The sequence below is a fragment of the Miscanthus floridulus genome, chromosome 5, assembly GCF_019320115.1.
Source record: "Miscanthus floridulus cultivar M001 chromosome 5, ASM1932011v1, whole genome shotgun sequence".
Taxonomy (NCBI): Eukaryota; Viridiplantae; Streptophyta; class Magnoliopsida; order Poales; family Poaceae; genus Miscanthus; species Miscanthus floridulus.
In genome coordinates, this window is record NC_089584.1 from 63,196,522 (window position 1) to 63,268,610 (window position 72,089).

Below are 72,089 nucleotides of genomic sequence, written 5' to 3' on the forward strand. Positions count from 1 at the left end.
TGACTTCAAGGATTTCCTTGACATGAAACCCCCAATCTTCAAGGAGGCTGAGGAGCCCCTACAAGCTGACGAGTGGTTGAATACTCTCGAGCAGAAGTTTCGTCTGCTCCGCTTGACTGAGGCGCTGAAGACTGAGTATGCATCTCACCAACTGCATGGGCCAGCTAGCATTTGGTGGAGTCATCATCGGTCCACTATGCCCGCTAATGCCCAAATCACTTGGAATCAGTTGAAGTCTGCTTTCAGGGGAAATTACATTCCTCCTGGTCTCATGGCAATCAAGCATACAGAGTTTATGAAGCTGACCCAAGGGAACAAGAGCTTGAATGAATACCTACAGGCTTTCAATAACCTTGCAAGGTATGCTACCGAGTTTGTGGACACCGATGCGAAAAAGATTGCTAGTTTCAAGTGGGGACTTAGCCCCAAATTGATGAAAACCATGGGAAATTGCAAGTGTGCTCATTTTAATGAGTTTGTGAGTGATGCTTTATCACAAGAGAACAACAATGCTGTGTATGCTGCTTTGAAAAGTCATAAGAGGGCCTATGAGGCGGGCGCCTCACAATCCAAGGCTCCCGTCGCACCAAGGGCTCCAGTCCGCCCTCCAGCATCAGTTGCTAAATTTCGCCCACCGCAGAAGAAGAATTCAGGCAGAACTGGATTTTGCAAGGCCTTTACTGTTGCTCTTCCCAAGGGCACTACCAGTCAGGGCAGTTCCAAGGCCCCTCCAAGCAACATGTCGTGCTAGAACTACAACAAGATAGGCCACTGGACAAGGGAGTGCCCTTACCCCAAGAAGAATAACTACCAAGGTGGCCGTCAGGGGCAGGTGAACCACACTAATATCACTGAGATTCCTTCAGGAGAGGTGGTAACTGTTGGTAAGTTTTTGATTGATCAACACCCTATAGTTGTACTATTTGATTCAGGTGCTTCGCATTCCTTTATTAGTCCAGTATTTGCATCCAAGTTTATGTAGAAAACATACACTATTTAGGGTGAGGGTTATTGCATTAGGGCTACCAGTGGTATTATCCCAACCAAGCTGGTAGTTGGGGACGTACAATTTGAGATAGAGGGGCAAAGTTATTAGGTTGATCTAGTAGTTTTACCGGGGCTAGGTATCGATGTGATATTGAGAATGAACTGGATGAGCTGTCATGGAGTGCTTATTGATACATCAACTAGGATAGTCATGCTCAGAGATCCTGGTAATCAGGAGGGTTTTCTAGTATAGTTACCCCAAGACATCAATCTTTCTTGCACGACCAATGCGGTGCAACCAAAGTCTCTGGCAGATATCCCTATCGTGTGTGACTTTCCGGATGTTTTTCCTGATGATTTGCCTAGATTGCCCCCGGATCGAGAAGTGGAGTTCAAGATAGAGTTGCTTCTTAGTACAGCGCCCATCTCTAGAAGGCCATATAGAATGCCTCCCAATGAACTAGCCGAACTTAAGACCAGTTGAATGAACTTCTAAAGAAAGGCCTTATCTGTCCTAGTTCATCTCCGTGGGGGTGCCCAACTATCTTTGTAAAGAAGAAGGATCAATCCCTACGCATGTGTGTAGATTATAGACCCTTGAATGCAGTTACAATCAAGAATAAGTACCCTCTGCCACGCATAGATATCTTATTTGATCAGTTGTCTAAAGCCAAAGTCTTTTCCAAGATTGATTTAAGATCTGGTTATCATCAAATCAAAATTCGGCCTGAGGATGTCCCAAAAACTGCATTCTCTACAAGATATGGTCTTTATGAATACCTTGTTATGTCTTTTGGATTGACCAATGCCCCTGCACATTTTATGTATCTGATGAATTCGGTATTTATGCCCGAGTTGGACAAATTTGTGGTGGTATTTATAGATGATATCCTGGTTTATTCGGAAAACAAAGAAGGCCATGTTGAACATTTGCGAGTGGTTCTCACTAGGTTGCGAGAACACCAACTTTATGCAAAGTTCAGCAAATGTGAATTCTGGCTTCGTGAGGTACCTTTTCTTGGACACGTGTTGTCCGATGGTGGAATTATGGTTGATCCCACCAAGGTGCAAGAAGTATTGAACTGGAAGGCAACAATCTCAGTGCACGATGTTTGGAGTTTTCTAGGGTTGGCTGGCTATTATCGTCGCTTCATCCTGGATTTCTCTAAAATAGCTAAGCCTATGACTCGGTTGCTGCAAAAAGACATGAAGTTTGTCTGGACTCCCGAGTGTGATGCGGCTTTCCATACCCTACGAACTCTTCTAACTTCAGCTCCGGTTTTGGCACAACCAGATATCAGAAACCTTTTGATGTGTTCTGCGATGCATCAGGTATTGGGTTAGGAGGTGTTCTTATGCAAGAGGGTAGAGTCATTGCTTATACCTCTTGCCAATTTCGGAAGCATGAAGTGAATTATCCAATGCATGACTTGGAACTCGCTGCTGTTGTTCATGCTTTGAAGGCCTAGAGACATTATTTACTCGGCAATGTGTGCAACATCTACACTGATCATAAAAGTCTCAAGTACATCTTCACTCAACCAGAGTTGAATATGCATTAGAGAAGATGGCTCGAGTTAATCAAGGATTATAACCTCCAAGTGCACTATCACCCTGGCAAGGCAAACGTCGTAGCAGATGCCTTAAGCAGGAAATCTCATTGCCACTCATTGATTGAGAGTGATGTCCATTTGTCAAAACTCCTGCATCCTACAGTCCTATACAACATCACTGTCAGTTGTACTCTACAGAGTCGAATTATCGAGCTATAGAAGACAGATGCAGGTGTGTTCCACATCAAGCACAAGATGAAAGAGCAAGAAACCAAGCATTTTCGAGTAGATGAGGATGGCGTGTTATGGTTCAAGGATAGGTTGGTAGTTCCGAAGGATAGAGAACTTAGAAATCAAATCATATCCGAAGCCCATTCCTCTAAATTATCTATTCATCCTGGTAGTAGCAAAATGTATCATGATTTGAAGCCTCGCTTTTGGTGGACCAAAATGAAGAAAGAGATAGCCGCTTATGTGGCTAGGTGTGACACCTATTATCGGGTCAAGGCTGTGCACATGAAAGCTGGATTACTTCAGCCACTCTCTATTCCAGGTTGGAAATGGGAGGAGATAAGTATGGATTTTATTGTTGGACTCCCTACTACTCAGAGGAATTTTAACTCCATTTGGGTGATTGTAGACTGACTGACCAAGTCTGCACACTTCATTCCTGTCCACATAGATTTCCGTCCAACCGACTATGCGGAGTTGTACTTTAATCAGATAATCTGACTTCATGGGATCCCTTGTACTATTGTCTCGGATAGAGGACCACAGTTCACTGCTCGCTTTTGGGAGCACTTACACGAATTATTAGGAACTAAGTTAGTAAGAAGTTCTGCCTATCATCCGCAAACCAATGGACAAATTGAACGAGTGAATCAAATCTTAGAAGATATGTTGAGAGCATGTGTCATCTCGGCTAAGGGTTCATGGGAAAAATGGTTGCCCCTAGCTAAATTCTCGTACAATAATAGTTATCAAGAGAGTATCAAGATGGCACCGTTTGAAGCTTTGTATGGCCGGAAGTGTAGAACCCCGTTGAATTGGGTAGAAGCCGGTGAAAGGAGATACTATGGAATTGATTTTGTTCGAGAAGCCGAAGAACAAGTCCGTACTATCCAAACCCACATGGCCACAGCTCAAGCTAGGCAGAAAAGTTATGCTGATCGACGTAGAAAACCTATTGAGTTTGAAGTTGGAGACTTCGTTTATCTAAAAGTCTCACCCATGAAGAGTGTCCAACGCTTTGGTGTGAAGCGAAAGCTTGTGCCGAGATATGTTGGTCCGTTTGAAATCATTGGACAAAGTGGTAAGGTGGCGTACAAGATTCAATTACCTCCTGAGATGAGTGTTATCTTCAATGTCTTTCATGTATCCCAATTGAAGAAATGTCTTCGCGTCCCTGAAGAGAGAGTTCCATTGGGGGATATTGAGTTAAAATCAGATTTGACCTTTGAAGAAAAGCCGGTCCGAGTGATTGACACTCGTGAGCGAGTGACTCGGAGTCGGGTGGTCAAGTTTTACAAAGTCATGTGGAGTAATCAGGGTAGTGAACGTGATGCAACGTGGGAAAGAGAAGATTATTTGAGGGATGGTTATAAGGAATTCTATAGACAATGGTACGTTTTTCAAATCTCAAAACAAGATTTTTATAAGGGGGAGGGCTGTAACACCCTAGGTGTTTGGGTTCCACATTTGCACTTGCATTTCATAAACATGAGCATCATTCATCCATTCATAAGCTTATATCACATGAAACATGATTTCGAAACATTGCAACATGTTGCATATTTCATGTGTGTTGTTTCTTTTATGAGATGAATAGTGTGCAACACTTAAGTGCAACATGTGCAACCCACTTTAGTGAAACAAAACTAGTTAGTACCATGCAACAAGATCATGAAACATGTGAAACATGACAATAAAACAAATGTAACATTTCACGTGTTTTTCATTGTTTCAGTACCTACAATGCTTGATTCTTGTGTGAACAAGGTGTGGTGTGGCTAATAATTCTCTTAAACAACTTAGTGACACCTAGAATGTCATTTGGAACATTGTTCATATTGATCATGTTGCCTAAATATGATTTCAAAAAGTGGTTTGACTTGTTTTGACTTGTGAACTCTTTTGTTTGACTGTTTAAAAAGTGTAGCTTAGAGTGTTTGCATGTCTGAGCAACCTAAAGCAAAGTTGTAGAAAATTTTATAAGGAACAAACTTTGTTTAGAAGCCAAGTCATGAAAATGTGCACAACATGCTCAAAAAGGGTCCACAAGTCAGTGTTGAAGGCTGATCCAACACTTGAAAATTTTCTAAGTGTTAGAACTGAGTTTCAGTTTCATGAGCTCAACTTTGGCGTGATTTTCCTCTGTATCTGTTGAGAATTAGTCCTTGGTGCTTAAATAGAAATTGAAGATGGAGTATGGGCTACAACTTTCATCTTGACTGTTTTCGCTGATGATCAATGGATTTGGAGTTTCATGATCATCAACCATCGCTATCAAGCGTCGAAGGATAACTGAATCGAAGTTTTAGGCGTGCTATAGTACCTGACCGATTTTAGAAATCGGCGGCCACGTGGTGCCACCCGTCGCCGGCCGCCTGACCATGCAGCCACGCGCCATGGCTATCCTGGCACTGCCGGCCATGACTTGAACCTCCCACGCGCCTGCCCGACCGGCTCACAGCTCATTTTCTCAGTTCCTTCGCCTCCACCGCGAGCAGCAACATATCTTGAGTTTCTGTGATCCAAAAATTATGAAATTTTGTGGGTAAGCTATTCTTGCTTAGTAGAAGCTCTGGTAAAAATTTGAGAGTCATTGCATGTATGGTTTTTGAGTTATAGATTTTCCTTTTATCATTGATTGATACTTGTGTAATTTTTTGTAAATTATCTAGGAAATCTATGACCATGAAACTTTGTGGGTAGTATCCTAGTACCTTATGGATGCTAGGAAAAATATGAAATCTGTTGCTTGACACTTTTCACTAAGGTTTCCTAATTATGTTATTTTAAGCCATTATGCCTTATCATTTTTGTGTAGGCTGTTATACTTGCTCAAATGGTGTGAAATTTTTATAGTGGTCTACTTAGAGCATTTAGTATCTACTGTAATTTTTGTAGATTTAATGGTATAGTTTTCATATATGTTTACCATTTCCTCTAATTAATTAAATAAATTAAGAAAGGTATTAAAAGAAATGTTTTGGTGAGGAACACCCTACTTTCTGGTGTTCTTGTGATATGTGTGATAAGTGAGTAGAGTTAGTTTTGTCCAATTATGTGTTTACATCATAAGTTAATAATTATTTTGTTGGCATTATGTCCCTCTGGATAGATCTGGGGACTTTATAAATTTCCCCATGATATTTTGGTTTGCTGTGAATGTGATGAATACTAAAGTTGTAGATAATCTATGTATCTAGCTCTTGTCAAAATTTGATGGCATTTGGCCCAGTAGTTTAGGAACTACAGCTGTTGAAAGTTAGGTTCCAGTTTTACCTACTCTCTATCTTGTGAGGACAGAGTTCTGTTGATTAAAGAATTCAACCTGGTAAAGGTTGGAATCATGCTTTCAGGTCTAAAAATGAATTGTAGACAATTTCATAAGATTTCCAAATTGTCTTATTGCATGTCATTTGGATTTCTAAATCTCCAGTTATGACCAGTTTACTGTACCGCTATATAGTCTCCATTTTGCTGAAATACAAATGCTTGAGTGTATGCTTGTTGCAATGTTCTCGTTGATTGTTTAGGGGTTAGCCTAACTTGAGAATATGCTTAGGTGCAGGTGCTAGGTCATTAACTGAAGATGAGCAATTATACATTAGGTTGTATAAACTTGGTAAGTAAAGTGATTTGAATAGGGCTTAAGTTGGAATATGCAGACTACAGTGAGCATGTGCATTCCTCGAGCATCCCTGACTTCGTTCATGTGCATCCATGATATTTATCTTGCGCATTCATGCAATAGGTGTGCCGGAGGGAGTGACGTTGCTAGAGTTCGAGGGAGCCAACCAGGAGGGGGAGCCCGATGTGCAGGAAGCCAACAAAGCAGTCGCCGCGGAGGAGTTGCCCGAGTGCCCTGACCACCAGCCTTCCTCTTTCCTGAATGGCAAGCCCCGGAGCATATTAAGCCTCCCATGTTTTTACAAATACATTGAGTATCTTTTATTCATTGATGATGCATTAAGTATAGGAATTGGTTGGAACCAATTGCTGCATTATATATCCCTCCTTGTCCAGACATCGCACTAGAATCCTATTTAAGTTCAGGAACAGGTTAAATGCTTAGCCATGCTTAGTGCGGTAGAAGTCAGGTGATTTCCTGTCACCTGCGAGCTTTAGGATGAGGTGGATCACGGTTGGCTATGTTTGCTATCGTGGAAAAGAACCATGTTAATAATGAATTAAGACCGGGCGGAGTCTTGTGTAGGTTTGGACATAGTGACTCCGTCTGAGTCGTTTAAGGACCGATACGCTGTACGTCCTTATGTCATGTTGAACGCAACCTAATACTTAGCTAGCCGGATAAGTCATTCCGACTGCGAAGCCTAGTAGCTCGACTTAGGCCAGGGATGCGAGCAGTGGCGTGCATTCTGGAGGTAGTAAGGATGTGCGGAGAGCCATTGGCATAAGTCCAAGACGGGTTAGAGTCCCGAACAACCTTGGCAGAGTGGTTCTCTGAGAATGTCGATCTATTTGGACTCGCGACTCCTGAATCGTACCAAAGGTGACTCATTTGCGACCCTAACGGGGAAGCAGGGTTTGTGTTTAGGAATACCCCTCCAGCTGGATATGAATCGATTCGAATCGCCATCTCTCCCGGATAGTGAGAACTTGACTGAGCAGCGGCAACATAGATTCAATTAATTTAACGATATGGTTAAATGGGTGATAATGATAAGGTTGTCACAATGTATACCTGATATGGTTATTAATGTTTGCACCCTAATAAAATGATTGCTTAGTACAGGTGCTAATATAGATGACAGGTTAATGGCTAAAAGTCACTGCTAGTTTAGGTTAAGAGTTGATCTTATTACCTATGCTTTTCCGCAAAAAGAAAGTGTCAGCCAGATCCACTAAATTAAGTTATGCATAATCCTTGGTGTCATTTGTTTGGTTTTTGACGGGTAAGTCTAGCTGAGTACCTTCTCGTACTCAGGGTTTATTCCCTCTTATTGTAGATGACTTTCTATATCAGGGATTCTGTAAGTATTGTCTCCACCCGGCGGGTGACGAAGACTAGATCATGGGCATGATCTCTATTTCTCTTATCTGAATGCTTTTGCGGGTTGTGATCAGCGAACCAGTATTTGTATTTGAACTCAGGTGTGTAAGTTAAACTATTTGCTTTCGCGTACTTTACAAGACTTGTTTTGTAATAACGATGACTCTGTGATGATGTAATCTATTTGCAAACGTCTATGAAATGTTGTAACGTACGATATGTTATGTTGAATTACTGTGATCTTGGTTGTATGCAAGTTGGTTTGAAATCCTTCGAGATTTCAGTTGACTACCGGGTTTATATGGGCTTAAGTTCGAGAATTTGATCGTTTCGGCGATTGTTTTTGTACTTGTGCTCTTATAAATTGGTCGGTTCTGTGACAGTATAGATGTCATAGAAGAAGGTAGCATGGAACTGAGCTAGCACTTCCTCATTCCAATTATATCTAAAACTCATGAGATCAAAGAGACCAAAGTTCTCACAAGCCCTGATTACTCTATTGAATTTAGGCTCATTCTTCTCCTTCATTTCCTCCCAGTAAACATAATGCATCTTGACAATTTTTTACTTCTTTGAGTTGAAGATCATAGAGGCATAGAAGTTAGAATGGAATTCATTCCAAACCTATAGTCAATCCCCAAATCCTTTGGCTAGTCATATGGGTTATTCTCATGTGCTTCTTCCACCAACTTCTACTTTCCCGCATAATTGATCACGGGATGAGCACGTGCATCAACTGGACGTCTCATGATCACCTCCTCTAGATAATCTCTGATATAGCCTCTATCAAACTCCTCAAGGTGAGGTGGAGTATCTGAGCAAGCACTGGGAGGGATGGTGCGACCAGCCCTCTCCAAGTTCTCCTCCTCCTAGATCAACTAATCCCTCCTCCCCCTATCTCTAGCAGCCCCTCTGCCTACTATAGTACTACTGCCTGCTGCTGTCCTCCCACAACCACGTCGAGGAGGATCCTTATCACGAGGCTCGGCCATCTTTCGCTCCCCCCTCTGATCATCATCTCCTCTAGAAGCCATCTATGCAAATGAATATAGGTTCAAATAAGAAACTATATATAAGGGGTATAGAAGAACACTTGTAAAACACTCCGAATAGATGAGATGATTCAAATCTCGAGTTAGGAAAGCACCATAAACCAAACTGGTCAGAAGGTACGGCACTATTTAGACTATTTCTCAACTATTCAGACTATTTCTCAACTATTCTTCAAACCACTAGACAATCTCAGAAAGAAATAGACCTAATAAACACATGGAGTTGTCTATAGTATAGGTAAAGTATCTACATGTTTAAGATAGAAGTAAATCTAGTGCACAAATCCAACTAAAATAGAGAATCATTGATGAAACATCATCTAAATTTGCATAATCATGCTGTTGTGCATGACACAGCCGCACCCAGCATGTGGCACTACCAATGCTCTACCAATGAATCTTTATTTTGATTCAACTCATCCATCAAACTTGCTTCTACCCTAATCATGCAGCCACTAGAAACCATTTTCCAATTAAAGTAGAACTCCATGACATAGATAGGGATGGATTAGGGTTTTACCTCGACTTTCTCGTGGATTGGGGAGGAAAGGGAGAAAATGGCTCTGCCCAAGAGCCTCAGTAGCTGCTGGTGATGATGAGGAAGGCTAGCAGCTGGCGTGGCACCACCGGGGCATGGCACAGAAACACGGCGACGACAAGGTGGCGTGGACGCATGAGAGGAAGAGGGAGAGTGGTGCGTTGGGTAGAAGGGTAGATAGGGAGAGAAGTTACTGCGGCCCAGATGGGTAAAGAGATAAGGAATGGAGCCCACTGTAACTACCATTGTGGCCCAAATGTTAGGCGCATTTCAAAGTGCTGCGCTGCTATGACTGATACGTGGCACTGCCGTAGAGCGGCATAGCCATAGTACCTGCCCGGTACTGCTGCACCCACAACAGCAAGGGGTGTTAGCTACACTCTAAATACATCTATACATGTAGGACATGGACACATATCTCAAGCACACTATGATCATTAGCAGATAACCAGTACAAAGAATGACCATAATGCACTTGTAGCTTTTGATAAATTATTTTAAAGCACAATAATTAAACCTTTGCAATTCTTTTTCTCCTCTCCATGATAGTTCAGCAATCAAGGGTGTGCTAAAGTTCAAACCACATTACGAGAATCAAGTATATTTAGCTCACTACGCAAAGCACAAAACCTTGACTCATCGAGAGGCTTAGTGAAGATATCGGCTAGATGCTTTTTGGTGCTCACATGGTGAATTTCAATATCTCCTTTGGCTTTGTGGTCTCTCAAGAAATGATGTCAGATGTCTATGTGCTTAGTTCTTTAGTGGCTTATGGGATTGTTTGCTAGCTTTATGGCACTTTCATTGTCACACAAGAGTGGGATTTTGGTAAATTGACATCCAAAATCTTGAAGGGTTTGCCTCATCCAAAGTAGTTGAGCACAACATGCACCGGCTGCAACATACTCGGCCTCGGTGGTCGAAAGGGCTACACAATTTTGCTTCTTAGAACTCCAAGACACTAGGGACCGTCCAAGGAATTGACATGTCCCTAAAGTGCTTTTTCAATCTACTTTGCAACTGGCGTAATCGGAATCCAAATACCCAAGTCGATCAAACTTAGAGCCCTTAGGATACCACAAGCCAATGTTAGGAGTGTGTACTAAATATCTCAAGATTCTCTTAATGGCCACTAAGTGACACTCTTTCGGGTTAGCTTGAAATCTAGCACACATGCACACACTAAGCATAATATCAGGCCTAGATGCGCACCAATAAAGTAGAGAGCCGATCATGGAACAATATACCTTGGTATCCATGGATTTCCATTCAACATTGAGATCAAGATGTCCATTGGTTGGTATGGGAGTTTTGATAGGCTTGGCATTCACCATGTCAAACTTCTTGAGCATATCATGGGTGTACTTCATTTGGCTAATAAAAGTTCCATCCTTCACTTGCTTGATTTGAAATCCAAGGAAGAACTTCAATTCACCCATCATGGACATCTCAAATCTCTTCATCATGATCCTACTAAAATCCTCACAAAAAGTATGATTAGTACTACCAAATATTATGTCATCGACATATATTTGGCACACAAGGATATCTTTACCAACTTTGTGAGTGAAAAGGGTAGGATCGGCTTTGCCTATTTCATAGCCTTGTTTAAGCAAGAATTCCTTAAGGCATTCATACCATGCTCTTGGTGCTTGCTTAAGCCCATAGAGCGCCTTTTGGAGTTTATAAACATGGTTAGGGAACTTGGGATCTTCAAAGCCCAGTGGTTGCTCAACATAGACAAGTTCTTGAATAGGACCATTGAGGAATGCATTCTTCACGTCCATTTGATATAGCTTGAAGTTGTGATGAGTGGCATTGGCTAGAAGCATTCGGATTGCTTCAAGACTTGCCACCTGTCGGTGCAGAAAGTGACCCACATGCAAATATTTGTAGTTTTGACGTATGTTGTGATCGGATGTGGCCTAGCACTCAATGACACAGGGTTTATACTGGTTTAGGCAACGTGCCCTATGACCTATTTGAGTCGGTCGGTGACTTTATTCCTAAGCCCAGGTGCTCAAAGTTTGCAATGGGGTTACAAATGAGAAGGAGAAAGATGGGGGTGCAAGAGGTCTGGTCAGACTATGATCTGAAAGGCCGAGAGAGATGAGAGCTCCTACGTGCGCTAAGTGCTTGAGCTTGTGCTCGAGGCTCGAACCTGGTGGTTCTATTGTTGAGTGTTGAAACGATTCCCTCCCATTGGGAGAGAGCGCATCCCCTTTTATAGATGAAGGGGATGGATTTACAAGTGAGAGAGAGAATACATATGCTACTATCTTGTTCCCCACGCCGTCGGGTACAAGATGGTTGTCGTGTTCATAAACCCGAGGTCCCTCATGGACCGGCTTCCCAACAAAGGCTCGGCCCAAGCAGGCAACACGCAACTCATGGGCCGGCCTGAGTATCTAAACAACAGGCCAGAAGGGCGATCCAATCAAGGACTAGAAGGTCTGGCCAAAGCTAGCCGAGGAGGAGCAGCACCCATTTTCTGACTCCGGCCTAGCTCTCCGACCGGAGCACTCAATTTGGTCTCCAGCCCACCTACAGACGGCCTCTCCAACCGGAAGGCCTGTCGAAAGCACTACTTCTGACTCTGACCTGCATCTTCGACCGAGGATGTGCCAAACCCCTGCTCATGACTCTTCTCCGACTGGCACGATCAGAGCCGACTAGGACCAACCGACTAGGGATGCCTGCTCGGAAAGGACCAGGGAATGAACGAAGAAAGCAAGGCAGGGCACATAAGTGAAACCATGATACCAGGGACCATACCCTGTACACCTATAGAAAACAATACTTTTCAAAACCTCCCTGGCACAACAGATCCCAAACAGTGTTGTAGGCGCCGACATTTTCCCTACAGTATTGTGGGCGCCATTAACTCCCATACGGTAAGGCTCCCCCACATGTCTCTGAGCATCAACAGTGTTATGGGCGCCGGCATTTACCGTACCGAGTGAACATGGTGAAACTCCTCGCATGCCTCTAGGCATCAATAGTATAGCATGTACCAACATCTGCCATACCTGAACAAGACAACGTAACCTCCCAGGTGCATCTGACATCCAACAGTGTTGTGGGCACCTACCATCATCTTGTACCCACTGGCGTGGGCAACAAGGCTTAGAAGCATACGTACTCTCTCCCTCTCACTTGTAAGGCCACCCCCTTCATCTGTAAAAGGGGATGCGCTCTCTCCCAACAGGCAGGTACATTCAAGTCATTCTAGATTCATTAGATCAATCAAGTTCAGTAGCACACAACAGCAGAACCACCAGGTTCAAACCACGAGCACACGCTTGAATACTTAGCTCATAGCGGAGCTCTTGTCACTCTTGACCCTTCCGACTAGAGTCCAACCGGACCTCTTGTACCCCCCATCTTTCTCCTTCTTTGTTTGTAACCCCACTGCAAACTTTGAGCACTTGGGCTCAGGAATAAAGTCACTGACCAACTCAAACTGGACATAGGGCACGTTGCCTGAACTAGTATAAACATTGTGTCATTGAGTGCTAGGCCACCTCCGATCACAACGTATGGCAAAACTACAAATATTTACTTGTTGGTCACTTTCTATACCAACAGTTGGCGCCATCCGTGGGGAAGACGTTGTACGTTCAACACTTTTTGGTCATCGGATGGCCCACTTTTCCACCACCTTCACCATGGCGGGCTCAGGCGATATGATTTGCTTCAGCTCACAGGAGTTTCCCACACTCCCACCTATTGGGATGTGGGTTCCACCTATCTTCAAGCCATCATAGGCCTTCCTCCTTGGAAGCCTGGACTTTGTCGCCAACCGGCTCGGCGTACTACATCTCCACGAGGAGGCACTCGTTCTGATGCCCATCAGAGGGACGCCCTGCATCGGCTCTGGGACGCACAACGACCTCAATGACGAGGCATCTGCGCTTCATTCCGAGCAAACTCTCTACTCAAACCCCGCTGTGAGTAATATACATGCTGTTATTTACTTGCTATTCTCTATCTTCCGCCGATTATCTGGAGGGACCATGTTGTCCTGCTGTGACCACCATACGACCAGTTCCCCTATGGCCTTAGGTCTCCCATGGACACATATGCCTAGGGGCTCCGAAGGATGCTAGCGCCAAATTTGTGGGGATGGCGAGCTATGCTCCCACCTGCTTCCTCGACCTCATGGATGACGACATTGAGAGTGACGGCTCCAGCATCATGGGGAGTGTGCTATGGTGGATGCTCTAGGACAGCCACTGGTGGTAGTAGAGTCCTTGTAGACTCACCCCTCTAGACCCTTGTGCGGAGACCCCCACGCTCTCATGGGAGCACGGCGAGGAACTACGACAATAGTGGCTACACCACCACCGACTGCACCAGCGTGCTTGGTGCACCACACTGCGTCCTATGCGCATAAACCGGTGAGCGGCGCCTGGGGTCACGCCCATTGGGTCCAGCGCAACACCATGGATAGGGGGAATGATCCCCCACAATTCGCTCAGGCCAATCAGAACATCACCACTGTGGCAATGCTTCTGCACGGCCTTCCCGAGCCGAACGACCCTCAGGAACAGGCGATCCACTGAAACCTTCAGGCACTAGTGGAGACCGCTGCCATTCAATAGGAGGAGAGCTCTGTATCATGACACCGACTCATGGCCTCACTCCCCACCAGGGGAATGGGGACACAGCAGATGAGTCGCTCCACCCGCTCACCGCTACAACCGCCAAGCGTGACACAAGAGGCCACATCGGCACCTCATCTTGACTTGACGACCGCTCCGCACCGACCATGTATACATGAACGGCTCGGGCCAAACCAAGACGCTTGCAGCAGCGACCATAGTCCTAGCCTAGATGGCCCAGGACCATGGGCCTTTGACCAATGCATCTAGTGAGCACCGCTCCCATAGCGCTCCAATGGAGGCTGAGGCAAAGGCAAGGCCAAGTGCCAAGATCAGGACAAGGGCCCCACCATGCAGAGGGGGAAAAGGAATAGAAAAGATCGCCACCGACCGGCCAACTCCATGTTGGTCACCACGGCTGATCACGTGGGCAAACAGTCCTAGTAGGACCTTCCGGCCCAATTCCATGAGCTCATGGCGAGCCCATGCACCAACCATGCCTACCCCATCAAACACCTCTACAAGGACTGTGAGCTCCTCAAGCACCTTCTACGACAGGCCAGTGGGCCAAAGGAAGAAGAAGGCGAAGAAGCAACAACCAAGAAAAGGGGCATAGTGGACAAGGATCCAAACGACTGAAGGTCAAAATGATCCGACTGGACACCTACCGACTGAAGGACGACAATGACGACATTCTCACCAAATGCTTGGAACAGCTATGTCGTTTTTCTTTCCCTAAAATTCAGTCTTACCATTGTTTACTTAGCGTTTGCTCCTATAAGAGCACCCTGACCCGAACACTTTCTGGCCTGGGTCGCTCGGGGGCTCCACGAGGGTGCACTACTACCTTCTCTTTTTCGTTTACTATCATGCGGTGAAACTCCTTCCTACCCAAACAAAAGGGTAGTTTGTTCCTTTAATTTGCCTTGCGTAGCTTTGCTTTAAAATATTCCAACCGATCGCACCCCGCCTCTACCTACGGTTACGAGCAGCTGAGCCTCGCGGGCCATGCCCTAGGCTCCTATGGTTGTAGCCTATGGGATGAATGGGCAAGTACAAGAAAGAAAGAATAAAAAACAGAATTATGCTAAGGGAAAACTAAGGAACAGAAGGGACAAGCTTCCCAGAACAGAGTGACTCCATTGAGCACACAAGAACATCTACACGGGGGCTCCCCCATGAACTTAAACTTTTTACATCTACTAAACTACTTATAATTTACAAGCTATTGGGGTGGCTCGACGGCATCTGTTGTCGGTGCGATCGATGAAGGCGCAGGCTGCTCACTCCCTGGTAGGACGACATTCGGCTCGGTTGAAGCCGGGGCGATGTCCACCTCCGACCTAGGATTCGTGCCATCCGCAGGCTGGGCGACACCCCCCCGACGGACACTTTTGGCCATGTCTTCATGGCAGACATCCATCACCAACTGCGTAGAGAGTTGCTCTGCCACCAACCTTATGTGCAGCAGCAAGCTCTCCCCGAGCGATTAGATGTCCTCCGTGCTCAAGCCGTTGGCATACCCGCTGCAGATAGTGGCGAATTCTAGGTTCAGGTGGTACGTCGCCACCGAAGTCAACACCCCTAATGCTCCGTAGAACTGCCCACTTGTGATAAGGGCCTAGACCTCATCCGGAACCTCCGCTAGCTGGACGGTGGGCGCGCTAGTACTTGGCACCGACCCGAAGACCTCCAAGACGATAAGCTGGGCAACATTATAGATCTGGTCAAGTTCTCCCTCGAGAGCACGTCGCTGTCCAAGGGACTTGGCTAGCTCCTCTGCATTCCAGTCAAAAGTCACCTTGCCCGTCTCTAGGTCCCGCTCCAATGACTTCACCTTTTCGCCCAGCTCTGGAAGAAGGGCGACAAGCTCAAAAACAGGCTGAAGGAAGAAACTGACATGATGAACAATAGAAAAGTTACATACCAAGGCGGAAGTTCTCAAGGGTGGAGAGCTCCTCCGCTCGCCGAGCCACCTGCTCACGCAGCCGGGCGTTTGCCTCCTCCGTCCCCATCACCTAGCCCCAAAGCGCGAGGACTTCCTGGTCTACCTCTGACCAGGCCTTTCGCTGTGATTCTAGGGACTTTCGCGCTGACTCTAGGGCATTCCGCTCTGACACCAAGGCGCTCCGCTCTGACTCAAGAGTCTCTAGGGATTTTTGGAGTGCCGCCTTGGAGTCTGCTAGGGATTTCCACAACCCCGCCTTGGTCTCCGCCTGGCGAGCCTTCGCCGCCTCAAGCCCCCGCTCAGCAGTGGTCGCTCGCTCCACTATACGCTGCTCTTCCACGCGCACCACGGTCACCTTGGCCGCACGGTCCTAGGACTCGTGGTGGGTGGACTCTAGCTAATGCTCAAGCATAGCCACCCGGGCATGCTCCATTCGAAGAAAGCGAGACTTGCAGGACGACATCTCCTTCAGACCCTACGAAAACAAAAAGCAAGCATGCTAAGGCAACCAACAAGAGACTCAGAGGTCAAGGACAAATATGGGAAACTCATCTCCGCAGCGAGCTCTAGGTTGACCTTGACTAATTGCTGGGTGGACTTAACCCGCTCCTTTGTGTCCTCAAGTTTCTCCGAGAGGTTGGTGAGTTCAGACTCCATGGCGAGTCGTTTCCCCGCAAGGATGTCCCAGAGCTAACACTCCTAGGAATCCCAAAGGACAAAGCACACCTTTGATGGGTCCTTGGGGTAGGGCCACTCTAGATCACCCTCCAGCAGCCCGCCGGAGGGCCCAGCCTCCGATCAAACCACCGCCAGCTCCCGTGACAAGACCGGTAGCTCCACCGTGTCATCCACTTCGTCAACGAATGGGATCTCCACCTTGGTTGCATAGGCCACTGATGGGCGTTCTAACTCTGTTCCTGCCGTGTCTTCCCCCAACGCCTTCAGCTTTGACCGCGAGGGTGAGCCATGCAGCCCTCTGCCCGGCATGGCTGGGGCTCAGTCTCCTTGTCCTCTTTCGCTGCAGCTAGTGGAGGAGGGGCCACGAGGGACACCACCAGCGAAGCCTCCGCCATCGCCACCGGGATCGCTGCCAGCATCGTCGTTGCCACTGCCACCATTCTAGCAACTGGCCTAGGGAGCACCACCCTCGGAAGGGAAGGGGTCACCGCCACCATCCTGTTCCCCCGCCGCTCGCCGCGGCATGCTATAGGGTGGGCCTCCAAACCTCCTGCATGGGAGTAGGGGCGATGCTCAACCCCATCATCATCCAGCCACTGATAAATAGTATAGGTCAATCATACTCCAAAAGGACTCAACAACAAGATCGAAAAGAAACAAAGGAAACATACCAGGAGGTAAGCAGCATGACTCTGAAGCCAAGACCCAGCGTCGATAGGCCCGCAGGGCAAGGACCGCTCCTAGGCTACGACCCACGCCCCCTCATTTCAACCGGGGGCAGAGTCATCCCAACTGGCTCCTGCCCGGCCTATGGGTCACCATGACCTTTGGCTCAGGATGCCTCGACTAGAGCAGCAGGCGGGGCATCCTCCTGCTGTGAGTCACGCGCTGGCACCGATCCCAGCGACACTCGGGTGCAAGCCCACTCCTCTAACCACCTAGCTTGCTCGATCGTGCCCGCCGTAGGCGCGAATGAGACCAGCGACACCACTAAGGGGTGCGGTGACTGCACCCGCTTTGCCTCCTACTCACCAGCGGCGTCTGTGCTCGCCGCACGCTTCCTCATCACGGGAACCGCGGCACAGCTCTCTGCCTCCCGCTCATCGCTAGCAGACGTCGCCATAGGGTTGTGATGCTCCATTGAGGTCACAACCATGTCATCCACATCTGTGGGATCCTCTGATTCGAGCTAGGACTCGAAGTCGCTCTTATTTTCGCCGACCTTCACACGTCAGGCAATCTCCTCCTTGTACTTCCGCTGAGCCACCTTGGCTTTCTTTTTCTTTTTGGCATCTACCGCCTCCTTCTATGTGGCCTGCCGAGCCATACCCTCTGGCCCCTTCGGAAGGTGTGGCCGAGACCTGTAAGCAGCAAGCCCCTATGCAACAGGCGACTCAAGATAAAAAAGTAGGAAAGCAAAGGGGGAAAACACAAAGTAAAGAGAGGAACATACTAGTTTGGACACCACTGAGGCATTGATAGGTATGGGCTTTCCATCGACCTTCTCTTTGGGCTTCAGCTATAGCACCCAGTCGAGGCGACTCTAGACCTCGTCATCCGGTAGCTCCTTCGGCGACACACGATTAGGGTCTGACGGGCTACCATACCTCAACATCGGCCATGACCTCTCCACCAACGGAGCAACCCGGCAGTGGTAGAGGGTGTGGAACACCTACACCTATCGAGGCCACACCGCACGAGCTTCCAAAGCTCCTCCTCGATGATCTCCACCTTCTTCTTCTCCTGATGGGAACAGTGCCATGACCAACTATCCTGCTTCTCCTCCCTCCCACCGGTGAACGCCAAGAATGGCGCCTCCACTAGATTCCTGATATAAAACCACTCTCTATGCCACCCCCGGTTGGAGTCACAGGGGATGTACACGGGATACGAGCCTCCCGTGCTTGGTTTCCTCTGTGGGGTGAAACCCCCCATCGGCGTGACCTCGGGCGGATTCCCCATTGGCAAAGCTCGCCCAGAGAATAGCAGCTGGAAGAAGTCTGCATGCGGCTCCATCCCGAGGATGGCCTCGCAGACGGTAACAAAGCCGGTGATGTGCAGTACCCCCGTCGGATTGAGGTGTTGTAGCTCCAGACCCCACTCATTGAGGAGTCCGCACAGGAACCAGTGCATGGGGTATCCTAACCCGTGCTCATGGAAGGTGAGAAAGGAAACCACCTCGCCGAGCCGAGGTTGCGGAAACTCCTCCCTCCCAAGAGCCCTCCAGTGCGCCACCTCCTTCAGCGGTAGAAACCCCTTCACGATGAAGGCCTTCAACACCGACTCCCTCATAGTGGATGACCTCTAGTCCGACATCTTGCTCTAGGTTCATGAAAGGATTTTTGAGTTTTTTCTTCTCCCTCGCTCTCTCCATTTTCTTTCCTAGGAACCACTGCGGCTCTCAAAGACGCTCTCGGCAAGAAGGAAAATGAGAGGAGGCGGCAGATGGGGAATAGGCGAAAGAACAGGGCGAAAACCTTCTCCATTCTCCTACTTAAGGAAAAGGGCGCAATAGTTGGGGAAGGCGCGCCGATCAGGAAAGTCAAAATGGCAGAGCAAAAAAACCCTCTCTCTTTCCCATTTAATGCAGATGGGACGCACCCTGACCGATGAGACGCGCCCTGCCCGACAGAACATCGCCTGATCAGACGAGACGTGGCCTAGGCATGGCCCACCACTACTACACGCCAATGACTACCGCATGTCAGGCACAAGAACCAAAGCGCCACCGCACATGGGTAGCTCTCCGCATCCCTAGGTGGGACTTGGAAAAACACAAAACAAGATCTCCGCCAGGGGAGACCATCGGGCTTCCCAAATTGATCGAACGACTCAGGATAACACTGAGAGACAGGTAAGGAGCGAAGGGACGCCTTATGTAGGCCACGCCGACTCCATCACAAACGACGAGCATGGGTCCTAGTCGGACATTTCTGATTGGAGCTCTTCAAACCCCGTCACTCGAGTCATCAAGGTAACACTACCGACCCCCGCTATTTCTATATAATAATTTCATACATCCATACACGCATTCATTCCATACGCCCATGCCCCCTGAATAATTCAGGCCCTGAACCCCCCAGGGGCTCAGGAACTAAGCATCGCACAAGCAGTGAAATGCATCACAACGCTCCATGTTGCGTCACGAAGCGGCAGTTGCCTCATTCGACATGAGCAATGACTGACCAGGGTTCGAAGGCCAGCCCACGAAGGGCTCAAGACTGCCCCATGTCAAATAGAGCTAGGGGAGAAAACATAGATGAGCCTCGTCTGCCCCAAAGCAGACAGGGTCATCTCAACCTTCTCATTCGATCCTAAACCTCTTGCCAAACCCATAGAATCTCCATCGAGGGGAGACCGTTAGGCCACCCAGGTCGGTCTCCGGAATGACCCAGGCATCTATCAGGTTGCAGGTAAAGGAGCAGTGGAATGTCACAAGAGGGCTATGCTGACCCTGTCACAAACGACAGACCTAGATTCCACTCGATCATACCCATTAACGAGCTCACCGAGCGCGTCACTCGAGCCCGAGCGATCGGGACAAGGGACAAAACTCAGCCCCTCTAGTTGTGAGAAACCAAGGATGGGGTAACTCACACAACTCAAACCGACCCCTACCAAAAGCCCAATAGGGCTTGGGGGCTCAAGGCACACCAAACGCTAGGGTCTACGACCCTGAACTCACCCTATCCACTCGGCTATGCTTCAACTACACACCAAATGCCTAGGTCTATGACCCCGAACTCACCCCATCCACTCGGCTACGCTTTGATTGCACACCAAACGCTTGGGTCTATGACCCTGAACTCGCCCCATCCCTCGGCTACGCTTCAACTGCACACCAAATGCCTGGGTCTGTAACCCTGAACTCGCCCCATCAGGATCCACGAGCTCTAGCTCACCCGATCCCTAAACTAACTAACTACCTTGGCTACGTGGGCTACACTGAGGCCAGGATCCATGACTCTGACTCGCCCGATCCCACGGCGTGCATCGACGCCAGGACCTACGAACTCTGTCTTGTCCAATCCCTAAACTAACTATCTCGCCTGATCCCACGGCACGCATCGACGCCAGGATCCACGAGCTCTACCTCGCTCGATCCCAAAACGAACCTACTCGGCTACGCAATGACGCCTTGGTTAATGACTCCATCTCAACTAAAAAGCACAAACACACGCCCACTAACAAACACCCCTAGATGATTCTACCCGAAAGGACCGGGGGCTCGGGGGCTACACCCACGGGTGTGCTCACGCTCACCTGCTGACAAAACAAAAACCTCCCATGGTTTGTTTGCATGACATCCCAAACCGTGTCATGGAGGTTGCTCTTCATGGCGTTCGCCATGGTGCCGCCACGGCGTTGCCTGCTACACAAGCCCATTCTGGCTACGATCTTCGGCTTTTTCCTCATGGTTTTCCAAACACGGTGCACCCTGAGGATCATGAGCGCTTGGTTGAGGATTTTCTTAGCGCCGCTAATTCCATGGCCTTCAACACCCTGGCTGATGACATAGTAGGCAAAGTGTTTTCTGGCCCATGACTTGTAATAGGCGACATTTACCAAAAATTCCTTCGTCTTGAGCAATTTTCCTTTTTTTTGTACTTCATACCATACGTATCGCTCTGTATGTATAATAGATACGTATTGTACCGGCTTTCACCCCTTCGGGTCCACTTTTGCGCTAGCGACGATACCTTCCCGGTATCGGCCATTAGAGCTGATGATCGAGCAAATCAGTTGTTAAGTATCAATCCAAATGCTAGGGTAATACTCCTTCAAATAATCCTCATTTGACTGCTCTGCTGAATTTTCCTTCTCTTCTGAGTACCTCCAAAATACAAGTATTGCCAAGCGCATATTTGATCTGATAAGGTCTTTCCTAGTTGGGTGACCTTTCACCGAACCTACTGTTCCCCGACCTCTTAATCGTAATATCTTGCAATCCTCAGTTTATTGGCTTCAATATTTTTCAAGAGTATGCAGCCGAAGGCAACCCAAGTCTTTAAGGTCATTCACCACAAAATTCTGGTAGAGCTCGGCTTGATAAATCCTTTTGCGACGTGACACGTGTTGAACTTTCCAAAGAAAGACTGCGCTGTGTCCATGTACAAGTTCATAAGGCGATCACATTAGCTCCTTTGCTCTTGGTCACCAAGGGCGACCTATTCTTAGCCCTCCTTAGAGTCTCGTCTCCCTTTTCGGCCAAGGGGCACTTGAACAGGCAAGAGGTTTTACGAACCACTACAGTCGACTGAGCACGTCTGCCTCGGCTAAAGAGCTGATTCTTCTGTAAATAACTGATTCTAGACTCCCGTTCTCAATCCCACTTAAGTCTGAAAACACAGCTTTTGTCAAGAGTGCCATTCGATCTCCTATCTCAGTTATATGGTGCCATATTATCTTCGACATTTGTGGAGCGGCGTTTCACCTTCTATTAATTGCAATTGCCTCTTCGCTTCATGTCTTCAAATACCAACCGAGGGCTTTGGCTTCAAACGCCTCTCTATCTACAACCATTCCTTCACTTTCTTCCATCTGCCAAAACCTTGCAGAGGTTCCACTCCTCTTTTCTATAGATTCACTCATTCCTCATGGCCGGTGAAGGTAATCAAGGCAAGCGCGCGGCAGAGGAAATCTTGGCAGAAGACATGCCGATGAACCAGCGTCCTCGGCGCATAAGGTAAGATTGGCAACCCTTGCTCATGATGATGGTCTGCTCCGACTTGCCTATAAGCTCATCGTGAATGATAGCCTTCACTCTTTTTCTAGGACTGACAATCCCGTTGATGCTGCATCTTCTGTGCTGGCTTTATCATCGGGTTCTTCCAACTCATATGACGGTGATGATGCCCGGCGCTTCTTTCAAGAATGGAGGGCGATCGAGGACTGCTATTCCAAGGCGATTTTGAACAATGGTCAGCTAGAGATTCGCTTGGGGGTCCTCCAGGCTGCTCTTAATGCGGTGGAGGAGGAGACCAATGCCGTTCGAGCATGGCTAGCTGAGTCTGACGTTGCGGTAGCAGGTATGATGAGCTTCATGAATGTTTCCATCCTGGTTTCTGTTGCCTTTGCCTTGATACTCTTCTGCAATTGCTAGCTCAAACAGTGCAACTAGAATCTCTTCAATCAGTGGTGAATGCGGTCGCAGACGCTGTCAATGCAAGGGGGTCCCCCATTGACGTTCATCTCCAAGACATTCCGGCCGTGTCCAAGAGATTGCTCTCCATGGTGTTCGTCATGGTGCGGCGGTGGCGCTAACTGTGGCACAGTTCCAAACCGGGCATCATCTCCATACCATGGAGGTTGGCTTCCCGACCGACGATGGCCCTGAGGGACATGAAGATCTGATAGAAGATTTCACCGTAGCGGCAGAGGCCATCGTGGACATTACACCCACTCAGGATGTGGTGAACAAGGTCTTTGATTAGTTTGCATTTAGGATAAACCAATGAATGAAGACTCCTGTTCCTTTATGATTGTGTTTCAATGCAATGCCTTCGTGTATGACTGTGAATCTTTGTGTTTTTTGCTCTATAGGCGATACATATCATATCAGCTTTCATTATCTTTAAAGATGTTTACTTTTTGAACTAAAGGTGATACCCTCCTGGTACCGGCTATTAGAGCCAAGAATGAATTGGCTACCAAGTGTTGATCAGACGCTAGGATAACGTCTCGCAGAACTTTCAATATAAAAGGTCAGACGAGTAATCATCCCAGGTCAAGTGTCCTATTAAGCAAAACAGAACCTCTCTTAAGAAATCCATTAACTCTGAATCGCACTTACACAGTCTTCACATACGTGGGCCTAAACTCATCTCCAAGACTTAATACTCATTTTCCTTTGATCCAACGGCTGACGTGAAGCTATGACTTTTCTACTAAAACAAACTCTCAGAGCCGATTGCTTGCATCGGTTGTTGGCTCTCATTGCTGATTTTAATGAAGCCTCCTTCCCATGTCTTGCCAGAGAAACATTCGAAATATCCTAGTTCCCAAAAGACTAGATCGGATGTCGCGATGCTTACGGATTCATCAGCACAAACCAGTTCGACATCATCCCCATGCCATTGAATCAAACACTGATGCATGGTCTATGGTATGCAGCAATTTGTATGAATCCAATCACGACCGAGGAGTAAACTGTATCATCCTTTCCCATCAATAACAAAGAACGTGGTGAGCAGAGTTTTACTCCCAATTGTCAGTTCGACGTTTATTGCCAACCGGGTCTTGGATGTATTTTCTCCGAAGTCTCTAAGCATCATGTTGGTCTCAAGCAAATCTCTTGGTCCCTTGCCAAGCTTACGGAATGTGGTGTATGGCATAAGATAGACAAAAGCACCTCCATCCACCAACATCTTGTTCATCGGCTTCCCATCAACAAGACCTTTCATATACAACACCTTCAAGTGCCGATGTTTGACTGGTCTGTCAAATATCGCTTGCTACATGACTGTCAACTTGGCAACCATCTCTTCATACTCTAATTCATCGAAATCTGAATAAACTTCTTGATTTGCCGGAGCTCTGAACTCTTATGGCAACAGAAAAGCCATTTGGATACTAGCCGATGGTTGCTTTCTATTGGCTATTTGCTTGACACGCCATACTTGAGGTTTACCGGATACTTGAGCCTGTTCCAACTCTTTATTCCTTAGGCGTTGCACCCTCCTCTTTTGGCTTCTCGTCAAATCTCCTGGGCACCACTGGCCTTCCTGCCACGTGTATATTCTTTCAGTGCCTTCCTCTTCATGATCAGCCCAGTTCTTTCCAATGACTCTTTTCCCTAACCAATCATGAACACTTTTGTTTTTTAAGCACCAATCCATGTTATTATAATGATATGCATCTTGAGCATGGATAGACCGGCGGTTGGTTCGAGATTGCCTATACTCCTGATATTGATTGCTACATTCTAGACAGTCGTGTCTGGTAGGCAACTTCAAACCTTCATTCCAGCAATGTCTAAAGAAGGGACAATTCCAATGTAATTTAGCTTGTTCCCTTTCATACTTCTCTTCTTCTAATTGATGCTGGTATGCTTGATCCTTTATCCAACGCTGATAATCCTTTTCTTTCTACCGCTACCATTTATTCAATAGAATCCGAGATGTGACCCACGGCTTTGATGTCTCTGCTTTCGACATCTTCCCCTGCTCGTATCGGCTCTTTTGTTCGGCACGATGTTTTCTATTCTCTCTGTATTCATTGGTCGATATTTGCATCTTGGGATCAACTGTTCCAGCTTCTCTTGATTTTGCCGATGTTAGGACCTTGGTTTTTCCTTTGAATAGCCCAGCATCAACCATGTTCTGATCTCCTGGGAAAGGATTATCATTGACTTTCATCTTTCGAGGTGTATCGAATTTGAGCCTCCCTTGCTGAATAGCTCTCTGTATATGCTGCCTGAAGATTCTTCATTCATTCGTGGAATGAGAAGTAGCGTTATGGAATTTGTAGAACTTCTTGTTCTTCAACTAATCAGGGGGCAACATAACATGACCATCGGGCAACTTGATCTGCCCCTTCTCAAGCAAGAAATCGAAGAGCTTGTCCGATTTGGTAACATCAAAGTCATAACTCTCCTCAACTCCTCTTCCCTAAGGGTTTGGCACCATCACTGTCTTCTTGCCCCAATTCCATTCAGCTACAGCAACCTCTCCTTCTTCATCTTCATAGCCGTCATCGACTGAATATGGATCGTAAGCTTCGGCCACTAAAGTACTCTTCTAGAATCGGGTATCTCTGCGTATGCTCTGGAATTAGCTATCAAGTGCTGCCACTCATTGAGCTAATTGACCCAAGTTGTCAAATTCCTGTCCCAGCAGTTTCTCTTTCCACATCGGTAGCATTCCTTGGACGGCCAAAGCAGCTAACTGATCATTGGCCAAGCTCAACGAGAATCATAGGTTCTTAGTCTCTCGGAATCTCTGAAGAAACTCAGTGCCCAATTCATTAGTCCTCTGTCTCATGGTTGTCAAATCGGTTATTTTCTTTTCTCTAGTCCCAGTGTAGAAATTTGTATGAAACTTCTTTTCCAGGTCAGCCCAATTGGCAATGGAGTTGACTGGTAGTGACGAGAACCAAGTGAAGGCCAGCCCTGATAGGGACAAGGAGAAGAAACGAACTCGATGGGCATCCTCAACTGATGCTTCACCCAATTGTGTAAGATATCGACTGACATGTTATATTGTGCTTGTACCGTCTTGACTAGTGAACTTGGCAAATTCCGGGAGCCTATAATTTGTAGGAAGAGCGACCAAATCATACCACTCTAGATATAGGCATTTGTATGAAAAGGTCAGCCTTTTTGGCTTTAGGCCGAACTGATTCTTCATCATCTCGGTCACCTTCAGCAGCAACTCGTCAGCTTGCGGATTTGGATTTTTTGGTACTTGCTGACCCATCTGTGGATTGAAATCCCTCATGCCCTGATATCCTAGATTTGGCATCATGTGGAGACTATTATAATCTGTGCCATAGTGATATCCTTGTGGAATCTCAATCTGCTGGCTTGCTGCTTGAAGTCTCTGATTATAGACATAAGGATCTATATCTCTACGGATCCTTTGAATCGATGGTGCTATTTTTGAGCCAACGACGGTATGTGGCCTGATATGCCAAAATTGATCATCTGGTTCTGACTTTTCCCCACCGGCTATTGCACATGCTGTATTGACGATCCAGGGTTGTACTGTATCTGATTCATAGTAGTACCTCGAGTTTGTTCGAATGAACCTTGAAGTGTCTAGACTTCACCATTACCAGCTGGTGCTGCTTCTTGATGGCTGGTGCCGACTTGATTAGTCCCTTGGGTCAATGGATCTAGAATGTTGTAACAAGTCAATCCAACCTGACTAACTAGAATCCCATGAATCGCCTCTTTCATGGTGTTGTGAAATGCGTCAATGAAAGCTTCATTGCAGCTTGATAGGGCATCACGAACATGTGGCAGAACCTCCTAAGGAATCGAGCCCACATGCACCTATCGTTGTCTTAACAGACCTCGGATAGCGTACATGAGTTCCCAACAACTCAACTAGGTCTGTCGGGTGTCCTCGGGAAACCCGAATCATCCACGATTCTCTTTTCAAACAGGATCCCAATCACAGTCATTGCAGATTACAATAGTTTATTCAAATATATCCATCAGAGTAAAAGATAGCGGAAGTCTTAAGATAACATAGTTTACAAACTAGTTGTTTTCAAACTTACAATACCATAAGTGTCATACAACCATAGTAGCGGGATAATATTACATTAACTTTATTTATCATACAAACTAGTAGCCTTGTCCAAAGGCCATTCATCACTCCTCATCGTCATTGACTTCAAACACAGACATGCAGCTAGGGACCAAAACAAGCCTGCGCATGCGACTCACCTGCAACAAGGGTTAACAAACCCTGAGTACAAAAGTACTCAACAAGACTAACCCGACGTAACGGGGTTAAAGACTTTGGAGATGCAGGGGTTTGGGACAAGGTAAGGATGTAGTAAAATTCAAAGTCCTTTGCCAAAAGCTTACTATATTTATCCTATTCTCAAATTTTACCCCTAAGTCCTTTTTGTTCATTATCTCAACTAAATATACATTTCCCATATTCCATTCCTTCTCATTCCATTCTTTTTCTCATATTTTAGTAATTCACCAGTACTACATTGCTTCTGTAATGAATCGAGTCTCCATAACCGCGGAGCACCGGCAATTCGAATTGTTTCAAGTCCCAGCTGGGGATTCCTTATCACACGACATATGTAGAACTTAATCTTGCATACATCAACCTCGCTACCGGATCCTCCTATACTAAGCCGTCTCCACGCCACCCGAGAGCACAGCACACCTCAAATCCGGCCACATTCCAGCCACGAGGGTACACGCTACTCCCGCCATCTCTCCACTCCCAGTGCAGTGGGCATTCGTCTTAGTATCGGATTAGCCGAAGTAGGCTTACCGGAGTATGTGACCAGTACTACAAAGTGTCTCGTTCAGAAGATCCACAATGAGTGGCCTTTAAGCGACACAGCCGACAACATTACCCAACATTCAAGATAAGTTATCCGACTAGTCTCTAGTTCATTCTACATTCTTTCTTTCTTTGGCCAGTATGCCATCTTTGATTATATCGAAACTTTTACTTTGAAAGCCTACCATAAAGCATACTAAGCAATCTACGCCTTTGTAAATGAAAACATCTTCAAGGATGGGAAACAAGTAACAAGGTAGGCAATGCATCAAGTAGGTAATATTTGAATCGATCAACTTAATGCAATAAGTAACATAGGTGATAAACTTTTCAAAGTAACAAGGTAATGGTTTAATGCATAAACCGGGGCTTGCCTTCGTTGACGATCTCAGGTTCCGGATCAGTACCACAATTATCGAATCCCGTGACAACCGGGGATTCTTCCAGAACTTGCTCAACTAGAATCGTTTCATTCTCGGGTTCTACACGAAATGATAACATATGCTTTAACATGATGATAATGTAAACATGATGCTTTCATGGTACATGAAATGTACAAACACCCGCAAATGATTTTATTTTACGGTACAGTTGCAAGCCAACAAAACCAACTTGCAAACCTACCATTAAGAACCAGACATGTGACTTGACCAAATGGATCTTGAAACCCTACTAGTCACAAAACATGACCAAAACAAGATCCAACACTAATCAAAACTTAGGGTTTGCTTTTATTTATTTTTGAATTAATTTGGAATTAAGCCCAAAAATTAACTTGTTCCAAATGACCTGAAAATTTTATGTAAGCTTCCTTATGACAAATTAGTGTACCAAAACAAATTTCATAATTTTTGGAATTATACAGTGACCTACAAAAATCATGGAAGTTGCATTTTTCAATTAATGGACTGAATATTTGAACATTCAAAATTTATCCAAATTTCAAATTTCAAATTTTTAAATCATACTAGAACATGTACAGAAGCTACACAAAAATTTTCAGAATTTTTGGAGCTATGATTATTTTTCTACAAATTTCCAAAGATTCAGTACTATTCACAAATTCAGAAAATAAAAATCTTCACTGTTCTTCTTCCTCACTCGCACTGACAACCTGGGCCCGCTGTCAGCGACACAGAGACAGGGCACGACGGCGCTGTTGCCAGCTCCGGCCAGCAAAACGCGTCGGCGGTGCTTCTCCGGTGAGACGGACTGTACCACCATGCTCTACACCACGTCGCGAACCTAACCCAATCCCCAGAACGACAGAAGGCTCACGGGAGCGAGCTCCACGCCGGCCATGGCGGCTCGGGCACGGCGGCGCACGACGTAACCACGGCGACGATGCAGTAGAGACTAAAGCGAAGTGATAAACACGTTCAGGAGCTCACTATGATCACGATGGTGGACTCGGTGAAGACGTAGATGGTCTGGAGCAGCCTGGCCACGGTGAGGGCAGTCGTGGCGGAGCTCCGACCGGTCACGGGGAAGACGGGTTGCGCCGGGCGATTCCGGCCAACACCAGCGACGAGAGCAAATCGAGGAGGAGCGCAAGACCGAGGCGATCACGTTGACGTAGCTGGGAACGACTGACGCGGCTCGACGATGCCTACGGCGAGCGGCGGAGCTACGCGGTGGCGGAGCAGAGCAGAGGGGAAGAATGGGAACGACGGCGGCGACTGTAGCTATTTATAGCCCGGAAGAAGGCGTCCGGCATCGCCAGCGCACGGGCGGGTTCACCACGGTGACATCGGCGTGTCACCGCGCTAGCAAGCGGTGAAAAACCGATCGGCGGCGGCAGCTCGGTGGCGAGCAGGGAGGTGATGACCTGTTCCGATTGATTTTTGAATAAATTACAGAACTGCCACTGAGACTATTTTTCGAATTACTCCCAATTTTTCTAAAGAAGTCAAAAATCTCCAAAAAAGAAAGTTGTTCAAATTTTTATGTACTACAACTTTGGTTTAAGAAACATTTTCAAATTCTGCCTCCATTTTGAAATTTAAATTTGGGGTACATTTAAAGATTTGAATCATTTCAAAATTACTCCAAACTTTATATGTAAACTTTAAAAACTTTGTATACCAAAGTTGATCCTCATAAGATAAGCTTCAACTTTGCTTTTTACCATACCCCCAAATTCCAATTAGATTTTGAAATGGATAAAAAGGGGCAAAAAGGACTTTTATAATTTGAACATGAATTCAAATTTGACTTGTCTTCCTTTTACTTAGATTTTGATTTTTGACCAGTAACATGGCCCATTAGGGTTATTTGAGTCAAATGACACATGGCCTCACATGATCACATGAAATTTGACCCTTGTGGTCATGATCTTTATTTAGGGTTTTTGAAACACATCACATGAAATAACAACATTATGAAATAAAACTTATTTAGTGAATGCATTCAAAACTTTATACTATATGAATGCTTTGCAATGCACATGATGACATGTCAAATTTTAGTATTAGGTCAAAACACCAGAGGTGTTACAACCTCTCCCCCTTAAAGAAATCTCGTCCCGAGATTTAAAACTTAAGGCTAAGTAATGGAAAAGGAAATGTGTCAAGCTAACACATCATAAATTTATTCAAAAGGCTAGTGAGGGGGTTTTCCATTCTATTAACAACAAGACAAGTTACAATATAGACAAGGTATTGCAACTAGATAGAAGCGAAAAAGTCAGGAAAGTTCTCTTCTAAGTAATCCTCGGACTCCCAAGTAGCTTCATCTTCCGTGTGTTGATTCCATTGTACTTTGTAGAACTTGATTGTACGTCTGCGAGTGACTCGATCTTTCTGATCTAAGACTCTAATGGGGTACTCGGCATAAGTCAAATCAGGTTCTAGTTCTACATCACCAAAGTCGATTTCTTGGTCAGGTACTTGAAGACACTTCTTTAACTGAGACACATGAAAGATATCATGTACCGCTGACATGTGATCAGGTAGCTTGACGCGATAGGCGACTGGTCCACATCGTTGTTGGATCTGAAAAGGACCTACATAACGGGGTGCCAACTTTCCCCGAATCCCAAAACGATGAACTCCTTTCATCGGTGATACCTTGAGGTAGACATGATCTCCCACTTTGAATTCTAGCGGTCGTCTCCTCTTATCAGCATAGCTTTTCTGTCGGGATTGAGCTACCTTCATATTGGCTTGTATGAGTTTAACTTTCTCTTCAGCTTCCTTGACCACATCCGGTCCAAAGAACCAACGTTCTCCAGCTTCTGACCAATTTAAAGGTGTTTGGCACCTATGGCCATATAGTGCTTCGAATGGTGCCATTTTAATGCTCTCCTGATGGCTGTTGTTATATGAGAATTCAGCTAAGGGAAGGCATTCATCCCATTTAGCACCAAAGGAAAGGACACATGCTCTTAACATATCTTCAAGAATTTGATTTACCCTTTCAGTCTGTCCATCTGTTTGCGGATGATAAGCAGAACTACGGATAAGTTTAGTTCCTAAAGACTCATGTAGACTTTTCCAAAACTTGGATATGAACAATGACCCTCTGTCAGAGACAATGGTCTTGGGTGCCCCATGCAGACTGAAGATTCTATCAAGATAAAGCTTTGCATACTGTTCCGCTCGATATTTATCTTTGACTGGTAAGAAATGAGCTATCTTGGTTAGGCGATCAACAATAACCCATATTGAGTTGTAGCCTGCAGATGTCCTAGGCAATCCCACGATGAAGTCCATACAGATATCTTCCCACTTCCAAGATGGAACTGGCAATGATTGTAAGGGACCTGTAGTCCTCATGTGAATCGCTTTGACTCTCTGACAAGTATCACATTTGGCCACATATTGAGCTATTTCTATTTTCATTTTGGTCCACCAATATCTTGCTCTCAGCTCATGGTACATTTTGTTGCTACCCGGATGAATGGAGTATCTTGTAGAATGAGCTTCATCAAGAATCTGCTTTCGCAGCTCCGGATTTTTGGGTACTACCAATCTATCCTTGAACCATACGACATCTGATTCATCAATCTTGAAACATGTTGGTTTTCCAGATCTGACTTTATCCTTAATATGGGCTATGCCCTTACTTTTCTGTTGAGCAGCAATGATCTGATCTTTGATAGTGGACTCAACTACAATATTGGACAGGGAACCTTGTTCTATGATTTGTAAATTCAGATGCTCCATCTCTTGACACAATGCTCGCTGCATCGATTCTACAATCAAGCAATGACAATGACTCTTGCGACTCAGGGCATCGGCAACCACATTAGCCTTGCCCGGATGATAGTGCACTTCTAAATCATAATCTTTGATCAATTCCAACCATCTTCTTTGCCTCATATTCAACTCTGACTGAGTGAAGATGTATTTCAAACTTTTGTGATCCGTATAGATATGACATATATTGCCCAATAAATAATGTCGCCAAATCTTGAGTGAATGGACAACAGCAGCTAATTCAAGATCATGGGTGGGATAATGTTCTTCGTGCTTCTTGAGTTGTCTGGAAGCATATGCTATGACTCTGCCTTCTTGCATAAGAACACAGCCAATACCAATTCCAGATGCATCACAATAGATATCAAATGGCCTCTCGATATCAGGTTGTGCTAATACTGGTGCAGTTGTCAACAACTTCTTCAATGTTTGAAAGGCCTCTTCACATTCTATTGACCATACAAACTTAGTTTGATTTTTCAGCAATCCCGTAATTGGCTTCGCAATTCTGGAGAAGTCAGGGATAAACCGACGGTAATACCCCGCCAACCCCAGGAAACTACGAACTTGATGAACAGTTGTAGGTGCTCTCCAGTTAAGGACTTCTTCTACCTTGCTCGGATCAACAGCTATACCTTCCGCAGATAGTACATGACCCAGAAATTGTACTTCCTCTAACCAAAATGCACATTTGCTGAATTTGGCATATAGTTGGTGATCTCTTAACCTTTGTAGAACAATACGGAGATGTTCCGCATGTTCCTCTTTGCTCTTAGAATAGATAAGAATGTCGTCTATGAACACCACGGCAAACTTATCTAACTCAGGCATGAAAACTGAGTTCATCAGGTACATGAAATGAGCCGGGGCATTAGTTAGCCCAAAAGACATGACTAGATACTCATATAAACCATATCGGGTAGTAAATGCTGTCTTCGGCACATCTTCGCGTCTGATCTTAATCTGGTGGTAGCCTGATCTTAAGTCTATCTTTGAGAATACCTTAGCTCCCGCAAGTTGATCAAAAAGCAAATCAATTCGGGGTAAGGGGTATTTGTTCTTGATGGTGACTTCATTTAATGGCCTATAGTCAACACATAACCTTAAGGTTTGGTCCTTCTTCTTCACGAAAATAGCAGGACATCCCCAAGGTGATGAACTGGGTTGAATGAAACCCTTGTCTAACAACTCTTGTAGTTGCATTTTTAATTCTGCTAATTCTTTCGGTGGCATCCTATATGCTCTTCTGGACACTGGTGCTGTCCCTGGTTTCAGATCAATTCTGAACTCTACGTCTCGGTCTGGTGGCAGACCAGGCAGGTCATCGGGAAAGACATCCGTAAACTCACATACCACTGAAATTTCCTCGGCTCCTTCAACAATAGTTGCACAGACTGTCTCCACTGTACTCTTAGGAAAAGGAAGTTGGATGAGAAGTTGGGTTTTGCTGTCAGGTGCATTTACCCTTATTGTTCTACGCAGGACATCTATGACAGCCCCATGTTGAGTTAGCCAGTTCATACCCAGGATCACATCTATATCTTGATCCTTTAATATCAGCATATTGGTAGGAAACTCATATCCTCCCAAATCAATAGGTACATGCTGAACTACCTCCCTTGTACAGATTCGTCCCCCAGGCGACTGTATATGATAGGGTTCTTTTGTTTCCCCAATAGCTATCCCATGCTTCACAACAAATGTACGATTGATGAATGTATGGGATGCACCAGAATCAAATAAGGTAATTGCAGGATGCTTAGCAATGGGAAACATACCCATCATAACTGGTTCTCCTTCTGGAATAGATTCCACTTGCGTATAGAATACCCTTCCAGTTTTCTTCTCAGCCAGACCCTTTTGATGGTTCTGAGCATTGCCCTTGTACTGATTTTGAGCTTGATTAACAGGGGCTTTGGTTGCATCAGGATTGTTCTTCCTAGGATACGGACATTCTCGGGAAAAATGCCCGGGTTTACCACAATTATAGCATGGAAAATTGTGATTCTGGGGAGTAGCATTGCGGTTTGCATTATTTGTATTGTTCTGCTGCTGCGGTGCTTGATGAGTATAAGGCGTATTAGTTGCAGGGCGAATGAAGATTTGCTGCCTGCTTTGGCCTTGTTGTGGGCGAAATGGCGTACGGCCATGATTCTGAGGATGGTATACTATCTTCTGACGCTTGCCACTTGATGATCCGGAAGCAAATATTTTCTTCTTCTTCGCCTCCTTGTGTCGGCGGTAATTCTCTTCCGAAGCGATAGCAATGTTGATTGTCTCATGGTAAGTTGCATTACCACAGGCTGCCATCATGGTCTAAAGTTTAGTGTTCAAGCCTCTAAGAAAATGATTCTTTTTCTTCCTGTCAGTATTCACATACTCAATAGCATACTGCGACAGGTGGTTGAAACGCCCAACATAATGCATCACCGGGTGCTCCCCTTGCTTAAGAGCCAAGAACTCTTCCAACTTCATGGTCATCACACCGTCTGGAATATAGTGTGCCCTAAAGGCATCCTTGAACTCCCTCCAGTTGATTTGGTGACCAGCGGGCTGTACTGCTACCAAATTTGCCCACCAGGCACCAGCAGCTCCTCAGAGTTGCTGTGCCGCAAACCTAGGTTTCTGAACCTCGGTACAGTGAATCAGCTCGAACTTTTGCTCTATTGTCCTAAGCCAATCATCAGCTTCTAAAGGTTCGTCTGCCTTAGAGAATACAGGCGGACGTGTGTCAGTAAAATCCACATAGGTTGACTCATCGTTTCCATTACGACGGCCACGATTAGGGTATGGTGCCTGCTGGTTCTGCGCCAATTCCCTTAACAGCCTAGCATTCTCTGCCGTTGCGTTGACGAGTGCGGCTATGGCATCTGCCATAGTCGAAGGCATTGGTGGAGGATTAGGGCACTCATCATCGTCGTGCGAGCCACTAGCACCAGTTCGGGTGATAGGACGAGGCATCTGTTAGAGAAACACATTTACTTACATTATTCTTTATTGAAAGCTTTTAAAAGGTTGCATGCCACAAAGGGTTCTTATTTATATTACATGTCTTGTATCCCACAAGACAACCCTGGTTTTCTAGGAAAGCAGTAAAGGAACTACTACTACTCCAAGCTTTCAGTCTTCGGCATCCGATGCTCGTATCGGACGAAACCTCATCTTCATCTGAGAAGTACACTAACTCCTCAGGGTCCTCCTCCTCTTCTTCGTTCTCGACTTCTCCTGGAGCTACAATCATTTCTTCATCGGTAACTTCACCATCCCCATGAGGAGGATGAAGTTGAGCATACAGCATATGGACATTCTCATGAAGAATGGCATTGTCCATCTCTAGGTCTTCTACGTAGAACTCCAACTCATTGACGCGTTCATTGGCCGCATCTTCTCGTGTCCAGGCTTCATTCCGCAGCTCCATGGTCATGGTGATACCTCTTTGCATTTCCGCCAACTCCTCTTGATCTTTGACATGAGCTCGACGAAGAGTGTTGAGCTCCTTGTTAAGGTTCTCAATGTTGGCGGGGTTGCTTGAAGATCCTTCCTCTCCTAGGTTCTTGGAACTTCCTTCACCAAGCTCATGATTTCTTGGTGCCAATTGGTGACGTGGTACTCCATGAGGTCCGGTGGACTTGCGTGCGGTTTTCTTGGTCTTTGCCATAGCCCAACCACTATTAAGGGGATTTATTATGCAATGTGCTTTAGCATGATGCATGAAGCGATCTTACGAATCTAAGTACAACAGATTCATATAATCATAAGTACTAGATTTTTAATACATAGGACAAACCTAATCATATTATCCGCCACAAACTTTTCAAATAGGTCAGGATCGAGTCTAGATCAAAGGTAAGAAGAAAGAAATTTAAACTTTAAAATATCAAGTTTACTTTCTTTGATCCAAATCATTTTGAAGGTTTTCCAAAGTAACCTACAATGACCTTAGATGGGAACGGCTCTGATACCAGCTGTGGCAGAACCTCCTAAGGAATCGGGCCCACATGCACCTATCGTTGTCTTAACAGACCTCGGATAGCGTACACGAGTTCCCAACAACTCAACAGGTCTGTCGGGTGTCCTCGGGAAACCCGAATCATCCACGATTCTCTTTTCAAATAGGATCCCAATCACAGTCATTGCAGATTACAACAGTTTATTCAAATATATCCATCAGAGTAAAAGATAGCGGAAGTCTTAAGATAACATAGTTTACAAACCAGTTGTTTTCAAACTTACAATACCATAAGTGTCATACAACCATAGTAGCGGGATAATATTACATTAACTTTATTTATCATACAAACTAGTGCCTTGTCCAAAGGCCATTCATCACTCCTCATCGTCATTGACTTCAAACACAGACATGCAGCAGGGACCAAAACAAGCCTGCGCATGCGACTCACCTGCAACAAGGGTTAACAAACCCTGAGTACAAAAGTACTCAACAAGACTAACCCGACGTAATGGGGTTAAAGACTTTGGAGATGCAGGGGTTTGGGACAAGGTAAGGATGTAGTAAAATTCAAAGTCCTTTGCCAAAAGCTTACTATATTTATCCTATTCTCAAATTTTACCCCTAAGTCCTTTTTGTTCATTATCTCAACTAAATATACATTTCCCATATTCCATTCCTTCTCATTCCATTCTTTTTCTCATATTTTAGTAATTCACCAGTACTACATTGCTTCTGTAATGAATCGAGTCTCCATAACCGCGGAGCACCGGCAATTCGAATTGTTTCAAGTCCCAGCTGGGGATTCCTTATCACACGACATATGTAGAACTTAATCTTGCATACATCAACCTCGCTACCGGATCCTCCTATACTAAGCCGTCTCCACGCCACCCGAGAGCACAGCACACCTCAAATCCGGCCACATTCCAGCCACGAGGGTACACGCTACTCCCGCCATCTCTCCACTCCCAGTGCGTGGGCATTCGTCTTAGTATCGGATTAGCCGAAGTAGGCTTACCGGAGTATGTGACCAGTACTACAAAGTGTCTCGTTCAGAAGATCCACAATGAGTGGCCTTTAAGCGACACAGCCGACAACATTACCCAACATTCAAGATAAGTTATCCGACTAGTCTCTAGTTCATTCTACATTCTTTCTTTCTTTGGCCAGTATGCCATCTTTGATTATATCGAAACTTTTACTTTGAAAGCCTACCATAAAGCATACTAAGCAATCTACGCCTTTGTAAATGAAAACATCTTCAAGGATGGGAAACAAGTAACAAGGTAGGCAATGCATCAAGTAGGTAATATTTGAATCGATCAACTTAATGCAATAAGTAACATAGGTGATAAACTTTTCAAAGTAACAAGGTAATGGTTTAATGCATAAACCGGGGCTTGCCTTCGTTGACGATCTCAGGTTCCGGATCAGTACCACAATTATCGAATCCCGTGACAACCGGGGATTCTTCCAGAACTTGCTCAACTAGAATCGTTTCGTTCTCGGGTTCTACACGAAATGATAACATATGCTTTAACATGATGATAATGTAAACATGATGCTTTCATGGTACATGAAATGTACAAACACCCGCAAATGATTTTATTTTACGGTACAGTTGCAAGCCAACAAAACCAACTTGCAAACCTACCATTAAGAACCAGACATGTGACTTGACCAAATGGATCTTGAAACCCTACTAGTCACAAAACATGACCAAAACAAGATCCAACACTAATCAAAACTTAGGGTTTGCTTTTATTTATTTTTGAATTAATTTGGAATTAAGCCCAAAAATTAACTTGTTCCAAATGACCTGAAAATTTTATGTAAGCTTCCTTATGACAAATTAGTGTACCAAAACAAATTTCATAATTTTTGGAATTATACAGTGACCTACAAAAATCATGGAAGTTGCATTTTTCAATTAATGGACTGAATATTTGAACATTCAAAATTTATCCAAATTTCAAATTTCAAATTTTTAAATCATACTAGAACATGTACAGAAGCTACACAAAAATTTTCAGAATTTTTGGAGCTATGATTATTTTTCTACAAATTTCCAAAGATTCAGTACTATTCACAAATTCAGAAAATAAAAATCTTCACTGTTCTTCTTCCTCACTCGCACTGACAACCTGGGCCCGCTGTCAGCGACACAGAGACAGGGCACGACGGCGCTGTTGCCAGCTCCGGCCAGCAAAACGCGTCGGCGGTGCTTCTCCGGTGAGACGGACTGTACCACCATGCTCTACACCACGTCGCGAACCTAACCCAATCCCTAGAACGACAGAAGGCTCACGGGAGCGAGCTCCACGCCGGCCATGGCGGCTCGGGCACGGCGGCGCACGACGTAACCACGGCGACGATGCAGTAGAGACTAAAGCGAAGTGATAAACACGTTCAGGAGCTCACTATGATCACGATGGTGGACTCGGTGAAGACGTAGATGGTCTGGAGCAGCCTGGCCACGGTGAGGGCAGTCGTGGCGGAGCTTCGACCGGTCACGGGGAAGACGGGTTGCGCCGGGCGATTCCGGCCAACACCAGCGACGAGAGCAAATCGAGGAGGAGCGCAAGACCGAGGCGATCACGTTGACGTAGCTAGGAACGACTGACGCGGCTCGACTGATGCCTACGGCGAGCGGCGGAGCTACGCGGTGGCGGAGCAGAGCAGAGGGGAAGAATGGGAACGACGGCGGTGACTGTAGCTATTTATAGCCCGGAAGAAGGCGTCCGGCGTCGCCAGCGCACGGGCGGGTTCACCACTGGTGACATCGGCGTGTCACCGCGCTAGCAAGCGGTGAAAAACCGATCGGCGGCGGCAGCTCGGTGGCGAGCAGGGAGGTGATGACCTGTTCCGATTGATTTTTGAATAAATTACAGAACTGCCACTGAGACTATTTTTCGAATTACTCCCAATTTTTCTAAAGAAGTCAAAAATCTCCAAAAAAGAAAGTTGTTCAAATTTTTATGTACTACAACTTTGGTTTAAGAAACATTTTCAAATTCTGCCTCCATTTTGAAATTTAAATTTGGGGTACATTTAAAGATTTGAATCATTTCAAAATTACTCCAAACTTTATATGTAAACTTTAAAAACTTTGTATACCAAAGTTGATCCTCATAAGATAAGCTTCAACTTTGCTTTTTACCATACCCCCAAATTCCAATTAGATTTTGAAATGGATAAAAAGGGGCAAAAAGGACTTTTATAATTTGAACATGAATTCAAATTTGACTTGTCTTCCTTTTACTTAGATTTTGATTTTTGACCAGTAACATGGCCCATTAGGGTTATTTGAGTCAAATGACACATGGCCTCACATGATCACATGAAATTTGACCCTTGTGGTCATGATCTTTATTTAGGGTTTTTGAAACACATCACATGAAATAACAACATTATGAAATAAAACTTATTTAGTGAATGCATTCAAAACTTTATACTATATGAATGCTTTGCAATGCACATGATGACATGTCAAATTTTAGTATTAGGTCAAAACACCAAAGGTGTTACAGAACATATTTGTCTATGGCTTCCACAAAGAAATGTCTGTCTTCAGTTTCAACTGTATCTGTCTGTCCGTGTAGTAGAACTCTTGGTAGTGGAAATTTCTGAATAACTGTGCTGTCACATGTTTTGGTGTAGGACAACAAACACTTCTTCTGAAATTCTTCTGTAGCTTTGTTGATGGTATCCCTATCTTCATTAGGTAGGTCTTCATAATGTACCATAAGGATGTCGTCGTTGTTGTGAACTGCCATGACGATTGTGGTGTCCCACCGGGCGTGCTAGAAATGTGTGTCAACACAGAATTTCGTCCCGTGCCGAGGACACACGTAGTAAGCTAGAAGGGTCTGCTCGATGGAGCAGATCCGCCTAGCTTTAGCGTAGGGGTGGTCGATCCTGCGCAATCCTCCCGAGGCGTGCTAGTCAATTTGACCCTGCAATTGACAAGGAGAGAAAGTTCATTAGTAATTAAGGGTGAAACTGGCCAGTGTTGCCAGACAGTTCCAAAAGTACGGTTGTGAGAGCCAATATGAAAGGAAATCGGCTAAATAGCCGATCCCAGTATACTCATGAGAATAAGTCAGTTAGAGCTCATGGGGTCATGTGAAGAGAACTGGTTATCATTCAAAATAAATATCATTTAAGCAAACATTAATCAATGGCAATAAGATATCGATGATGGTCGGTTTACACTGAGCCAATGATTACAAGTAACCGAACTCCTGTTTATGTAAAGAAACAATTCAACACCACTCAACCATCTAATAAAGATAAATTTAATGAACATGTTAGATCTCATCTATCACCATGACCAGTGGGGTATGAGGCAGAATCATGCAGGCCGTAATACAATAACAAGATCATGGGGCTAACACATCTTTCGACTTATCTCTACTTCAACGATCTCGTGATGTGAGCTATTCGTGAAAGTACTCGATATCGGCTAAACAGCCGATTTAGGCATAGCGCATAGTTAAGGTCATGCTTTCTTAGGAACGGATCTATCAACTAATGATCCCCACTCCACGGTGCTAACAGTGGGGTGAGAGGCAGAATCCCATAGGCCGTGATAATGGGCCATGAAACGGTTCTCGCTAACCGATAGATCTACTCAAGATCGAACATGCCTTAACCGCACGCTATGCACGATTAAGATTGATATAAAACAGCCAATAAAAACATAACTCATCGTTTAAGATGTAGATTAGATCAGTTTAAGATTAGCAAACGATGGGTTAAATAAGATATAAGGCCGATCCAGATCAATCTCAATCGGGTAGAGTGATATTGTTGTAATTAGATAAACAATGAAAGCAATAAGCAATATCGGTAACTTAATGAATCTACCAAAGACTGCCATTCAAAGGTAGAGCCAATAACTTGACCTTGATCTAGTTTAAGCAGTGGGGTGTGAGGCAGAATCACACAGGCCATACTTGAACTAGGCAAGAGTCGATAACTAGCCTATACTAGAGTCGCAGTGGGGGTCGACCGGATCGATGCAGCCATACAAACAGAGGTATAAACCATGATGGTACTTACAGACAAGTAGTGGAGGTCGACCAGATCGATGCAGCCATACTCGCTGAAGAACTCACCGAGATCTACTCTACTCCTACTCCTAAGGGGTGGCCGGAGCCAAAAAAAGTAAATTGACTTGTATTTGATTGATTGGTTCTTTTTTTCAATAGCCGGGGTTTGGTATTTATACCCGGAGCCTAAATATGAATCCTACTCGAGCAAGATTTGTTACAATCTTTGGCACAAAAATGAAAACATTCCTAATTTAAGATAACTTGGACTCTAATCTTTCCCTTTTTGTAGAGTCCAGCATGCCTCATCCCAGCGCCGATCATAGCTTCTGTCGTTATCTGCTGGCGCTTATCTGAAGAAAGCCGATTCTAGTGCTGTATCAGAATCAGCTGTTTTCGATCTACACGCAATTGATTCCTTGCTGACATGGTTTTAGGAGCTTTCGAGCCTCTGAAATCCCTCTTCCAAATTCTGGTGTAAATAGTCTCCTCTCTAGATTCTAGCTCAGCTTGGACACTCTCTAAATCCTCTATTAGTTTAGTGATGAACAATTTGGTCTTTCCATCCAAATTTTTAGTTATCATTTTTATTTCTTCATCACTAGATTTATCATCACTAGAGCTATCACTAATATCACTACTAGAGATATCACTAGGAGGTGGAGGTGGAGACTTGGATTTTGGTTTTACCTTCTCACCTTTTGCCATGAGACAAATGTGAGGGGAGTAGTAGTCATCATCAGACATGTTGTTGAAGAGCTTTGGTGTAGGGGATGACTTGTGAATAGCAATGGTTGCAACCTTCTCATCCTCTTCACTTGTGCTCTCTCTAGTTGAATCACATTCATGCCCAATGTTAGCCTCTCCCATGTATTTCTTGCTCTTTCTTCGGTTGGTCTTGTCCTCTTTCTTGTCCTTCTTGTACTTATTTTCTTTGATCTCATGTGGACACTTGGCAATGAAGTGATCAGTGCTACCACAATTGTTGCATGTCCTCTTCTTCTTGTTTGGAAACTTCTTCTTCACTACCTTGTAGCCTTGCTTCTTTAGTCCCTTACGAAACCTCTTCATAAAGAGAGCAACATCATCAACCTTCTCATATTGATCATTATCTTTTTCACTTTTCACTTGAGGATGATGTGGTCTCTACTTGCTCTTGAACTTGCTTGCTCACCTTGGGCTTGCTTGTTGAAGCTTGCTTGTAGAGCCATGCTTGCTTGATTTGTTGGCCTTGAGAGCTACATCCTTGATCTTTATGCCATCTAGCTTTGCTTGCAACTCACCAAGCCTTTTCCTTTCATTTGCCCATGGCACTACCACTCTGCGGCACTGCCGAGCCAAGACAGCAGCACTGCCGCACCTGCAGACAACTTTGTGGCACAATTCAAAAACTATGAATGGAAACTTGAATCAGATAAATTTTTGAGCTTCCTGTAGGTATATGTAACACAGATCAATAGCTAGAAGTGGTAGGAACACCACACACAAGTGGATCGACCACAAACCCTAGAAATCACCTCAACACAATATGAAGTGCAAGTGAAATAACTTAAGCACAAGATGACACAAGGATTTATTCCATGGTTCAGCTCACCACCAAGGCTTGTCTAAGTCAACATTGTTGAGGTTAGCCACTATGGTTTAGGGCTTTTCAACCCTTCCTCATTCTCAAGTCAAGAGACTTAACTCTTGAGATGAGGGGTGAGTTTACTAGCTTCAAGAGAAGGTTACAAACCTCCTGAGGCTGCCACACAAGTTGACAAGCTCCATGGGCGACACTCTAGCTGGCTAGGAGCAAACCTCCAAGAGTAATAAACACAACCGTCAGCCAAAATGTGAACCAAGTGCTCTTTTGAGTTGGGGAATCAAAGAATCTGCTCTCTAATCCAGTTTGCGAACTCTTTCTCTCAAGGATTGATGGGGAAATCAAAGGAGAAGCTTGGGAGCTGAAAGTCACCAATGGAGGAGACAAAGAAGAGCACTTTTCTATTTTTGGTCGAACTAAACCATTTGGGAAGAAGGGGAGAGACATTGGAGAGGAAGGGGAAAAGTATAAATACCCCTGCCTTCCAACGGTCACTTAAGTCACGGCAGTGCCTCTCTCCATGTGTGGTACTGCCGCACCAGGCAAGATAGCAAGAGTAAGGGTGGAGTGCTGGCTGTCTTGGCTATGAAACTAAGGATGTATGTGAAGATATTGAGCACTTGGTAGCACATGTTAGCTTAAGCATTGTGTCCCTCTTTATAGTATGGCTTTTCCTATACTCAAATTCAAAATATAAAAGAATTAAAACCTCCTCTAAGTTTGTAACCATCAACATTTGTAAACATCCTCAAATATAGATTCCCTACTTGTCATCTTGATAAATCTCATTAGTTCTCTAATTGCGTGGTCATTATCACCAAAACCCACAATTAGGGCTTGATTGCACTTTCAAATATTTTGGCCATCTTTGTGTCCATTTTTTCTTCTCTTTTTCTTTCTCTTTTTTTATAAACTTTTGTATAGCCCTATGCCTCTTTTCTGCAATAAAACTTTTGAGAGATAGCAACAAGAACTTGTAGCATTTATTTTGAGTGGAGACCTAACAAACATGTTTTTGTGTTCACCCTCAGATAGGAGTAGAATATTTTTGGGTGGATCTAAATGGAAGGCATGTTTTTGCGCTGACTCTTAGTGTAGGAGTAGTGAATATTTGGATGGAGTGTACGTGATCTATAGTTTAAAAGCATGACAGACTTTTCATAAGGGTCAACAAAGCTTGACGACACTCAACACATATACAAGCAGCATAGAAGTGGAGGGTTTTCCAAATCTAAAAATATTTGGCATTGGTAGGAATTTTAGCTTTGTCATACAGGAACTCATCATGATTGTTTTTTTCATTTTTCAAAAGAAAATACTCTAAAACTTAGTTCCACTTTGGAACTAAATAAAATAGCAGCTCAGAACATCTCATATCATATCCGTCAACCACCTAGACTTAGATTAAGCATATGCTACCCACGAGTATCAAGTTCAAAGTAAGTTCTTATATCAAATCAAGTTTATCCAATACTCGAAAGAATTTTGGACTAAAAACTAGGTACTTGAAAGGAATTACAATAGAGCAACAATTTATCATGTCCATCAAAAGTTTATTGAAGAGAAAGTCTTAAACTCCCTTTTTATTTATTAGTACAACTATATTTATTTTATTCTATTGGCACTAAGCATATTAAAGAAAACTATCACACACAAATTTTATTTTCTCTTATTGCCAGAAATGCTTAAAAGCAAAATGAAGCGAAAAGATACTTACCTGGATAATTGGAGATGCGTCTCCCCAAGCTAGCTTATTCATGGGGATGTGTCTCCCCCAAGCTGGCTTTTGATTTATTTTTTTATAAGTTTTATGATTTTTTAATTATTATTATTACCACCACAATGAACACTCATATGGGTTGTTACACGCCCCAAGATTCGTCATATGGGGCTTAAACATTTACTTGATGGAAAACTTAGAATGAGACTAAGCTGAGTCAAATTTTATTATGCAGACTTTTTATTTTCTTTTTATATATGCCATGCATACAAGTTTTCTAGATGTAATGCATAATTTAACATGCTAAAGTTTAAAAGTTATGTATTTAAATTATATGATTATGCAATTATTATCTGTTGGGGACCAATACTAGGGTACCCGAAGAGGAGGAGCTAATAATCATCAACATTGATTCATTCGAGCAGTCAAGAACGTGACTACAACTCCAACCGACCCCTAGGTGTGCAAGCTCCGCCTCGCCCAACACGGAGGCCGTGGGCTCCACCTCGCCTGACCTCTAGGGGCGGGCTCCGCCTCGCCCAACCCTTGGGTTTACGCTCCGCCTCGCCCGACCTCTGAGGGTGGGCTCTGCCTCGCCCGACCTATGGGGGCTGGCTCCACCTTGCCCTACCTCTGAGGGCGGGCTCCTCCTCGTCCAACCTTTGGGTTTGCGCTCTGCCTCACCCGACCTCTGAGGGTGGGCTCGGCCTCGCCTAACACCAAGGCCGCAGACTCCACCTCGCCTGACCTCTGAGGGTAGGCTCCACCTCACCTGATCTTTGAGGGCTGGCTCCGCCTCACCCAACCTTTGAGTGCTGGCTCCGTATCGCCCAGCCTCTAAGGGCGGGCTCTGCCTCGCCCAACCTCTGAGGGCTAGCTCCGCCTCGCCTGGCCTTTGAGGGTGGGCTCCACCTCACCCAACCTCTGAGTGCTGGCTCCGCATTAGGTTTGCGCTCTGACTCACTCGGCCTCTAGGGGGGACTCCACCTCGACCGACCCCGAGCCCAGGGGATCTGCCTCGATCGACGGAGACCCATACCGCCGCCAAGCACTCTAGGTCCAAGCGAATGGGCCTAGGTCAAAGCTCTGACAATAGGAAGGTGACCGACATGCCCCAATATAACATGTGGCCGTGATGGGCCATACCTAGGGATTCACATTAGGAACAACATCGGGCGTACTGGGGCTGTTCTACCTAACCCTCGTACAAGCACTGACAGGTGTGCCAGTTCACCATGACATCTACTAGGATGGAGTGGAGTGCCATGACCAGGAGACAATGTCTGTACATGGCGCTAGTGATGGACAGGGTCACGACGTGGAGATGTCCCTATTGATGTCTATAGGGTCGGTAGGACCCATGTGAAGGGAAAGAAGGACCCAGTGATCCTAGAGGACTTCTTCTCCTTGGCCTATAAAAGGGAAAGCAGGGCATCCCATGAAGGGGACTTGGAACCCATCAAACCTTGAACCGATCAAAACACACAAGCACACAACCGGGAAGCGACCGATTTCTCGGCACCCGTTCGCTCCTCTCACGAGAGACTTGGGACCTGTCCCTCTCTCAACCATTTGTAACCCCTACAATGAACTTTCAGTGCTAGTAACATGAGCAACAGCAACGAACTAGATGTAGGGACATTCTGCCTGAACTATTATAAACCTCGTGTCCTCTTAGCACATCATCCAAGCCAGACGCGCAATATTAGAAATTTACTAGTCGGTGGCAACTCAAAACACCGACAGTTGGCGCGCCAGGTAGGAGTCTTTTGCCCATCTCGATATCCACACCAGGCTCAAGTAGTAATGGAGGAGCTGCAGCTGCATGCATCGGAGGCCCATGCCCCTAGGAGCGACCAGCTCCTCGTCTTTGATTACAGGAGGTTAGAGCGCCAGCTCGGTGCCTTCCTTGTACCCCGACCATCCCGAGAGGACATGCGCCACCTCACCTTCTCATTCGCCAACATCATGGCACAGCCTGCCAGGGGAGAGCCCCTCTCCCTAGAATACCTCATCTAGAGTGCCACAATAATGCTCCCATTCGGTCTCCGCAATGCCACAGAGACCGTTGACCACCCTATGGCGCAACACACGCATCCATCCCCCACGAACGACGAGTTCATGGGGATGACCAAATATGTCATGGAGTCTTTCCATGACCTCCTCACAAGAGAATCGGAGTCACCCTCTAGCTCTAACTCTAGCAGGGGGTGCCATCACCCCTCTCGTGAGTGTTTCATGGCACATACCCCCGAGGGACACATTGAAAGAATCCATGAGGATGAGGCTACCCCAACGAATGACCTCGACGATGAGGTCAGGGGGATGTAGGGGCCCCACCTTGCATATGGGTGGAGTAGCTGAAAGCCTGACACCAAGACCTCAAGGAAGCATGACTCTAGCTCGAGCAAGAACTCACGGAGCTCGATTGAGAGATCAAGCGCCACGGAACCGGTGGGCATGCACGCACCATGGCCCGTGATGTGAACCGGAGGATCATCGATGACGATGAAGCACTCCCACATTTTGCCTGGGCGAGACAGAACATCGCCGCTACTATGGCCTTGCTCCGAGGTCTTTTGGGGCCTGCAACACCCAAAGACTGTCGGGCCCATCGCAAGATTCGCACGCTACTTGAGTGTGCGGTGGCACAGCAGGCCAAGAGCTCGCTGTCTCGGCGATGTGAGCTCGACACCGGCTAGCGCATGCCCTCGAAGCGACCCAACAAGTACGTGTCAGTCCACCAGGCGCCACAAGGTGGCATGTTGTGCATCGCAATCCTGGTACATGAGCGTCTCAGCCGGAACCGTGACACGCGTGACACCCTCAACGCCCGTAGGCGTGCCCACGGTGATCCGAGGGAGGGAGCTAGCCATGGCTACCACCCACATCATGGAGGATGCTACGACAGCAGCAAGGACCTATGCCCAAGCCCTGGCTTGCCTTGACCTTAGGCCTTCAGCTGACACATCCTCAATGCCGCCTTCCCACCATGGCACCAACCACCAATCAACATCCTGAAATACTCTAGGGAAATGAACCACAGACTATGGCTTAAGGATTATCGGCTTGATTGCCAAGCCGATGGAGCGAATAATGATGATTTCATTATCCGCAACCTTCCATTGTTCTGGGCCAATTTGCCATGAACATGGTTGGAACACCTTCTACCCAATAGAATCCAAGCGTCTTGGGTACCCATGGGATCTAAAAAACTCTCAGCAGAAGGCTGGAGAAACCCTTTGTGGATACATCCGACGCTTCTCTCGATAGTGCAATGAGCTGCCCAATGTCGCTGACGCCGATGTTATAGGCGCCTTCCTATCTGGGACCACCTGCGAGTCCCTGGTTCACAAGCTAGGATGTAAGGGTCCGTGAACCACCAAGGTGCTCCTCGACATCACCACTAGCCATGCCTCGGGAGAGGAGGCAGTTGGAGTGATCTTTGATCACCTCAAAGGCAAGGCAAAGCGGGACAAAGACGCCGGTGAGGGCAGCTCCAAGCGTCCCAACTAGAAGAAGAATAGGCAGCGATGCGAGGGCTCGCTCGTGGCCATTGCTGACCGTAAAGGGGTCGGAAGCCCACCGAGGGTACCCTGATCCACTTCGAGGAGCTAATCGAAGGGCCATGCTCGAACCATTCTTTGCCTATCGAGCACCTATACTAGGACTGTGACCTCTTGAAGCAGTTCTTGTCTGGAGGCTCCAACAAGGGGAGCATAGGAAGGAGCCCAGCTCGATGAAGCACGTGATGTTGCCCTCCTCCACTCGGCCAAATACCAGCAAGCATTGCGCTGATACCATAGCCGTCGAGTGTGGGGTCGGGCCTTCACCATCAAAGACCTGGTCCTCTGCCTCATCTAGAGCAGCAAGGACTGCCATAAGCTCTCTCTACCGTGGGAGGGACCGTACGTCATCACGGATGTGCTTCGATAGGGCGCCTACAAGCTCAAGACCATCGATGGCGGAGTCTTCGTCAATGCCTAGAACATCGAGCAGCTATATCGCTTTTACCCTTAATAAACACATACTTTCTCTTATTAGTTTCACTATCAAACTCCTCGACCCTTAGTGACACCTGACCCCAACAATGGTGGGGGTTAGGCCTCACTCGGGGGCTAATAAGAGCATACCTATCTGGTAGACATTCTCTATACCCGACCCTCTCTCATGTTAAGGCCTAGAAGCGAGGTTTGTGGAAATGAACACTGAGTAAAACTGGTCAGACTGCAAGAAACCTACACCTCGGCGGCTATGGCGCCTTTGCTCACCAGCGTGATCAGAGTTTTTTTGATACCGCGGGCTTTTTTGGCCTTAGTCACAAAAAGTGTCAGTGCGCATCTAAGAGTTTATCCACCTAGCCAACTTTCTTTGTGCCCGACCCCCTATCATGTTAAGACCTAGGAGCTAGGGTTGCATGAACAAGCTTTGAGTATAACTGGTCAGACTGTGAGAAACATACGCCCTAGCAGCTACAACACATTTTCTCACCAGCGTCATTAGAATTTGCTCACCCACACCCCGAGCTTTATGACCTTAATGATGGAAAGGGTGGGAATGCACTAACCTTTTTATACAAAAAGGGGAGAAGGGCTAAAAAGCTATTTGGCTATAATGAAATTTAAGAGCTTGTCCATTTAATACAAGTTCACCGCCTGCCTTATCTGCCTAACTGAATTCTTGGGCAGGATGTTCTCATCCTCTATCTCTATAGGTAAGTCATATCCCAGAGGGTAACACAAGTGGATCAGATGCTTGGCTGCTGCCGAGAGATGGGTAGGGAGCAACAGGATGCCCCACATGGGTTATGCCAACCCTGTCATGAATGATGGACCTGGATTCCACTCGAACATGTCTGATAAGAGCTCCCCGAACCCGTCACTCATGCCATCAAGGTTTGTCCTACGCCAGCAGGTCACCCTTAATTTACGCATGTTTTCTCTTATCAATTTTGCTATCGAGCCCCTGACCCTAGCAACGGCAAGGGGTCGGGCCTCACTCAGGGGCTGGCAAGAGTATCTATTTGCTAGAAATTCTTTATGCCCGACCCCTTCTCATGTTAAAAACTAGAAGCAAGGTGTGCGAAAAACAAACTCTGAGTAAAACTAGTCAGACCGTAAGAAACCTACGCCCCAGCAGCTGTCATTTTTGCTCAATAGCGTGATCAGAGTTTTTGTCCTTGCACCCCGAGCTTTGGCCTCCACCTTCTCTAGAAGGGTTTAGAGAGGGCCACCTATAGAATCTCCATCGAGGAGAGGCCAATAGGTCGCCCAAAGTCGATCAGATAGCTCTGGCGCTGCCGAGAGATGGGTAGGTAGCAGCAGGATGTCCATGCAGGTCACACCAACTCCGTCATGAATGATGGACCCAGACACCATATGGATATATCTAGTAGGAGCTCCTCGAACCTGTCACTCGAGCCATCGAGGTAACTTTACCAACCTGCACTTTACTTCTCCAGTACATGAGCATTCATTCATCGATTCTCATGCATGTGTTCATACATTCATCTCATACATCCAAGCACTGCATATGCAATTATTGCATCACAATGCTTCACATCATGTCACAAAGCGGTAGTCATCTCATTCAACATGAGCGGCAACCGACCAAGGTTCGAAGGCCAGCCTATGAAGGGCTCTAGGATGCCTCATGTCAACTAGAGCCAAAGGAGAAAAATGTAGATGAGCCCCAGTGGCCTTGCCTGACCCCACTCAGAAGTGAACAGGGACATCTAGACCTTTCTCATTCGATCCTAACCTTGAGCTAAGCCCACAGAATCTCCATCAAGGAGAGGCCAGCGAGACACCTGAGTCGCTCTCTGAAGTGACACGGGCATCTGCTGAGAGGCGGGTTAAGGAGTAGTGGAATGCCACATGAGGGCTATGCCAACATTGTCAATGAATGATGGACCCAGATTCCACTCTAACATGCCCGTTAGCGAGCTCACCAAGCATGAAACTTGAGCCATCGAGGCAAGTGTCATGGCTCAACCCCTCTAGTTGTGAAAACCATGGACGGAGTGACGCATGAAACATGGCCCACCCCCACCGAGCCCCACAGGGCTTGGGGGCTCGAGCCACCCGACCCAAACTCGGGAATCCACCTGATCGGGGTTCGAAGGCTGGCCCATGAAGGGCTCGAGGCCGCCTCACGTCGAACAGAGCCAAGGGAGAAAATGCAGATGAGCCCCAGTAGCCTTTGCTCGACCCACTTAGAAGTGGACAGGGTCATCTCGACCTTCTCGTTCAATCCTAACCTCGAGCCAAGCCCGCAGAATCTCCATCGAGGAGAGGTCAGTAGGCCACCTGAGTCACTCTCCAGAGCAACACGAGCATCTACCGGAGGCGAGTTAAGGAGCAGTGGAATGCCACATGAGGGCTATGCCAACCCAGTCATGAACAAGGACCTGGATTCCACTCCAACATGCCCGATAGCGAGCTCACCGAGCGTGTCACTCGAAGCCATCGAGGCAAGTGATGTTAGCTCAATCCCCTCCAGGTTGCGGAAACCACGGATGGGGCGACGATCACAAAGATGAGCCGACCCTCGACCAGACCCCTGCTACTGTGCGGGGGCTCAAGGAAAGTTGGACTCACAAGGAGACCGAACACGTGGTCGTAGAACGATGGCTCAGATCCTAGGGAGGGGGTATGCACGAAAACAAGAGACGCTTTCTCCTACTAGTTTCACTATCCTCTCCTCGATCTTTAGTGACACCCTGACCCTAGCAATGGCAATGGGGTAGGGTCTCACTCAGGGGCTGAATAAGGGTATACATACACCCTTTCTGAAATAGTCGCCATGTCCGACACCCTTCCTCACGTTAAACCTAGTAGCAAGGTCTGCGGAAATGAATGATTGAGCAAGGCTAGTCGGACTGCAAGAAACCTACACCCCAGCGGCTATGGCACTCTTGCTTACCAGCATGATTAGAGTTTCCCTCCTACACCTTGAGCTCTATGGTCATAACAAATGGAAGGGTTGAAATGCATGAACCCCTTTTCACACATAAAAAGGGAGGAAAAATAAATCCGTTTGCACCAAAACAAAAGAATAGACTTGGTCAAACAAAACAAAATAACAAGTTTGTTTAAATGATACACAAGGGTCGGCACTTGTCCACTGATTACAAGAATAATCGACCAACCTATTGAACTAACTAAACCCTCTAGGGGAGAACTACACCTTCAATCCTATCCGCCACATCCTACGAAAGGGGAGCCACCACCGCTTCCATCTCCTCTAGCTCATAGACCTCATAGCCAGGCATGAAGCCATGGCTCATCATTTCTAGATCGATGCTATCCCTATAGTGAGAATGAGCAATCGCGAAGGATTGATTGACCCAGTGTGAAGGGCATTCCTCTCAAGTTGGCGACCCATGCCGTGATCTTGATGGCACAGGCCATGAGCGAACTAGTCCCCTCTGACCGCACCACCTCAAGGTCATCATAGACCACTCTGAGGGTGGTGCTCAGGATACTGAGCTCATCACTCTCCGCTTGAAGATTCCTCCTCGCCTCGGTGAGGTCCATGGCCAGCCTAGCTGAAACGCTTTCGGCCTCCAACTTCTAGGTTGTCGCATTTCTGAGCTTAGCCTAGAGGGAGCCGATCTTCTACTATGCGTCATTGCACTCTAGGCAAGCCTAGTCATGCTCTCAGAAGGCCTGGTCGCACTCCTTGCGAGTCATGCCATGTTCCGAGCGGAGCCTCTCTGTAGTTTAGAGCAGCTCATCTCGCTCCTTGCGTAGCCAAGCGACCTCCGCGACATCTAGGCTAGCTTTCTTCTCTAGGGCCTTGAGCTTCTCCTCAGCCCATAGCTTCAGTTCCCTTTCCTTCTCAACCTCAGCCAGAAGGTCGAGCATTCGCTGGCGAGTCTTGGTGTCCTTTTGGAACAGCTCGTCCCGCTCCTTCCTGACCTTGGAGGCTTCCTCAACGTCCCTCCGTGACCTTGCCAACAAGGCCTTGAATGCCCTCTCGGCCTCGATAGCATGCCGACAGGTCTCAGCCACCCACAACCAAAGACCGTCCACCTCCTTGGCAAGGGGAATTAGCTCGACCACCCTCTGCTAGGAGGCAACAAGTTGAGCGATCACCTCCCCGCATAGCCACACCTCCTCGATGAGGCGGTCCTAGGTTTCCTTCTATTCACGAAGGAACCGAGACTTCCCCTGGCTACAAGCGATGAGGGACTGAAGGGAGACGATGGTCAGGATACAAAAAATATATAGAGAAAGAAAAGGGCGAGAGGCAGGATCAAGCAAATACCCGGCTGGAGGGAATGACAATGTCGCACAAGGCACCCCTGGCATAGTCCACATCTTCCAGCATGGACGTGATCCCCACTTTGAGGCTCTCTACTCCATGCTCTCGGTGGTGACGTCAAGGGTGAAGAGCATCGATGCTGGATCCTACAGATTTGTCCACCAGAGCAGGGCTTGCCCCGTGTTGGTGAGTCACTGCCTACCGACATCAGTGCTAGGGATGACTCCCACTGGTCCCAAGTGCTGACCGACCTCTATGCCACCACCACTACTCCCTGGGGACCCCTCGACCTTATCCCACTTCGTTCATCCCACACCAAGGCACCATCGCTTGAGCTACCGAATGGTGTGGGTCATGCCGGTGCCTAAGGCTCCACCACAGTTACGCCCGACTGTGGCCCACCTATCACACCCACCGCCACCACCACCACCTACATCGATGGGGCCCTGATCGGTTGCATCACGCCCACGACGGTTGTCACCACGAGCATAGTCGGTAGCCCCATTTGCCCTGTCGTCGGTAGCAGTATCACCACCATCATCGGTTGCTCTACGACCTTCAAAGGTGCCCCATGAGCCCCCGCGTCCCCCCGTCCAGCTGAGGGCATGGGCGCCACCATGTGCAACACCTGTCCGATCAGAGGCACAGTCATACTGGCGCCGCTCCCGCCTAAAACAGGTGTAGCACCAGCCAATGGCTGCTGCCTCACTTGAAGGGTGATGCTTTTCTTTGGCACCAGTGCCAAAGGATTCTGCTGCCTACCAATGCTGCAAGGGATGAAAAACAAAAGTCATGATGAAATCCAACCAAAACAGGAAAACAGAGGAGCTAATAACTCACCTTAGTGCCGTTGGGCGACAAGTATGTTTGGCGGGCGAACCACCCAACCTCTGCTTCGCCTCATCAGGGTGTGGCCATTTCGAGCCCACCGCCAGCTCCTAGGCAGAGGGGCTCACTGCCCTTGACTCTTGGGGGCATGATGGTGGAGCCGCCCGCCTCTGCCGACATCTCAGGCGCAGCAGCAGAGCCGCCCACCCCCGTTGACTCCTAAGGGAGGCCGATGGTACGTCCCACTTCCGCTAGCTCCCCGAACATACCCTCCCCTCTGTGGAACGGGAAGGGTCCTGACTCCTACAAGGACAAACCAATACCTATCAGCACATCCTCATTCTCTAGGATGTCCCACTCGACATCGTTGGCTACCTCGTCATCATCGCCATCATCATCGTCATCGTCGCTGTCCGTGTCCTCCCCCCATTCCTGCACCTATAGCTTCCGCTACCTTGACCTCTTCTTATCCTCCTTCACCTTCCTTAGCGGCTTGCCCTTAGCGTGATTTGCTGCCCTCATGGATGAATCCCTCAGCAATGTTATCGGGGATCCGTGAAGATGAGGTCCCTTGGCTGGTCTCGCCCTGCTCAAAGTTAGTATCAAGAGGTTGGAAAATCCATTGAAGAGAAGGCATGAGAAAGGTAAACTTATGAAGACAACATGGCCTGGTTACGGCCACATCAGAGGATGTCCTGGCACTGGGTAGACAAAATCAAGGGGGGCACCCGCATCATCCCATGAGAGCTCCATTGCCTGCTTGATGTGTTGCATGATCTCGGAGTTAGGGAGTGCCCCCTCGGTGAGCACCGTTCCATCGAACAACACCTCGGGCGCCATCATGTATAGTGGGAGCATGCGCGACATCAACGGCGCCACCCTCCTTACATGGTAGGCCCTGATGATACCTGACCCCTTCAAGCCGTTCTCCTTGAGGATGTGGATGGTGGTAATGTGGTCCTGGATCTTCTTCTTGTCCTTCTTTGGGATGCCCCACTTCCTCCATGACTTCGGGGCCTCTTCGATCAGGCGCCCGGTGAACTCCGACAGAGGTGTGGTGGCATCATTCTTGAGGTAGAACCACTATGAGTGCCACCCCTTGTTGGACGTTGATAGCCACATCAACGGGTAATCGCCGACCTAATTGTTCTAGAGCTAGATGTCGGTGCACCCCATCGGCATGGGCAGCTCATGCCTGCCACTCTTCTCCCTCTTCTTCTAGAGGGTGACGATGAAGAAGTACCTCCACAAATCGAAGTGGGGGCCGATCCCTAGGAACCCCTCACATAGGGCGATGAACGCCGCCATGTGCTGGATCCCATTGGGATTGAGATGATGCATTTTGATATTGTAGTAGTGCAGCTAGCAACCTGAAGAAATCTGTGGGTGGGGGTCGCAAACCCATGCTCGTGGAAGTGGGTGAATGACACAACATAGCTATTGGGTGGCGAACAACATGTCCTCCTCACCTGGGTAGCAGCCGCTCCTCAGCCACTGGTCCATGCGCAGAGAAGACCATGATAGACGAGGCCCTCCATGTGCTAGAAGGTGATGTTAGAGTGGCACCACGGATCCATTTGGAGATAGGGGCAGGTGGAAGTGCGAGCTTGACTGGTGGTGGGGATGCAGGAGATAGGAAACCTGAGTGATTGGTGACGATGGTTGTGGCTACGGAGGCAAGGATGCAAGGTATGGAATCTAGGGGGTCAAACCCTTTGGTTTTATAGGGGTGACGGATGCGAGGAAACCAACCACCACCTTGATCTCCTGTGCCTACCATGATCTGCCGCAATGTCCCACCATGGGAATGTGCAACCGCAATCTCTATCCATTCCCTCGGAAAACTTGCCCAATGTTTTGCCTCTCCGACAGGCCATGACTCATCATGAGTAAGAGGAATACGGATCTAAAAGCACCTCTATGGCCTGACTAGGCCTAGGAGTTCATAGGTCAGCCCATCAACGGGTTTCGATGACCGCTCTAGGCACCTTTAGGGTGAGAGGTGGAAAGGGATGGACCTGCTAGCAGGCTAGTACCTGGGCACACATGCACCATAGGCATCCTAGCCTAGGTTCGAGTCTTCGGCCAGGTTATGATCCATGGCTTTTTTTGAAGAAAGATACTTATCCCTCGGGACCTGATTCGAACGGACCCGAGAACTATATGGATTGACCACTGAGAATCTGGCATCAGTCACCAAGCTGACCAAAGCTAGATTCCCACAAATGGGAGGCTAGGGGCCCCACTTAGACTAGCCCATTAATAGCTCACCTGAGTGCTAGGATTCATCCTTAGACAAAAGTCATGGCATGGCTCGGCGCCTCTATTTTTATCAGAAAAAACGCTTGAGGGAAGACAATCGCAAAGATGAACCGATCATCGACCGAGCCCCTTCTATAGGAGGGGGCTCGAGGAAAGGGAATCACTACCCCCAGGTCACGTTGTGGGCAACAAAAGAAGGCTAAGGCCTTTGGAGTCCCCCTATTTAGAAAAGCCTCTGAAGGACTATTCTACTCCTTCATAGGCTCGGGGGCTACTATTAGGGACCAATACTTGGGAACCCAAAGAGTAGGAGCTAATAACCATCAACATTGATTCATCTAAGTAGTCAAGAGTGTGACTACAGCTCCAACCAACCCCTAGGTGCACAAGCTCTGCCTCGCTCGACCTCTGAGGGTGGGCTCCACCTTGCCCAACATCTGGGGGCAGGCTCTACCTCGCCGACCTCTAAGGGCAGGCTCTGCCTCACCTAACACCTAGGCTATGGGCTCCACCTCGCCCGACCTCTGAGGGCTAGTTCTGCCTCGCCCGACCTCTGAGGGCTAGTAATGCCTCACCTAGCCTCTGAGGCTAGGCTCCGGCTCGCTCGATCCCTTGGGTTTGTGCTCCTGCCTCACCTGGCCTCTAGGGGGACTCCTGCCTCGACCGACCCCGAGGCTAGGGGGATCCATCTTGCCCGATGGAGACCCATACCACCGCCAACCACTCTAGATCCAAGAGATTGGGCCTAGGTCAAAGCTCTGAACACCTAGGGAGGTGACCGGCATGCCCCAATATAACCCATGGCCATGACGGGTCCATACTAGGGGATTCACATTAGGAACAGCATCGGGCGTATCGATGTTGTTCTAGCCTAACCCTCATTTGAGCACTGATAGACGCATCAGTTCACCATGATGTCCTACCAAGATAGAGTGGAGCACCATGACTAGGAGACTGATGCCTACGTATGGCGCTAGTGATGGATAGGGCCACGACATGGAGCTATCCTTGTTGATGTCTACAGGGTTGGTGGGACCCGCATGAAGGAAAAGAAGGACCCAGGCGATCCTAGAGGACTTCTTCTCATTCTCATTCTCCTCTTTTCCCTCCACTATAACCCATGCTTTCCCTTGGCCTATAAAAGCGAAAGCAGGGCATCCCATTAAGAGGACTCGGAACCCATCGAACCCTGAACCTGATCAGAACACACAAGCACACAGCCAGGAAGCGACCAAGCTCTCGGCACCCATTCGCTCCTCTCACCAGACTTGGGACTTATCCCTCTCTCGGCCATTTGTAACCCCTACTATTCACTTTTAGTGCTAGTAACACTAGCAGCAGCAACGAACTGGACGTAGGGACATTCTATCCGAACTAGTATGAACCTCGTGTCCTCTTAGCACACCATCCTGAGCTAGACGCGCAATATTAGAAATTTACTAGTCGGTGGCATTTATTTTGAGTGGAGACCTAACAAACATGTTTTTGTGTTCACCCCCAGAGTAGGAGTAGAACATTTTTTGGTGGATCTAAATGGAAGGCATGTTTTTGTGCCAACTCCAAGTGTAGGAGTAGTGCATATTTGGGTGGAGTGTGCGTGATCTTGATTTTAAAAACATGACAGACTTTTCATAAGGGTCAACAAAGCTTGACAACACTCAACACATATACAAGCAGCATAGAAGTGGAGGGTTTTTCCTAATCTAAATATATATGGCATTGGTAGGAATTTTAGCTTTGTCATACATGAACTCATCATGATTGTTTTTTTCATTTTTCAAAAGAAAATACTCTAAAACTTAGTTCCACTTTGGAACTAGATAAATAGCAGCTCAGACCATCTCATATCATATTCATCAACCACCTAGACTTAGATTAAGCATATGTTACCGACGAGTATCAAGTTCAAAGTAAGTTCTTATATCAAATCAAGTCTATCCAATACTTGAAAGAATTTTGGACTGAAAACTAGGTACTTGAAAGGAATTACAACAGAGCAACCATTTCATCATGTCCATCAAAAGTTTATTGAAGAAAAGTCTTAAACTCCCTTTTTATTTATAAGTACAACTATATTTATTTTATTCTATTGGCACCAAGCATATTAAAGAAAACTATCACACACAAATTTTATTTTATCTTATTGCCAGAAATGCTTAAAAGTAAAATGAAGCGAAAAGATACTTACCTAGATAATTGGAGATGCGTCTCCCCCAAGCTAGCTTATTCATGAGTATGTGTCTCCCCCAAGCTGGCTTTTGATTTATTTTGTTTTATAAGTTTTAAGTTTTTTTAATTATTATTGTTACCACCATAATGAACACTCATATGGGTTGTTACATGCCCCAAGATTGGTCATATGGAGCTTAAACATTTACTTGATGCAAAACTTAGAATGAGACTAAGCTGAGCCAAATTTTATTATGTAGATTTTTTATTTTCTTTTTATATATGTCATGCATACAAGTTTTCTAAATGCAATGCATAATTTAACATGCTAAAGTTTAAAAGTTATGTATCTAAATTATATGATTTTCCAATTATTATCTTTATCATTTTTAGATGCAAGACATGAATGAACATGCTAAATGCAATAAACATGGATAACTACCAAATTACCTTTCAGCGAGGGTTCAATGTTTTATGTCCTTTGAATAGGACTCCTCTTTATGATCGAGCACCTTGGTTCGTTCTTGAAGATGAGGATTCTTGTGGTGGCGACTCCAGTAGTGGCGCTTCCAATGGTAGTGCCACCTTCTTCTGTCAAGCCTGTCTTGGTTTTGAATTTGATTTTGATTTGATAGGTTCATCCTTCTTGACATGGTTTTCCTTTAAGTAGTGGAAGCTGGCGACATCTTGGTGCATCATTATTGCAAGTTTAGAACTTTTGCTTGTAGAATTTGGGGGATCGACTCCCCCACACCTTGCTCAAAAGTATGTTCTGCTCATAAAGACAAGGTAGAGATCAAGTGCATGGGCTCTGTTGGTGGAAAACACCAACAAAAAGAAAACTTTTATTTATTCTTCTCTAGCCTTATGCACATTGAAGATGATAGGTTGATGTTATGCGTATTGTTCATTCGTACAACATGGGTGATAAGATCAAAAGGATGGGGATGAATGTGGCATTTGAATACATTTGTCAAAAAAGTGGAGTTGCTTAACCTATGGATGGATTGTCCATCTTTACATGATGTATCAAAATTTACACGATTATGACAATCATCTTCCAAGGATAAGATATGAAATATTTTTAGCTCATTTAGTTAAGACTATGAAATTGAAAAAGTGGTGCTATGAACAAACTTAAAAAACAAGATATGTCGAGTTAATCAGGTTGGATGAAGCAAAGTTGTAACCCAAACATGTTTTGTTTCTTCATTTATTTGAATGGCAGGATCAACGGAAAGCTTTTTAGAAAAGGACCACTTACCTTAAGAAGTTACCTTCATCATTATAGCATGATGACACCCTATTATGAGGGGTAGATTACTTGTCGTGGTCTTTTCTTCTGCTTGAAGCTTTCCTTGCTTGAGCTATTCATGAGCATCTTGTCTCCTATGTCTCACTCCTTTTTTCTCATCCTTTTGTCATGTCATCTTTTTGTTTTTTCTTTTGTGGATCTTAGCATTGTGTTTGGACCTTTTGCTCCACTCATAGATTCTTTCCATAAAAGATTAGTGGACAACACATACCCGAAGGAATATACAAATGATTCAAAACAAGTATAGTGTTGTCATAGAACTAAAGGTCATCTTCTATGCTACAGAAAAAGTTGGTTTTTAACATTTTAGTTAACATAGAATCTTTATCCCATGTTTTAAATAATGTGCCTTTATTTTTCACTACTAATTTAAATTTTCAACAAGGATAAGGCAAAGATGTGTCAAATTGTTTTGAAGAATACCTCAAACCATGATTAATTTCCATGAATGATCTCCAAACATTTCCAACAAAATTTGAATATTTTTTTGCATGGGTTAGTCCCTATATACAAACGAATTCTATACAAGTATGTTTTGATTCAATGATTATGTTCGAATAGTATTCCAAAGCATACTTATATCAGAACAAGGGAGCTTGAAAGACTAAAGAGATTCATTTAAGTAGAAACAAGAATATGTATGGTGAACCAAAGGAGCATTTAAATTTTTATTTGTTAGAGATTTAGCAAGTTGAGCATATCATAAATGGTAGAGATGACCAAGATAAATTAGCAACATGGCCTCAGATATTTTTAAAGAACTCCACCCCCCACACTTGAATTTTGCAGAATGCAAAATTATGTTTGGATGATCTAATTGTCCTACGAATGTGATTCTATGTTGCATAATGTTTGGTTAGATATACCTTATCTTTTCCTTCTTTTTATTAAATGATTAGTGACAAACATATCTGAAGGAGGCTTATCCGATTTACCTATTGGTGTGAGCTCATGTTTTTAGGTCCTGTTCAGCTAGACCTTTCCCTTGCATGTACTATCCGATCTAGGAGATGAAAATGTGGATAGTTGCATAGTCTCCTTCATCAACTTTTCTTGAGTTTTGGTTGATTTCCTAGATTGATGAGTTGGTGTTCATTGGAGATGCAAACTCAAGTTCCTCCTTGATTGTGTTTGTCCTCCTAACGGCATGGCTGGAGAGTTGTTCTACTTTGTTTGTTAGCAATACGCTAGCCATCTTGATTGTCAAGGAAGGAACCTCATTGGTATTTGCATGAAAGCTTCATCTTCATTGACTAGGGGATGTTGTCTCTATGGCAGAATCGCCCGAAATAGCATGCTTCTAGAGGCGCTCGTCTTCCACCAGACACTAAGCACCCTAAAAGCTGCCTACATCAGATGGTTCCACTGAGCACACCCCAAGAAAGAACTTGAACCATCCATGTTTTTCCTCCAGGATCCAATAATGAGAACAAGTTTACAATACTTAGTCCATTTCATACAATAAGTGTTCTCAGAAATGCATTATTACAATACCAAGTTCATAGTGCAGAATTTAACAGCGGAATTAAATTAAACATCTAACGATAAGATACAAGTATCTGTCTGTGCCCACCAGAAGAATCCTCCACACAACAGCCATTCCTCAAGCTGCACCTGCAACAGGGGTAAATAACCTGAGTACACAATATACTCGCAAGACTTACCCGACTAGTGGGAATAATTTCCTGACTCCAAAGGATATGATAAGCTTTATGGTTTGCTAGGTTTTCTTTTTGCCAAAAAAATAATACTAGTAATGAATCCTTATGTATGTGTTTTATTAGCAGTCATGATTAGTTCATTAGCTAACCATTCTAATGTGAGCACCTATTCTAATTCAAGCAAGAGTTGAGCAATCAGATCCATTTCACCACCTTTCATCTTCTAGTTCTTACTATGGTCCTAGATCATAGACAAGTCATACTGTATTACACAGGCGATTCATCGAACCAATGTAGCCTAGCTAGGTACCCCGAAACACACACCCCGCTTGTACCCCAGGCACAAGCAGGACCAACCCACCACTGTCCTATCAAGGGGTCTAGGTCCCCATCCAAACTTTGACTCCAAGCCCCCACACCTAAGTCCCAGGACTTAGTGTGGTGCTTAGACCTCCACCATCCCCGCCTCCAATCAGTCAGTCCTAGAAAGAGCCGGAAACCCACGACAAGAGAGCAACGAGCCTTCCCTGCTCCAATAAACAAGTATGTACTCAGGATAATAAGTCTATGACCTGACTAGAGTCCAATGCAATGGCTAGTCCTTAACCAACATGGATAGGGAAAAAAGTGTAACCAAGCTATGCCTTGCTGGCCACGGGACACAACCTCTTACACCCACCAATACCTATAACATATCCCTACCCGGTCTCCATTTCCTATCACCATTTTATCATGAGAGTGATAATAATAATCACCTATTGTCAGTAATGGCAGGTTACTCATGCTACCAAAAAACCTAAGCATAGCAGCTACGCGACCTAAGCTAGTAGTACTCATAGGTAGGTATATCTATGCATGTAGTTTCAACAATAAGCCTGTAACATAAATGCACATCACATATATATATATCCAGTGATTATTCAAAATAAGGGTTATGCACTGGGGCTTGCCTTGCGCAGGTGGGGTGTCAACTCAGTCAGTCAGTGGTGGCTTTGGGACCTCCTCCTACATGAGGATCTCCTCCTCATACTCCTCGATCACCTCCTTCGAACTCATGATCTCGATGGTCACGATCTCCGCCAACTTGTTCTCTACAATGCATGCGATGATGATGCAACACTTAGTATTACGACAACAAGCAACTCTTAAAATAACAATACATCTACCAAGCTACTAAGCTAACTCTAATGACTAAGATACTAAGCTAGCTATCATTTTCATCAAGTAAAGTGTTGGGTTAAAACACCTAGCTTTACAAATGGAGGATATATCTTTATTTCTACTAATGATTTAATGTATATTTGAAACAAAGAGCATTTAACTACCCTTATGTTAAGTCTATTCTAAGCTACAAAAATTATAGTGAACACATAATAATACCATGATGATGCTATAAAAATTTAGGGTTTTGGCTATCACCAATCTTCCACAAAAATTCCTATAATAATTAACCTAATAATATTAAGCACTCTCAAATGATTTAATAGCTCCTGGTATCAGCAAATATATATATAAACTAAATACACTAACAGGTAGAGCATAATTTTAGGAACTTAACAAAATTGGTTTCACAATTTTTGGATGTCTACATGATTTTATACTAATTACCAAAGTTCAGCTCAGAAATACAAATGAAAAGCTATTTCTATTCTCCTCGAAAAAGCTAAATTGATTTCGGCCCATGCGACGCAACGTGCGCGCGCGTGAGCATGTGGTGGCCCATAGAAGAGACGTAGCCCATGCGCGGAGGCAGCCCACGACGAGGAAGCCCGCGTGCACCAACACTCTTGTAAAAATGCCCCTGGACTATGAGCAAAACAACCTGTAGTCCACGTTACTATTTCTATAGAGAGCGACTTTGCAATGGAACCCTTGGATCTTTCTCCTCTTTACAATGGAAAGGCCCTCGCCCATCCCCGCAGTGAGCGATGGCACTAGCGCTTACACCGGCCCACGAGACCCCCGCTGACCTATCTACGAGGCCGACGCTCACCTAGGGTTCGACGTGAGACGATGGGTGACGGTTGCACAAGCCAGGATGCCGTAGAAGGACCTTTCCATGACAGTGGGCACCCTATGGCAATGGCGTCAGTGTTCTAGTGAGATGCAGCAACAACAAGGCAGTAGGGGTAGTGGGTGAGCAATGAGAACTCACTAGTGACCTTACCGAGAAGCCAGCTTGGCCGAAGATGACCCAAGCGAGGCTAGCCATGTTCTCGCTGTGAGGTGAACGGCGGACCACAAAGGCACGACCACATTAGTGGCAAGGAGGCAGCACTAGAGATGCAACTAGCGTGCGCACGACAAAGAGGGAGCCAAGGTGAGCTAGTGGTGCAGAGGAATTGGGGCGGAATGAAGTGGTGGAGACTGACCACGACGTGGGTGGCGATAGGCCTTAACGGCACGGCGGTGGGGAATGCTCCAAAAATTGGGCTCAGTGTGATGCGAGTCAAGGCGGGGTGGGGGTCGGCTAGAGAGGGGGCATGAAGGCAGAGATGCGAGCATGAGGAATTGATGAGAGCTGGTCGCTCTGTCACTTCACCGTGACGCTACGCGATGGCGGCGGAAAAAGAGGGAAAGAGAGAAACGGCGCGATAGGTGGGCTTGGCTCATCCAAGCCTTGGCAGGACGCGAGCAGTGGGACTAGGAGGCCCATGTGCTGGCACTAACTGATGGGCGTGCATGCCCGACCAGCATGGCCCATGTGGCTACAGTGCCACAAATGACATGGCGACGACGGCTCGCCCACGTGCGCGTGGCAGAGGCGACAAGCATAGGGCCGGCAATAGTGTAGAGGTGCAGCAGACCGGTGTAGATGCGATGACAATGCGATAGCAGTGGCAGTGTCATGGGGTGAGAAGCATCAGCAGTACGGACACGACGGCAACGCAGCGTGGCCATGATGGCACCCATGGCGGTAGCGAGAGGCTGGGCAGTAGGGCACCCATGGCGGCACCTAGGCACCTCAACCGGCCAAGCACGAAGGCACGGCTGACCATGCGGGATGTGACCATGTGCACGGCATGGAAAGGCTAAATGCTGATCGCGCACCCGGCACCAACCAACCCAAGATAGTGAAACACACGAATTTTAAAGCGTTCAACACGACCAAATGATTGCTTTAGGACCTAAACCATCTTCACCATGCTCAGACGGCACATCAAACTACCAAATCGAGCTATAACACTACACCACCCTTGAACCCAATCTCTCACCATAAATTGCTAAACATAGCAGTGTCTAACTGTTGGTAGTCTTGAAAATTCTATGTTTTAGAGCTAAATTTGATTTCCATTTGCGATTTCTAAGCTAGTGGAAATATTAGCTAGTAATATCATTTTTTGACCGCAAGTATTTCATTGTCATCTACAAAGTTTGTACTTCAAACTTTAGTTAAGTATCACATACTTGTTCTATAGCATTTTTGCTTAATAAAAATTGGTTTTAAACCATAAGTTATATAACATGACTATCGAATCAACTTTTGTTTCGCATTTTTGTTGATCATTTTGAGTTACATAAATTGATCTACACACTTTATCACATGCATTAACACATAAACATGATGTTCATGACATATTTTAGTAAATGTTTTATGATGTAACACCAAGGGTGTTACAAATCTACCCCCCCTAAACAAAATCTCATCCCGAGATTTCATGTGCCTAGTGTGGGAAAATATATAAGAAATACATTCCGGTTTAAACAATTACCTCAGTGAACTAGAAAGAAGGTGGGGATAATGCTTCAAGATATAACTTTCTTGCTCCCATGTTGCCTCGTCCTCTAAATATTTTGCCACTGAACTTTAGAAAACTTCACCACACTGTTTCTAGTCACTCTTTCTTTTTCATCTAAGATCTTGACAAGATGCTCAATATACGATAAGTCAGGCTAGAGGGGAAGTCCTTCAACTTCCACAACTTCATCGGGGACCCACAAACATTTCTTTAACTAAGAAGCATGGAAGATATTATGTACTACTGACAAAATATCCGGGAGTTGGATACGGTAGGCAGCAGAGCCACACCGGGCCAAAATCTTGTAGGGTCCAACATAGCGAGGGGCTAGCTTCCCACAGACACCAAATCGATGTACACCTCTCATGGGAGATACTTTGAGATACACATGATTATCAACTTCAAATTACAAGGGCCTTGTTTGCTTGTCCGCATAAGTTTTCTGATGACTTTGAGCCGCCTTCAAATGGCCTTGAATAATGCTAACTTGCTCTCGAGCTTCTTTGATAAAATCAGGCCCAAAATATCCATGATCACCCACCTCAACCTAGTTAAGAGGTGTTCTACACTTCTTGCCATACAGGGCTCAAATGGTGCCATTCGAATGCTTTCTTGATAACTATTGTTATAAGAAAACTCAACTAGAGTCAAGCATTCGTCCCACTTTTCAGGAAAAGAAATGACACAAGCTCTCAACATATCTTCAAGTACCTGATTGACTATTTCTGTTTGACCATTAATTTGTGGATGATAAGCTGAACTTCTGAGGAGACTAGTACGAAGACATTTCGAGAGTTGCTCCTAGAAACGAGAGACAAAGATTGACCCTCTATCAGAGATGATAGTAAGAGAAACTCCATGCAGGGTCACAATCCGGTCAAAATACAACTTGGCATACTTCTTGGCTGAATACCTTGTATCCACCAGAAGGAAATGAGCGGACTTGGTAAGGTGATCCACCATGACCCAAATAGAGTCATACTCCTTTGCCGTGCGAGGCAAAGCCACAACAAAGTCTATGGAAATATCCTCCCATTTCCAAACAGGGATGGGCCAGGGCTATAAAAATCCTGGTGTACGCATATGGTCTGCCTTAACTCTTTCACAAGTGTCGCATTCTATGACATACTTGGTGATATCCTGCTTCATATTTGACCACCAATACAAGTGGTGCAAATCATGGCACATCTTGTTACTTCCTGGGTGAATGGATAACTTGGAATTATGAGCTTCATCCAAAATCTTTCTCCTAAGTTCCTCACTTGACGAAACAACCAATCGGTTCTTGCACTTCACTACACCTTGATCATCAACACTGAAATGAGGACCACGCTCTTCGGCAATTAACACCTTGATATACGGGATTTCTAAAACATCTTGCATTTGCTCTATAATAATTTGCTCAAGTGAATCCGAGACTAGAGCAATATGGGCTAGCACCTCAGCATGGTTGAGAGACAAGGGTGCTTCTTCAACTTGATATGACTTCTGGCTCAAAGCATCAGCTACCACATTAGCTTTTCTAGGATGCTAATGAACCTCCAAATTATAATCCTTGATTAGCTCCAACCATCTCTATTGCCTCATGTTCAGCTCAAACTAAGTGAAAATATATTTGAGGCTTTTGTGATCCATATAAATATGCACTTTATTTCCCAACAAATAATGCCTCCAAATTTTTAGAGCGTTCACTACAGTAGCCAGCTCTAAATCATGGGTGGGATAATTCACTTTGTGCTTTTTCAGCTGGCATGAAGCATAAGCTATCACATGCCCATCCTGTATAAGCACGCATCCCAATCCAGTCCTTGAGGTATCACAATACACATCAAATGGCTTGTCAATATCTAGTTGGGCAAGAACAAGAGCAAAGGTAAGAAATTTCTTCAGGGCTTGGACAGCTTCTTCACAAGCCAGACTCCATACAAACTTGACATCCGTCTGGAGCAACTTGGTCATTGGTTGGGCTATTTTGGAGAAGTCATGAATGAAGCGCCGATAATAACCAGTAAGACCAAGGAACTAACGGATCTGATGCACAGACTTCGGAGACTTCCAATTTAACACATCTTGCACCTTGCTTGGGTCTATAGAGATACCTTTAGGTGTCAGAACATGTCCCAAAAACTATACTCGATCTAACCAAAACTCATACTTGTTGAATTTGGCATACAACTTGTGTTCCCTTAATCGAGTCAGTACTATCCAAACATGCTATGCATGCTCTTCTTTGTTCTAGGAGTATATCAAAATGTCATCAATGAACACCACTACAAACTTATCCAACTCTAGCATGAAGACTGAATTCATGAGATACATGGAGAATGTAGGAGCATTGGTGAGACCAAAGGACATGACTAGGTATTCATACAGACCATACCTAGTAGAGAAGGCTGTATTTGGTATATCTTGTGGCCGGATCTTAATTTGGTGATACCCAGAGCAAAGATCAATCTTTGAAACACTTTTGCACCAACCAACTGATCGAACAAAGTATCAATACAAGGTAAAGGATACTTGTTCTTAATGGTTACCGCATTGAGAGGGTGGTAATCCACACACATCCGAAGAGTGTTGTCCTTCTTCACAAAAATAGCTGGACAATACCATGGTGAAGAACTAGGACGGATAAAGTACTTCTCCAATAATTCCTCTAACTGCTTCTTCATTTCTGCTAGTTCTTTAGGAGCCATGCGGTAAGGACGCCGTGAAATAGGAGCAGTGCTAGGTTCTAACTCAATGGAAAACTCCACATCCCTATCCGGTGGCAACCCAGATAGATCTCCAGGGAAGACATCTAGAAACTCACAGATCACAGGAATAGAGGCAAGATCAGGAGAAGCTTCAACATGAGCAACAACTAGTAAGGCTGGGTCTGAGGGCATAAGAAGAGACATCCTATCCTCTAAAGAAGGAAGCCATAACTCAACAACTCTATGCTTAAGGTTCAACACTACCCCATAAACTCACAACCAGTTCATGCCCAGAATTGCATCTATGCCTTGCCCAGGCAGCACCATGAACTGGAGGCAGTAAGTGTGAGTGGCTAGCAATAATCCGACTGTGTTCGTCTGAGTATTAACACACAACTGTGCACCCAGAGTACTGATTCTATAGGCAATAGGAATAGCCATAAGAGATATATTGTGCCTCAGTGCAAACCCCATGCTCATGAATGAATGTGAAGCACCAAAATCAAACAACACATATGCTGGGTGGGAATCAATGGTAAACATACCAGCCATCACTGGTTCATTCTGCAAAATCTCCTCAGCCTCAGTGAAGTTGACTTGTCTAGAGCGGCTTACAGGCACCTTCTTCTTGATAATCGTCCTCTTGACCAGACGAGAGTTGGCTGAAGGCTAGGAAGACTGTGCAGGCTGGTTCTATGGACACTCATGAGCATAGTGGCCTTTCCTGCCACACTTGAAACAAGCACCAGGCTTGTTCCCCTGCCCCTGATGAGGCAGAACATGCTGTCCCTGAGGCTATTGTTGCACCTACAAAGTAGGTGCACAGTACTGAGTGGGAGGTACCTGGTAGGTCTACTAAGGCTGATGGAACGACTGCCCACCCAAAGACTGATAGGGCACCCACCTGACAACCTATACCTTCTGAGCCTGGGGGTGACTAGAAGACCCAATAATCACCCACTTGCGCTTCCACTCAGCCTGAGAGTCACGCTGAAGTCCCTCCATGGCAATAGCAACAATCATCAAAGCACCAAAAGTCTGGTAGTTCTCTGTGTATAGCTCCTTCTATAGACTGTAAGAGAGGCCACAATAGAAATGGTCCCTCTTCTTCTCATCAGTATCGATGTGGGTCCTAGCATACTATGCTAGATGGTTGAACTTGTTGACATAATCCATCACAGACATGCTCCCTTGCTTTAGGTCCAGGAACTCAGTCAACTTCCTGTTCAGCACACTAGCAGGAATGTAGTACTCTCTGAAAACAGCGGTTTAACTCCTGCCAAGTCACACGGTGGTCCACTGGCTGCATGGCATTGAACGTGTCCCACCATGCACTAGCAGAACCCAATAGCTATTGCGCTGCAAAGTGCACCTTCTGTTCTTCAGTCACAGTGAGCAGCTAAAACTTCTGCTCTAGAATACGAAGCCAATGCTCCACATCCAGAGGCTCAGCCATTGGCGTGAATGTGGGTGGGTGCGTCTTCAAGAAATCCTGGTAAGAACAGGGCCCCTCAGGACCGCGGGCACCACCCTCATTCCCACCATTGCCATTGGGGCCTCAACGGGCAAAGCCACCAATAGCCTGGGCTAGCATCTCTAAGGCACGGGTGGACTCACGCCAAGCAGCCAGCATCTCCGCCATCATCTCCACATGGGTCATCGGAGGTGGTGGTGGTGGAGCAGGAGGGGCTAGAAGTGGGGCCTCGTGGCTATCCCCATTGGTGTGGCCATTTTCCTCACCATGATCATTTTCGCCCTAGTCTTCACCAAGACCACGGCCCATCCTAGCACTGGTGCTCCCGCGACCAGACCTCAGGTTCATCTGTAAATAGATAAGAACCAACCCTTAGGGACAACCCTCTAGATTAGGAACAAGAGACTTAGAGAAATGATAAGGTTTTTATTAAAGCATTCTTTTATATTATCCTATCAATTCACTAATCCATATTATACATGTGGGGGGAGTTTAGTTTAAGCAAGATTCTCTTTTCATGATGCATGCATTGGCCTACCCATTCACTCAAGCCGGAATATAGCGGCATTCGCAAAATTTTCGGCACATCGCACACTCACTTTTTGCTTGCTAAACAATTCTTACGCAACGTAAGTTAGTGTACCTATAGAAAATTAATTAGATAAAACTAGTGCCGCTATCCTAGATAGAACATATTGCTATGGCTTATACTTATTTACATAATTTTATTGCATCCTACTTTTCACAAAACTTTTGTTGGTCAAATTTTAGGTTTTCAAAGGAGTTATGAAACTCATAGACTCAACCTGGCTCTGATACCACCCATGGCAGAACCACCCAAAATAGCATGCTTCTGGAGGCGATCGTGCTCCACCAGACACTAAGCACCCCGAAAGCTGGCTACATCGGACGGTTCCATCGAGCACACCCCAAGGGAGAACTCGAACCATCCACGTTTTTCCTCTAGGATCCAATAATGAGAATGAGTTTACAATACTTAGTCCATTTCATACAACAAGAGTTCTCAAAAATACATTATTACAATACCAAGTTCAGAGTACGGAATTTAATAGCGGAATTAAATTAAACATCTAACGATAAGATATAAGGATCTATCTATGCCCACCAGAAGAATCCTCCACAACACAGCCATTCCTCAAGCTGCACCTGAAACAGGGGTAAATAAACCCTGTGTATACAATGTACTCGCAAGACTTACCCGACTAGTGGGAATAATTTCCCGACTGCAAAGGATATGATAAGCTTTATGGTTTGCTGGGTTTCCTTTTTGCCAAAAAAACAATAGTAGTAATGAATCCTTATGTATGTGTTTTATTAGCAGTCAGGATTAGTTCATTAGATAACAATTCTATGTAAGCACATGTTCTACTTTCAAGCAAAGAGTTGAGCAATCAGATCCATTTCACCATCTTTCATCTTCCAGTTCTTACTACGGTGCTAGATCATAGACAAGTCATACCGTATTACACGACGATTCATGAACCAATGTAGCCCAGCTAGGTACCCTGAAACACATGCCCTTCTTATACCCAAGGCACAAGCAGGACCAACCCACCACTCTCCTATCAAGGGGTCTAGGTCCCCATCCAAACATGGACTCCTAGCCCCCACACCTGAGTCCCATACTCAGTGTGGTGCTTAGACCTCCACCATCCCCGCCTCCAATCAGTCGGTCCAGAAAGAGCCGAAACCCACGATAAGAGAGCAACGAGCCTTCCCTGCTCCCATAAACAAGTATGTGCTCAGGATAATAAGTCTGTGACCTGACTAGAATCCAATGCAATGGCCGGTCCTTAACCAACATGGATAGGGAAAACAGTGTAACCAAGCTATGCCTCGTTGGCCGCGGGACACAACCTCTTACACCCACCAATACCCATACCATATCCCTGCCCAATCTCCATTTCCTTTCACCATTTTATCATGAGGGTGATAATAATAATCACCTATTGTGAGTAACGGCAGGTTACTCACGCTATCAAAAAACCTAAGCATAGTAGCTACGTTGCCTAAGCTAGTAGGACTCATAGGTAGGTATATCTATGCATGTAGTTTCAACAATAAGCATGTAACATAAATGCACATCACATACATATATCTAGTGATTATTCAAAATAAGGGTTATGCACTGGGGCTTGCCTTGGGCAAGCGGGGTGTCAACTCAATCAGTCAGTGGTGGCTCTGGGACCTCCTCCTACATGAGGATCTCCTCCTCGTACTCCTCAATCACCTCCTTGAACTCATGATCTCTGATGGTCACGATCTCCATCAACTCGTTCTCTACATGCATGCGATGATGATGCAACACTTAGTATTACAACAACAACAACTCTTAAAATAACAATACATCTACCAATCTACTAAGCTAACTCTATTGACTAAGATACTAAGCTAGCTATCATTTTCATCAAGTAAAGTGTTGGGTTAAAACACCAAGCTTTACAAATGGAGGATATATCTTTATTTCTACTAATGATTTAATGTATATTTGAAACAAAGAGCAGTTAACTACCCTTATGTTAAGTCTATACTAAAGCTACAAAAATTATAGTTAACACATAATAATACCACGATGATGCTATAAAAATTTCAAGGTTTTTACTATCACCAATCTTCCACAAAAATCCTACAATAGTTAATCTAATAATATTAAGCACTCTCAAATGATTTAATAGCTCCTGGTATCAGCAAATATATATATGAACTAAATACACTAACAGATAGAGCACAATTTTAGAAACTTAAAAAATTAGTTTCACAATTTTTGGATACCTACATGATTTTATATTAATTACCAAAGTTCAACTCAGAAATACAAATGAAAAGCTATTTCTATTCTCCTCAAAAAAGCTAAAATGATTTTGGCACACTTGGCCCACGCGACGCAACGTGCGCGTGTGAGCGCACGGTGACCCACAGGCGAGGCATGGCCCACGCATGGAGGTAGCCCACGGCGAGGAAGCCCGTGTGCGCCGGCACTCTTGCAAAAATGCCCCTGGACTATGAGCAAAACAACCCGCAATCCCCATTACTATTTCTATAGAGAGCGACTTTGCAATAGAACCCTCAGATCTTTCTCCTCTTTAGAACGGCAAGGCCCTCGACCATCCCCGCATGCTCCGGTGCAGCGAGTGGTGACACTAGCACTTACGCCAGCCACATGGGACCCCCGCTGACCTATCTACGAGGCTAACGCTCACCTAGGGTTCGACGTGAGATGATGGGCGGCGGTTGCATGAGCCAGGACGCTGTAGAAGGACCTCTCCATGATGATGGGCACCCTACAGCAATGGCGACGGTGTTTTGCTGAGCTGCAGCAATAACAAGGTGGTAAGGGTAGCGGTTGAGCAACGACAACTCACAAGTGACCTTACCGAGAAGTTGGCTTGGCCAAAGATGACCCGAGCGAGGCTGGCCACGTGCGCGCTACAAGGTGAAAGTCAGACCGCAAAGGCACGGCTGCATCAGCGGCGATGCGGTGGCACTAGAGCTACGACTAGCGTGCACATGACAAAGAGAGAGCTAAGGCGAGCTAGTGGTGTAGAGGAATTTGTGTGGGGTGAAGTGGTGGAG